Raw genomic sequence first — 60948 nt, forward strand, 5'->3', positions numbered from 1 at the left:
AATTATCACAATAATTTAATATGCTTTAGCCGTAAAATACTAAGTATCAAATATTTTGTAAATTTTATAATAAAAAAAGTATATAGTGGCAAATAGTATTTTTTTATTAAATTAGGCAATTGTAATCCTTTCAATTTTTTACAAAATTATTGTGATATACTAACTAGCATTTAAATTTTTTAGTAAATCTTAGACTTTATTTTAATTATCAAATAAATATAAATATAAGTAAATACTACTAAAATAATTTAAAAAACTAATTCTTGTCACACACTATAGATTTTTTTAATCCTTTATTAATAAATATATTTAATCAATATCTATAAAATAAATATTTTAATTTATATGGTTTAAATAAAATTTATCTCTGACTGTCTATGCTTAATGTTTTTGTCCAAAAGAAATTAAAAAACAAAAAACTGGAATTTGAGTCATTAGTATATGTGCATTTAAAAAAAATGATGCAAAAAAAAGTGTTACTATATTGTGTTAAACGACAGAATTTTTTACATGTCGTTCTTATACAATATATTAGTTAAAAATATTTTTATTTAAATTTTATTGACTCCTTAAATAAACTTGAAATGGAAATATTAAGAGCTAATATTCCACCGAATATATTAAAAGGCCATATAACTTCATGGTCCTACTTTTTTGTTCATCCATTTAGAGTCTTATTTAGATAGAGACAAGTAATCTGTCCCTATCTACCACGAAACCTCTTTACGTATATATGCTCCTTGTGATCGAAAACGCTCTAGCGCACCACAACTCGGCAAAATCTCAAATGAGACATCCCTTAACAGAATCTTCAATTGTTATGTAAGATAGAAAAAAGTCAGAAAGATGAGACTTTTTACATTGCATCAATCTCGACTGCGTCTGACGCTGCACTCGAAAAAGAGCGCGGATAAAAATTCGTAGCAGAATCGCAAAATTTAGTCCCGATAACGTCGTTACACGCCCATTACGGACCCACAAAGCGAACGGCGAATAAACAGTTTCCACGTGGAGTGGTACGGGACCGTCTTCAAAATCCGATCCAAAAGCTTTATGAGTCGGATGACAAGACAAGTCGCTCGCATTACGCGCGCACTGTTGCACACGTTCGGGAATTTAATTTAAAAGAGACCTGCCTACTTTCGCGGAAAAACCTGACACAGCAATACACTTTACTTATACCCTATACTTCGGACCTGGACAAAGCTCGTCAAAGTCGTTATTAGGATTCCTCACCGGAAAATCGACACAATCAGAGACGTCGACGACAATCGGTGCCAGCTCCAATACCCCGACCTACCACTGAAACTCACCCTTCGAAACGAGAAAATTTCTCGTGTTTTTAAAGCGGGTTTGGTTATTAAAACTGAATCGCTTTTATTGTACTTGATCATTCTTTAAACGATGTGGTGATATGACAGAAACAGATATTTCAATCATAAAAGTTTTCAAATCCAAATCAAACGCTGGAAAATTGTTTTTACGTCTGTTTAGTTTTCAGTTAGAATAACCTTTGTAAAAAATGATAAAAAATGTGAAGCTTAAGAACCTAAATTAATAAATTTTATACCACAATATTTATTTTTTAATATTTATTATGATGTAAAATAGTTAAAAATTATGTTTGCACTTTGTCTGTTTTATTAAAAATAAAATTGCAATTGGCTATTTTTGCCATAGCTCCCTTTTTTTATTTTTTGTGACCCCTCCATATATCAAAGTTTGTGTGCCTTGCACCCACTGCACCATTTTTGAGATTGTCTCTGAGTGTATATAATTTATAAAATTAATAACACGTATACCTTAATTTAAATATGATACTATTTTAAAATATTTTGAGTTATGCTAGGTTAGGCTATGTTAGGCTACAAAATACCGTAACCTAACTTAGCCGAACCCAAATTGATATATAAAAATTATTATTTTTGTATTTATATTTATAAAATAAATAACAAATTTAAAATATTTCACAAAAAAATACATATATACCTAAGTTTTGAATAAAAATGTGAATTTTTTGAACTTAAATAAATAAAATTTATTGCATAAAACTTAATTTTTAACCAGTAATTAATATGTCAAACTGTTTTAAGTAATAAAATATAAAATTTAGATTTTAATGCTTAGTTGAAAAATTGTGATATAAATCGTTAGTTTTGTCACAATTATTTCTTAACATTTTTTATATCATAAAGTCTGTGTGCCTTGCACCCGCTTCCTATGTATATGAATTTATAAAATTAGATACAACTGTACCTAAATTTTTATATTTTTTCTACATATTTAATAACTAAAATATGTTGAGTTAGGCTAGGTTAGGTTACGAAATATCGTAGCCTAACTCAGCCTAGACTAAGCTGTTATATAAACACTTGATTATTTTATTATTGAAATCTCAAGATTCATCACGATTTAAACATATTTTTCTATATTTTGCCTATGATACTCTAGCCTTGGTCACAAATTTTCCGGAAAATTTGTGACCATGGCTGAAGCATCACAGCTGAAATATGGAAAAGTAAGTTTAAATCGTGATAAATCCTAAGATTTCAATAATAAAAATACTCGCAAACCTCTAAAAAACTTTATTCTTTTTTATTTACACATACACATGCATTTATTTCATTCTTTAAAATAATATATCTGTTAAATTTGATACAAACGTTCATAATTTTATAAAGTTAGGAACAATTGTATCTAATCTAATGTATAAAGACAAAATTTTTTTAGGTAAACGTAAATATGTATAATAAATTACTACACCACTGGCATGTATTCGAATTTTTCATTTCATATTTGCGGATCGCATTGCAGATAATCGCATTCGATTACACGGAATGCCAGACAGATGTTCGTTAATCGAAACACGTCTGTTACTAAACCAGTGTTAATTTATTTGAGCCTGCTGAAAATGAATTTGTTGTACATCAGAGAAAATTAAAATTAATGAAAAACATTTTAATATAAATATATTTTTAATTCATTATTTATTTAGATAAAACAGATAATCGTTTATACACTAAACACATAATCAAAATACACATATCAAATATATAACATAAGCATAAATATAATATAAAAAAATACTTAAATAATATAATTTATGTCTTAATGTACAAAGGTGTTTTTCATACCATTGAGGAAACCTGCTACATTAAAATTTTTGCGGATATCCCTGGCCGTACTCGTTTTCTTATACCTTAATTTATAATAAACTTATATATAAATACTGATACATATATTAACAGTAAAAGAATTACATTGTTATTAGGATATTCAACATGATTTGCTTTTACATTTAAATACAATGAACATAATACGTATAATTTTGATCATAGAGCAATGCATCAATTTAACGTCACACATCAATGTTGATCAAATTTAGATATTGCACACTGTAGTCGCTCTATTGTATTCGATTTATTGGTCACTATAATTGGTTGTTCAGCGACTGTTATGATCCTGAACAACATGCTATATTCAAAGGGAAACTCGTCTACATTATCATGTCCGTATGCATTATATCGCAAGCGCATTTGTGTCACGGTGATCATAAATTACAAACACTATGGACGATTTAAAATACAATGCAACGAGCGACTGACAAGTGTAACAAAATATTAGTAATACAGAATATAAATTGATACTTTACAAATCCAGTAAAAAAAGCGCCCAAATCGCTTTGAAGATAGTTGCAAATCTACGTGATTATTATATAAATACAAAGTTTATTATAAAATATTTTTTAATAAATATTTCTGTAGTACTGTGTCGTCAAAGTCGTTTTAAAGATTATGTTAAACTTTTGTAGATTTGGATCTAATCGAAATATTGTAGTAAAAGCGGTCTTGGTTAATTCAGCGTAGCTCTATTTAGTGCGAGTTCATCTAAGCTCTCTATTTTATGAAATGGAGAATTAAAATTAATCAAGACAAAACAGAAGCAATAATATTCACTAAACGTAGACAACCCTTGCCTGCACCCATTAAAAGTGAACAAGGGCATAACATTGAATGGAGAGCGAGCGTTAAATATCTGGGTATACACCTGGACTCCAGACTAAAATTCAATAAACATATAACTGAACTCCGGTCGAAAGGGCTCGGCGCCATTGCAGCTCTAAAATCAATATTTAATAGAAAAAGTGCGCTTACAATAAAAAATAAAATTCTAGTCTATAGACAATTAATCAGACCTGTTTTAACTTACGCTTGTTCAGTGTGGAGTAACGCGAGTAATAGTAATTTTAATAAACTTCAAGTAATTCAAAATAAAGCCATAAAAATAATTTATAATACACCGTTTTATACTAACCTTAAAAAACTCCACACCAAACATTTAATTCCTACCATTAAAGAATACTGTTATTATCAAACCGAAAAATACTATAAAAAAATCTCGCGAGACCACGCAAACCCACTAATTTCAAGAATCGGTGATTACGACAAAGCAAAACTTAAATTTAAATACAAACATAAAATGCCTAAGCACATATTGCTTTGATGCAGTTAAGCTCATCACAGTGTCATCAGTTTCAGGTCTACAGGGCTAGGTTTATTTACCTTTGTATGTGTTTTATTTTGTATATTATGTATTCTGTATAATTTGTTTTTCTCATCTGCTTCATTCTTTTCCAAAATATTTTTTTTTTTTTTTTTGGATTTTTTTTTAAATTTGTAAAAGGTTTTATGTATTTTTCCTTTAATTTAGTATATTCTCGTATAATTTATTATTCTTTTTATGTTATTGTATAACTTAACAATTTGTAAACAATGTAAATGGTTATGAACCAGTATTGTGCATTTAATATATCTGTATGCTATTTTACCTATGTCTATTAAAGAAATAAACTTTTATAAAAAAAAAAAAAAAAATCTAAGCTCTCGTTATTCTCGCTATACTCTCGCAAATCCAAGTCATTGTAGTAATTATAATGATAGTCCTGATAAATATAATTCAGTACAGTAGTGTTCTGGTTCATATACCCTTAAAAAATAGGGGAATATGAAAATATAATCTTCCAATCATCAATTCTCTGACCAATGCCAAAAATTTAAAGCGGGACCAGAATCTATGTTTTTGTGTAAAACATATTTTATGGCGTAATATCGAAACGATATATTACAAATCGGCACACTTAGCATCATAAATTCATTGGTCCTTTTTTGTTAAAATAAGGTGTAACAATTTTAATTCACTTGTGCAGAGATCTATTTCATGAAATTCAATCATCGACTTTTAAATCTTGCATCAATTAGATCTTATGTGTGTATGTAGTTTTAAGTCTTGTTTAAAAAGCTGATCTTGGTATCATCATAGCAGCAGAACGCTTGCAAGTCGACAAACATGGCTCTTCTCGTTCAGACTCGTTAACTTGCGCGACATTTTCTTTCTTATTTTTTTGTGGTCACCCGATTTTTTTATCTAACATTGAACCGGTACCCTTGAACTTTTGAGCCATGATTTTTTAAATAAGCACTCGGGAATTAATTTACACTATGTTATCGGTATTCAGCACAAAATAGGTGCCGAACTATTGTTTTTGTAAAACAACTTTTCCCCTTGTAAATCGAACCATTGCGACTAAATTTCTATGGATCAAACGCCCGTACGCAAAAATTGAAAAAACTTAGGACCAACCCTGTACTTCAATTTTCTGGATATTATAACTCTTACCCAGGCACTTTACAGTACCTGAAACATAACTTTAAATGATTCTATGACTTAAATGTTCATATGCATTTTTTTTCTAAATAAACTTTTATTTTTGTGGTACATTGTTTTCATATTTTTGTGTAATTTTATGTATTTTTATGTAATGTAATTAGTTTTATCTATCCCTATTTAGAATAAATAAAAAATAATTAAACTCCTCACTTATCGACCTAATCGTAGGAACGAAACTCGGTTGTTAAGTGAGGAGTACCTATATTTACAACTTGGATTTGACAATTAATTTGCTAACTAATCTATTAATACTACATTTATTATAAAAATAAGAAAAATAATACTGTTTAAATAGTTCATTTTTTAGTAAAATAATTTTAATACAGAAATATCTGATAGTATAAAATTATAATTAATGAAGGAGTAATTATAGATAATCAGGTTTTAGTCTGCGAGGATGGATATAAATTTAGTGTAAATATAAATTATAATACGACTATATTATGTATCAATAATAAATATATTTAGAGAAGCAGATTATATAATACAAACAGTGAGAAGAAGGCTCAATGATGTGAAACGCAGAGGTTATAAAGCATGACACAAACCGTGGCTTTCAGAGATTAGAGTGGGCCCAAAAACACCGAGATTAGACATTTTTTATGTTTTTGTGACCCCTGTTGTAGTACACATGCGTCAAAAATGTCAAAGAAGAATATCTAGCTGATTTCATAGTACCTAAAGTCAAATATAATGGCGGAAGCGTTTTGGTCTAGGGTTGCATGCCAACAGCAGGAGTAGGAAACCTGTACACTTACGAGGGAGTATAAATAGTGACATTTATATTTCAATATTATAATCCACTTCAATGGATTCTTACTGAAAAATATTTTTAAGCACAGACCACGCTACAATCCGATTCTAGCAAGAAAAGACTAAAAATCGGGAGTTGGTTTGCGTCAAAGAGTTTGACGCTTTTATAATGGTCTCAGACATAAATCCTACAAAATAGTCATCAGACATAAATCTTATAGAGCATTTATGAGCAAAAGCAATAGGAATGGTTTCCCAACACAATTGCATATCTAAAATTGCACTACGAGAAAAAATGCAGATGGAATGGAAAAAATTATCTCCGTCCATCTGGTCCATCGTCTCTAATAAAATCTATTTTTTTAATTATGTAGTTTTTTGTATCTTAATTCAATTATTTTTTTATATAAATACATATATTTAATAAAATGATCAGTAATGCTTTGAGTTATTTTCACTTTACATTGTACTCTTTTACTATTGGTAAAAACTAAATATTTTAATGTGTTCTTTATATTATTATGTTGATAAAGTAATAGTATAAATAGCATTGCTTTAAGAATAGATACATATTAGAAAATGAGTATGACTTGAATAAAATTTTATCAAGAGAAAGAAACACATTCATGTTGAAAGCTATGAATGTTTTGATTTTTCGCAATATTCCACCATTATTTATAAGTGAAATTTCTCACAACGAGGAATATAAAACTGAGTATAAAATAAAACTAAATTGAATTATACGTTACATATGTATCTACGTGCGTGTGTAAGTAAAACGTCGCATTTTTCTCACAAGAAAAAAAAATGAAAATCATCTGAAAAGAAATCTTCCGTAAGAATATCTATATAAATTCCATAAGCCATAAATCGAGATTTGTAAGGTGAATTCGTAAAGTTTCAATTCGGAAGCGATTCACTTATATGAAAATTCATAAGTCGGGGTGGGTAAGCGAGCAGCGGAAAAGAAGGAACTTTCGCAGGCGCGCAGTAAGGTGAGCGAAAAAATTAGCTTGCGAAGACAAAAAACGCGATCGCTGACTCGTGAATTGCTATTGAATAGAAGATGGAAAAACTTGGAATGGCGTTTTAGGGACCGAATAAAAATCCTACGCTTAACTCGAAGGGGGAAAGTTTTTAAGCGACAACTTCTGCCGCGCTCCTTATCGAAGCCGTCCCTGCCTAGTTGAGATTTAAAATATGATTTGCTTTTGGATAACGGCATTATCGATGGATGTGCCGTGCGGTATGTGTAGATATTACATAAGTGTGTTATAGGCAGGGTCGGAATTTACCAATTCTAAAGAATGCCGAGAGAGGAAAATATTTTATATCGTCCAACGGAACGTTGTCGTGATGCCGAATTAGATAAATTGCTTACTAGCGTGACTGTTTCTTATAAATTTCAAAATTGTATACATATGGATACAAAAAATTGGATTTTCACATTACTTATGTAGACGCTGTGAAATGCACCATAAATTAAACTTGAGGTTTGAAGGTTGCTTCAAAAGATGTGTTTTACTATTTTTATTACCTACAGTAGCAGAATTTATATATATTGTTTGAATAAATAACAACTATATACTGCTAAATATAATCTTAACATAATAAGCTTAAGTATTAATTAAATATATATGTTTAATATTCATAATTAATATGCCATACATTAATGAGCTTTATATTATTAAATAACCAAAAAGATTACGCAGTTTTCTTCAAAGTTAAATGCAATGACTTATCACAACTTGTTGATAAATCAAGCTTTTGTTTAATACATACATACATATGTATCTTAACGCAAGTTAATACAGCAATTCTCATTGCATTGCCTCTTAATTTGTAAAATATCACTTGAATGCCTTTTCCTTTATGGGGTAATTAAACTCGGATCAAAAGCTGCAGAAGCATATTAAAATATTTTTTTTGCATTTGGAGAACTCATGCTAAAATCAAGAACTGCATAAAATGATTATTGACTTTGATAATGATTCACGTAAAGATTAACGAAACAATTCGTTTACATATATTGCGAAAAGCATAGAAGCTAAGTAAACGGGTCTCGAATACTTTGACTGATAAGAAGCTTCAAAGACTAACAATGTAGTATTCCCTTCTTAACGTTAAAGATTGATTGCTTATTTATGATTAAAATAAAAAACTGTAACCACAAGCTAAGCTGTCATCAGCTGAACCAATTCTAAACACTTCAAAGACTATTTCTCTCTAAAATGTTATGATTCGTTTAAGATGGACTGCGTCCAAAATCGACTTACTAGGGTAAGATCTGTTGTACACAACTGAAAAGTGCAGTAAAATGGAATCTAAGCCCAGATAAACGTAACTGTTTATCTGGGCTTTTATAATTTGATCTTAAATATTTTTTTTGGCCAAATTCAAGGGGGGGGAAATGCTTTCACTTATCCCCCAAATAGCTCTCTTTCAGGCTTAACATAAGTATTGTTTTCAATAAAAATAAATTAAATTGCATTATACATTTACCAACTAATGACTCACTACGTTTTTATTAATATTTGGTTTAATGTTAATCTTATAAAATACACATATTTTTTACATATATAATTAAAAAAAGATTAGTCTATTTTTGCCAAAAAATAAATAAATAAAATATGGTGTATATAAATAATTCATTGATTGGCATCAGAAAAAATATGTCCCTGTTTAATTTATTTACAAATTGATTATTACAATACTTATATCAAAAAAACAGCCGCAAATCTATCCCGAAAATATTTTTTAAAATATGTCATATCAGTAAATCATATTGGAATACATTTTCTACTAGTTTTCTACATTTTTCACTAGTGAGAATATAATTTATCTGGCAGGTGCTAGTAAAATTATATAATTTCAACTTGTTCATATGTAGTAATAAATATATACATTTACATACGTCATCATTTATTTACATGAGATGTATAAATGCCAACTTGACAGTTGCGAAACGTCCATTTGCTGTTCCAACCCAAACCTAACGATATATAAATGTTACATTAAATGTATATTTTTAGTAAAGTTACATTTTTACTAGTAAAGTCCAAATACATTTTAACCAGTGGATACAATTTTTACTAATGAAAATAAAATTTAAATTATATGCTGCTCTATAATGTCTTTGAAACTCAATTTGAAAATGTATTAGGACTTCACTAGTGAAGTTCAAATACTTTTGACAAGTAGATATATATTTCTACTAGCGTAAATATAATTCAACTGATAAGCGCTAGTGAAATTACAAAGCAATAAGATATAAAACTAAAACTTCAAGAGCCACACTTTGATAATCTAAATTATTAGCAATTGAAAAGAAAATTTGTCAGCTTTTCTTTACACAACTATCTGAAGAAAACATAACTCTAGCTAATTAATTAACTTATATCAAAGTGTATATTTTCCAAGAGTTTTATAAAAAAGTTTATTATGTAAAGGATTTTTTTACACTAGCAATAAAATTGCAGTGAAATTTTATGTAATTTATTTTTTAAATATAGTATATGATTTATATAATATTATTTTTAGCAGTTTCTAAAGTCTAAAATCTAGATCTATATGTATATAAATACGATTTAAAATGTAGAACCGATCGTTCCTACTACAACTACGACTTATTACTTTTAACATGGATTTTTAACTATATATTTATAATCAATAAGGATTGGTTGAAGTATATTAAAATCGAATTTTGGTCAATAGGAGAGCTCAAAAACAAATATCATTTCTCAGAAGGAAAAAATTCACGTCAAAAGCAATAAAATCGTGTCGACCGTCGCGTTGCAGTGACAGTGTCTGCGACGGCAACACAACTAATTATCAGGCAAATAATATTTTAATGCCTAATTGTCATATTTCGCATAAAATATGATTTTAGAAAATATGTCGAAACGGTGACTAATTTTCATATTTATTTGTAGCATGGAAAGGGTTAAGTAATATCTATAAATATATATTCAAAAAAAATATTATGATGGTAAAAATCTATAAAATGCCATTTTTGTCATGAGGGCCGAAAGCATTGTTTTCCCAGAGAGCTTGCTGTCTTTTCTCGAATCGTTTGATCATATTCTATATGACTAAATATCACATATTTTATACTCTTGATTTAAGACAATGCTGCGAATCACGGATTCGGATGGTGGTGGGTCAATTGCATCGCTTAATGTTCAAGCCTTGAAGGTCGGTAATGCAAGAAGTAGATGACAATATCTGTTTTTGTATATGATATACGCATCGCGCATTCTTTACAAACAAAATAATAGTTTTTTTGTGCTTATGAGTAGTTACGGATGTGCATTATTATGCAATTGTAGTATTGAGTATTATTTTATCTGACTAGTTTATTATTTAGATATAATATTTTAATGCCTTCAGAGTAAAAGATGCAGCTGATTGGACCCCCAAAAAACTAAAATTACGGGATATCGACAATTACAATTCGACCTTAGAGATGTCCATCAAGCAAACGTAATTTTTTAAATGCGTATACATATTTCGTTGTTCTAAGAAGCGAGTGCAACGATTGTCTGGATGATCGCTGCAAGATTGTGGTTTGTCAGCAAGCTTTGCAGCCCTGAATACATAAAACTGATCTCTAATGAAGACCAGGCAGATACTCAAAGGAGCAGAATCGGTCCGCTCACATCCTGAGAGAAACACCATACGAGCACCGTAGCAGAGAGGGATTAACCTCTGCTATACTGTCACCACCACATCAATCAAATCATTCACGGACATCATCCCTGCGCCAGCTTCTCCACCACTACCAGAGAAAAACATCTCGCTCATCATAGTCTGTCGCAATATGTAATATAATCTAATAAAATTATCAAAGGGTTAGAATCCCAAAATTATTATGTTTATATTAAGCTATTAATTAGCTAGTATCACGTAACCCTTTCTTACCTACAACCTTGCCTCATTCTCCCCTATATATAAATGGTTTCGAAGACTAATTATTTTCCAGTCTACCTATTTTCGACTACAATAACTTGAAATCGATACGTATCGAATGCTGAGCTGGACTCCAAGCATAACAAAGCCAAATAAACTTTCACACAACACAAACTCGGACGCTCTCGTAACTTTGTGCAAAAACCCGACGTTTGTGCGTCGTTTTGTTTCGATGGCGCAGAAACACTATGCACAAAACATTGACTGTAAACGCGCGGTTTATTTGGTTCTCAATGTAACAAAACGTCGCTTTCTGGCGCAGAGCGAAATTTTATTTCGGCTACAATCCGAGCGAGGATGTGTAATTCCAAAACGTAATTCGCGAACACGTTTAATGCGCTCCGCCATAATTACCCAATTTTAAGGCCGTTTTGCGTTTGTGCTTAGCGAAATTGAGTTGGCGTTTTGTGATACGGACAAAGTCTTTAACGCGATCCCATAACCCGGAATTCGCATTATGAAGTTCGCGAACTAAAGGGAACGCGTGCGAAATTTAAATGAATGCAAACTTACCTAACTACTGATCGCGCTGGTTTTGCGGGGCGTGACGTCACGTATTGGTCAGCTACACACAAACACGTAGTAGTTTTTCGACAAAACTGTATGAAATAAACGTAAATACCTACTCTAAAACAGACATGTCAAACTCGCTTTGCACTAAACATTATTTCCAAAATTTTAAGAGGTGTTTTCTACCCTACTATGTATTATTGATTATCTAACTTACATAATAAGTTACATACCTAATCATATATTCATTTAAATTTAGCCATATAACATATAGATCCTCGCGTTTAAAAAAATACTCAACAATTTATATGATCCAACCTCAACTAGGGTACAGTATATCAAAACTCGTTATCTCGACTGATTAATAGCGATCTTTATAACGTATACGCTCTGCCAATATTTTATACGTTAAAGGCAATCCTTTATATCGTGCTGTATACACGTATTTATATATAATACATATATTTCATGTAATATTTCATTTCAAAAACATTCCTATGAAATATTCACGAACAAAATGAAATTCTGTGATTTACTAATTGAAATTATCCAAAAATATAAACAAAATGTACGCATCAAAGTCTACATAAACTAAACACGCTATATCAATTCAGTTCAATGGCGTGTTATATTACAAGGCATTAAGTAAATTAATTGTTTGACCAATACAGATTACTTACGGGGGATTATAATATATATATTATCATATCATTATGCGTATTGCAATTAGTATACGTGTTTCTTGCTATTAATTATTAATTATACTTGTTAAAAAAAACTATCAAAGCTGAAAGTTAAAAATTAAAAATCGTTTTTTTAATTTACCTTATAAAAGCTGATTTTTTTACTGAATCCATAGCCCAAAAAATAAAATCTGTTCTATATATCAAAATTATTATATTCATATAGTATTATTTTAATTCCTATTTACCTATTTATATTACATAATATTCATATAATTTAACACAAAATTTTATTAAAAATATTTTTTTTTAATTTTGACAAGATTGCCTTATAAATAATGCTAATCTATATATTATATTACTTATTTTTTCTTTGTGATAGAAAATTTGAAGCCAAAAGTGTCATAATTGTTTTTAAGTCACCATAGATACTAATTTAAATATATGAATGATTATTTATTTAAACGAAACTGTTTTATTATGTGTGACGAGCCAAATAATATTTTTTTTAATAGTTTCTGATGGTTTTTTTAGACACATATTTTATTAAATTTATTATGAATATATTTTATTTTATGTCCGGAATAATCAGTGTTCGCAAAAATTGTCTGGTATATTTCATGTCCAGAAATTTCCTGTCCGCTAAAATAAGTTCGCATCATAAGATTCCCTATCGAACTCGACGGTTTACCGTTACATTCTAATTAGAATCCATTACTATTTGCCTCTCAGCCATACACCGTGGTGGTGTTTCCCTGCGCTTCTAAAGATATATTTACCATTTTATTTTTTATTACATAATAATGTTCTTTTCTTATAAAAAATACAAATATTTTATTGCTTTTGTAAACAACAATAGTAGAAACACATATAATAATGACTATAATAATTATATTTATTAAAAAAATCGTTGAAATAAAAAAATCAAATACGTAAGTAGCAAAATTATGGAATGAAGTTAGTGGTATCGTAGGTTAATCAAATTTATTCATTTAACAACCCAAGACTGACGCCGATCCCCTAGAATTAGAAGTGGGAGGGGTGTCGCATGCAACGAAGAAAGAGATAAAGCATCCTAGTACGCGTAACGGTACTTCGTCCAGACGACATGGGAATCTTATGAAACAATCCGTTCACCAAATTAGGGGGTCCGAAAAATTCTCCGCCATCTTGATTATTTTATTATATTTTAATTCAATCGATAATTTATAAAATGTTAAGATAATAAGAATCGACTTGTTGCTCAAATCCTTTATGTCACCTTTAAACAGAATTATTCGTTCTTGATAATCCTGTAAAAATAAGCTGATATGTTCCACATTTCATGGACGATTAAGTATCTAATTCATGTATGAGGATATTTGCGATTCTATAAGAAACACACTATTTTTTATTTGTAGGCTATTAATTGTTTATGTGACGCAGCGGTAAATTGCTAGCGGTTAATTTCTGGACTAGTTTTTTAAATTTATATTATGTCTGGGATATCGGAGTTACTACATAATTATAATTTTAATCGATTATCACAGATAATGTCTACCTATATTTTCCTAATCTCACGGATAAATATCATGATGGCCATAATCTAATTCTGCTCATAGAGAATATTTAAAATGTATTCTACAAAATTGCATTGCATTGTAAATCATAGCTTACATTTATCATTATTTAAATAATTGGATATATAAATGTTTACATTAAACACTTAAAATTGAAATACCGGTATATTATAAAATACCAGAATACCGGTATTTAACTAAATATAAGTTACTCACATTTTTACTTGCTTTTCTCGACCGTTTGTCATTTAAGAAATGAAATATAATAGGTAAATATATAAGCACTTCAGCAGCAACATGGTGTTCCGCGTAAAACTTGCCAAATATTTAACTCTCAGACATTTGTCCGGATTCGCTCCGTGCACTCTCTACTGGCAAAAAGGAAAACGCACTCGGTCTGGCGGTTCTTACAGCAACGAAATAAATAGCTTTCTTGGGGGCACCGGCATAAATCTAGACGAGCCAAAGAACTTCATACTTATTTCCGATATACAGCCTCTCAGCGGAACGTGTACGGATTCGAATTTACTACCGTTCTCCTCCCGAATAATACAGAAATGGTAAATGTGTGTGTGTAAATATTTTATCGATAATATTTCAGTTGAGAGCTAGAAAAAGGTTATGAAACGTCTTGGTAACTGTAAGCAATACACATTATTTACGATTTCTATATTTTCTGATAATAACCGATTCTCAAAATACTGAAAATTTATGTCCATCGGCGAATTCGTGAAGGATTTCAAATATTTCGGAGAAGCTCCATAAAAATATAATATTTGTATTTAATTATAATTATTTTTAGACGCACCTATATTTAAAACGAAATCATGCAAATAAAATAAATGAGTCATAAAAATACATAAAAAACAATAAATGAAATGTGTCAAATGTCCAAATAAAGTACATTTGATGTCATTGCACAATCTGAGTCACAAAAGACAGATATGAATAGTTATTTATTTTTTATAATTTTATTAGGCAAACTCAGTTACAACTTTAAAGCAGATTTTATCAGCCGGTATATGGAGTAATTTTCCGCCGGCTCACACTTTGACGGTGAACGTGAGCTGCTGCATAAATAAATAGGCGTGTTTTATCGAGATTTTTTATCAAGTTTTACTGCGTAGCATAAAATTTTTATATCTAATCACTATTACATTGTTTAACAGATTCAAGTGTGATGTAATTCAAACAACTACTCCCAAGCCCCAAGATATATATTTAAAAAAATATATTATATATATAAAAAAATATTTAGGACCACTTATTGTACGTGAGATTAAATTTGTCGCAATTACGTGTTAAAAGCATAATAAAACTAATTGTTATAGTTATTTATGACTTGTGACTAAAAACATTATTCAAGCGCACATATTTATTTACAGATTATGACTCTACAATATATGACATTTCCAGAGTTTAGTTAAGCTACGTAAGTCAATAAGTTATATTTGCATAACAAAAAAATTACAGTGAGCTCTGGCGTCATGAGATTTAATGTATGAATGAATGCCTAGAATGTTCTAGTTATCAATAAGAATTTTATATTTCATACCTACTATAAAAGTATTAGAATATCATAGTTAGTTCGACCTTTTGAAGAAGTTGTCCACTTTCATCGCGTCTCCAGCGATACTGCGCACTTGTATCCATGTCGTACTTTAGCCCAATTTATTGCACCGTATTATCGGATTGCATCTGGTCGCGTCTGCTCTGCCAAGACTGAAGCATTCAGGCACCTTCTTCGTTCAAAATAACGTATGATGGCTAGCGCGTCGAATAATTGCACCCGCGGGCGTCCGCCATTCGGTTAACCCGTAAAGTTTTATGACACCGCCGGAGCAGACAGACGCCATGTCCTATTTCAGGCCAATAAATCCAGTCTCAAACGTAATTTAGATTTACAAAATGGTTTATTAGACATCGTTTCCCACTCAACTCCTTGTAGGAGATTCCCTAGTATGTCTGTACGTACTGTATTGAGTGGTTAATTATGGTATGTCATAAATACGATCGAAGATTGCAAGCTGTTATGCAATCTAATTTTACTTACAAAGTCAGGTACTTTCAAGAGCATATTTCATTACGTTTGTCAGAGTATCTAGTTCTAATTTCTCTTTGGCAACTCAGTTCTAAGACGCGACAATAATGGACATTTTTGATAATATTTTACATACGAAATCATAAAAAGCAAGAATGAGCCATATGGCACAATTGGTCAAAATAAACTATTTTACGATTGATGGGGATTGAAAATACAATTTAAAAATACACTAAATCTGAAGGCAAAAGACATGAATGATTCCACAAAAACTCAAACACACGCTGAAACACCACTTCCCAGTATTTAACACTTGCGCCCGACACTGACACCGTATTTATATACATATATATATATATATATATATACAGATATTAATTATGCAATGCAAATATTTACCACATAGATTCACTGGCTAACAAAATCATACTATTCGGTTTTAAACCCCCAATCATTTATCTCTAAAAAACACTTTTTTATAAAACGCTCAAGTTGTATCTATATAAATAAAAAGCAATGTTCGTATGTATGTACTCTATAAACTCAAAAACTACTGGACCGATTTGACTGAAATTTTCACAGTTTTTACTTATTAGTGCCAGGAGTGTTTAGAGAGTTTGAATAAAATCCGACAGGTAACGCTACTGTTTTTATAGTGCTGTTGAGCTCAAAAGCGCTCGCAATATGACGTAATATCATAATATCACATCACAGCGGACGTATTTTTCTTTGTAACCCATAAATTAAGTCTTAGATGCTCGTCGCAGTTCTATAAAAAAATATTAGACATAACAGGAAATATTCAAATAATAAATTTAAAGTGCATTTAAGAATAATAAATGAATTCTATTTATATATTTACATACATAATATCTTAAAGAATGGTCTCGATTTTATTACACACTTAATCTTCTCACATGCAAATATTTAACTTTAAACCGTCGCTAATCTCATAACGGCGACAACAAAGCTACAAGTATTCTCACACGCGAAACTGGAAACCGCGCTTCATACATTCGGTTCTTGGATCACAGAGCACTTTCAATCTCGAGTGTTTTACTAGCTGAAATTGCTGGAAACGCGATATCCACCATAAGCACTAACAACTACCTAGAAGTAGAGGAACGCCCTAACTTATTTTATGTTAACATATATTTTTAAAATGCACATTGGAATCAATTTATATTGCATGGTATTTTATTCCCTTACGATTCGTAGAAAAAATATAATTTAATAAACCAACGTACGGAAAATTGCGAGCAGCTGTTTAATAAAATGTATTATTTGAATCGAGTGTGCTACTATTTTAATAGAATTCTAAATATGCATTATAGTGCAAGCGAGGTGAAAAAATCGGGCGAGCCCCGAAAGACCTTAGCCAGAGACCGTTATGAGCTGAATTATATTTATCACAAATCGAGTCTTCTTGAAACCGTTTATTTTATTACATTTTACAACAATAAATTGGTATTGTTGTAAACGTAACACTAACCGATTGGAGACGGAAGGGGACTTCAAATAAATCGTCAATAATATGTTAATGCTCGTCTGCGCGCTGTAGATTACCCTGAAGAATCGCGATCTCGTCCCTTATTCTTGACCATCGCAGCCAGGACGTCAGCTCTTGAAAACATTTCTCTTTCACGAGATATTGAGCTTGACCAACACAAGGATATTTCATAGCGATAGTCTTGAGAAGCTGCACCGTGTTTTTTTAATGTTCAATTATAAAATTATTGTTCATATAATGAGCATAATGACGCATTGGGAAAACCTGTCTAATCATGTCAATAATTGTTATTGCATAAATTAAGATGTAAGCATAAAATAAAATGAGCTTAAAATGAAAGAAAATAAGAGGAAATTTCGATGCAATAGAAAAACGTATTCATTTTATATTACTGTAATAGACATTATATATAATTCTAACTGGTTATATAAAATATACTTTCACTAATTCGTTCAAGCACAAACCCATCATCTCGGCTATGATTGCCCGGCTGATTAACCGACTCGTCATTATAACGTTATCGATATCGTTAGTCCCCCACCGCCACCCTAGGACACGCTTTCCCGTTCTAGACAATTAACCTTGCGATTCGCTACCACGCAGTACCTACCGTACGTACCAGCACATTAAGGGATTACCTAACAAGTGGAGTGGAGTGAGTGACGACGTCGAATAAACCATTTTGTAAATCTAAATTTGTAATTTAGATTTACAAAATTGTTCAAAGTTATGTTTTGTTGTTTAAAAATAGGTATGACGCTGTTGTTAATATATAAAATAGCGAGTCATGATAATGCCCACCGATGTCAGCACTTTTATGTTGTTATGACGCGTGTTATTTTTGTTTCGATGAAACTCAACGATTCTTCTCAGTTCCCAGGTTCAAGCTTAACGCGGTGAGTTTAAAATCTTCTTATTAAACTCTTAGTAACCCAGGCTCATGGGTTTATTGATTAACTTATTGACCCTACATAAAATAATTGCTAGCGCTACGAACTAACTGCGACTCGGGTAAAGATCGATATTAACAAGTGTCCAGACGGACCGTGTAGTACAGAAAGTTATATGATAATACAGCTGAGAATGTTTTGAGTGAACGTAGATTTAATTGCACTAGATAAAGCATATTCTTTAACTTCTTTCTTCGAGAAGAAGTCGTTGGGTTTACTTGTTACGACCTTGACATGAAAGGCCGTCTTATAAATGCTCACAATGCCATGAATAAATCATACAAATTTATTCCCGGTATACTTATACGTATGCTTCCCACCGCGTCCAAGCAGTTCGCGAGCCGGTAGTACAAGGAGGGCCGAGCCGGAATTTCCGCTTAAATTGGAACAAGCATCTCTTGGCCTTAAACGAAATAAATCACTTATCTATGTTGTAAATTAGCTATATTTTTACCTGTAGAATATATTTATCGTAACTATTAATTTTATTAATCTAACTCTATTCAGTTTTTTGCTAATTTTGTTGCTCTAAAAGAGAAACATTAGTAAGATATGCTTTATAAACAATGTGTAGTGTGTTATTTTTAGATAGTAAAATTAAAAATATAATTAAAAAATCTTTGTAGTTCGTTTGTGAATTATGTTTTGCCTTGTGAAACTATAAAGTAATAAATAATTAATAATTTTTTATAAACCTGTGACGAAGCATTATTATGAATCAGTTTAGAGTTACTGCAAATAATTATAGAAAAGTTGCTAGATCTGAAGCAGAAAGTTTATCAAATTGTTTGCATATATATATATATTAATTTTTTTTATATTTTATTGCGTACAAAAAATACACTTAGAATAATAAAAGCGACCGCTCAAGATATAAGTAATTATATCCAGCGCCTAACAATTATTCAGAAGTTTTAAAAGCCGCGCTCAAAGGAAATAGCGCTCTACTCTACAGGTGCGAAGTTTACGTCTATAAGTCACCCAAAGGGGACGAAACAAACATATGGCTAAAGAAAAAAGTATTTTACAGAAACAGGTCAACATCTTGTTTGTATCGATATTTAAAACACAACTTTATTGAATCAAGAGAGACAACTCTTTCCTGCTTATATATATTTAATATAAAACACTTATTGTACCTTAATAATATATAAAAATATATTATATAATATGTAATAATATATAAAAATATATAATAAATCTCATAAATTTTTATCTCGTAAATTTAATTACATTTAAAAAAATATAAGAGTGATTTTTCGATTAATAAAGTCCTGCCACTACATAAATATCGAGAATCTATATAGGTATTTCTAAAAATTTTGGTATATCCCCAATTGCACTGTTTTTTGCTTATTATTAATATTATTTTACTGTTACGTTATTTATAATATATCTGTGATATCATTGTATTGAATAAATAATATATAACATATTATATGTACATATACATATATTTAATATAATATATGTATACATAGAAATATGATATTGGTAACGCTAGTAGCAATAAAATAAAATTGTACATTCACACGTGCGTCGAAATACACAAACAATTATTTTTTATTATGCAACTAATTGCTGCCGTTAAAATCGTTCGAAAGCGCGCGCGCGCGCCGATGTTGCCAGATATAAAAAAACAACACGCATTGTTCGCGGTTGTAATGTCGCGCTGCGCACAATTGCCAAAAGTCGACAGGTGAGGGGTTAAAAAAGAAAAAACCGGGGGGAATCGGATGTAAAAAAGGGGCGAAATTGTGGCGCGCGATGAAATTTATCATCGAGCGAAATTGATTTATGTTCTGGCGCGACCGAATGAAAATGCCTTTGTAATATGAATGTGGGCGATCGATCAACTTGATTGTTTTTCATACACGGAAAGCAAAATGGCGGTGCCGACACATTTTTGCACTTATCGCCGTCGGAACGTCGCGTGTGTGACAACGCGCTCGCCTATAAATTGTCAATAATTAATTTCGATTTGATTTATTGGCCATATATAGACGGACTAATAAAAGGGGGGGTAGGAATATGATTTTGCAAAATACACATTTATAGTCGGTTGTGTTGTCATTTTTTTATGAAAATTTATGAAAAATACAACCGGAGATTTTTGTATATGAACGAAAAATGGATTGTAAAGCAATTTATATTTTTAATTAAATGTCTCTTTACGTACATATATAATAAGCTAATCTGCTGTAAGTGTAGTATATCCGTAGCGCTACGTAATTTAAAAAAACAAAAAACAAAAAACTTTTCAGAGGGAGAGTCGCTTGATCCCGCAGTAATTAAAATTTCCTTTTTTTCCTGCGCAGTTATATACTTTTACATATCAAGTGGTTATTTTAAAATATTACTTGAATAATGTAGTTAAACAGAATAAATTAAAAATCATAATAAAATTATAATAAATTAAAAAAATATAACTAATAATTATTTTTTACTGAATTAAAATTAACGATAGACCGCCATTCAGTAGATTGTAACAATTGAACAAGTTTATTATCATAGATAGTGATATGCTATGCCTACCGAAATTACCGAAAAAAATTGAAAAAATATCATTGCTTTACTTTGATCTAAAACAATAAGTTTTATGTGATTCTTAAAATAAAAATCGGTTAGACTATATAACTTTTGCTTTTGAACGGCTGCAACCTACTCAGTGATAAAAACGAGTAGCGTTTTAGCGACCTATCCAAAATTTATGAAAAAAATATAAGCCAGTGGTGTATCTCCTTACCAAATAAATTAGCACTGTAACAGGAATACAAACATAGAGATATATGCACAATTTTAAATATAAGTGAACAACTTAGAAAGGTACAGTCTTTTCCAGCAGGTAGTGAAACGTATTAAATTCCATTGGTGCCGGACTTATACAACTCATGACCCGTGTAGCAGTTAAATTATAATACATAAAAACCAAGGTTTAAATTTCACCTTGAATCTACAAGGAATGATCAAGGAGGCTGGAATTTTTTTTTAATATTTATAATTTTGATAAAAATAATATCATTACAAATTATTAAATATATTTGTAAACAATAATAAAATTATCATTGTATCGACTAATGATACATAAATCAAAATAAAAAGCCCCGCCAACTACGCGACACACGCGTATTGATGCCTGCGATCTTAGTAGCTGCTGAGTCATGCGCCGCAATATTCCGATCCCTACCAACATACATAGTAGGGATACGGCGGGACCATGTTTATAACGCAATACTAAAATTAGACCCTACACACCCGACTCCACTACGCTTTGACGCTGAGACCACTACTTTTTCGACCACGACTCCGGCTTCCGTCAGTTTTTTTATCTTAAAATAAATTTGCAGTCAACGTCTAAGCATTATTAATGTGCACTAGAGTTATATTAATATAAAAATTTGTATTATTTTCCAACAAAACGAAAAATATCGTCTCCTACTCTCCCTTGATAGTCATATCTTTCAAAATCGCCCGTTTCCCTGGTGAATACTGCGCACGTGTACAGCGCATCCAAACCTGTGTCGATGTGTTTCCAAGGAGAAATTGTGATTGCGAAGCTCTCCGTAGTATATAGACACGTCTAGTCTCATTCATATTCCGTTGGGCGCACGTGGAAGTCTGTTTAAGTTATTTCTTCCAAAGTGCCGACATCTGTTAAACTTTAGTCCGACTATGGAAATCGCATTTTCCAGTTTTAGAGCGATGGCGCATTTTCATATATATGCTGCTTCAATAGGTGCATACCTTTGCACATGCATTCACGGACGCAGCTCGTGCCATATATGACCCATCTCTCGTTTTAAACGCTTCAATTTCGACGTGCTGCAAAATTTATAATTTCATTATTATGTGTGGCATTCATGACGGATTCTGTGTATAAATGTCGCGCTGTGTAATTTTAGATGAGGCCGAATAATTATGCACCGATGCTGAATTGTAAAGTGAAACGAAATGGATACTTTGATATGCACCATTTGGTTTGATTAATTATTGACATCATCATAATTATACATACCTAACCTGAATATTCTAATGATCATTGTTTTGCTCTTGAGTCGAACCGGGTTATACAATTAATAAAAAAATCTTTTTTGCTGTAATAGCTCACCTAATTATTTTTCTATTTATAGTAGATCCAATTTTGAATGCCAAATACTGCACTATTTATTATACTAGTGCTACTTTTTTTTTAATATTGCTTATTACATAATATGGTAGTCTATGGACAAAATTAAATACTCTTCTAGTCAGCACTATACATTTCGACAATAAAAATAATTTGTACTTATTTCATATAAGGTCTTAAATTGGGATCGACCAAACTTTGCTTCGGGATCGAATCCTTGCGTCACATTTCAATTTTGTCTGGATATTTACAGATATTAATAATTTGTAATTAGACTCAGATCCCTAAATGTTTAATGGTAATCCTCGAATGAAATGATTAAATCTATTACGCTGTAACGACTTAAGATTAGATTTTCACGATCGGAGAGCCTTTTCCTCAGTGCTCTTCGAGTACTTCCAAAGTTATGCATCGACGTAATACATGCACGTGTTTATTTCCTCGAGTTGAAACTATCAAAATTTGAAGAGTAATCTCGATCGCCGCGCAACTTTTCAAATTAAACGCCAGGCGTCTAGGCAATAACACTTTAAACTTTAGCCAAACTACCCCGACAGATGGCGGACTTCCTTAGCTTGGAAGAAACAACTTGCACTAAAACTGCGATTTCACTGTACTTATAAACCGAAAGCTCGCATATCATTCAGCTGCTGAATGATCGAAGTCTAGGATTAATTAATGCGCGGCCAACCCTTCATTTCAACTAAACGTCCGACCCCTAAGAAAGCCAAGTGTAATAAGAGGGTGCGAATGTTTAAAATTTGCATGAAACGACTTTCGTTTATGTCAGTACCGAGGCGAGTTAGTTTCATTATGTTTGGCTTCTTGGTGTATTCAAGGGTTAAACTTTAAGATATCATGTCTGGGGTTCCATCTTCAATATAGACGTTTAACTTTTGATATTTGAGTGTTCGAGAAAATGTTGAGGGAGCTATATACCTTGCTTTACCATTTTGAGAATTTCATTTTTAAATGTCCATGTCGAGAAATTTCGGATTTTTCTAAAAAGCTAATCATTTCATTTATGAAAATGACGCGCGTTTCTTGGTTGCATAGCAAAAAGTTATTGTTATCCACTCAGGAGACAGCCACGATGATTTCGCTTAAGCATTTTGATTTCTCGATGATTTTCATTTCTCTAGAAATGCGAATTCTCGACTTTACTTCTCAAATTTCTCAAGAATTCTCAAGAAATTTTTATGTATGAAAATTTGTATGTATAATAATACAGTAATGTATTGCAGATACATTATTACATATTATTGACTGTTTCGTGCGCATTTTGGTCAGGTGGCGTCATTGGGCCTTATTTTTCTTTAAAAAAATAAGATCTTTAACCCTTTCCGCTCGTATGGTGCGTGAGACGCACCAGTACTTGGGTCTATATTACTCGTCAGGCGCGTCAGACGCACCATTTCAATTAAGGAAATATAACGTCGATTTTTGGGTATTTCCTGTGCATGTTTTGAATGGCGTTTTTGCAGTGTTGTAGACAAGAGTTTCAAGAGTCATACCTTATCAAAAAAATATCATTTTTACCTGAATCAAGCCGGGGAGAGCTTATTTATCGGGATAAGTCGGGGTTTTTTTGATGACTAAATTTAACGGCATATTTGCCGTAGCTTCTCCCAAAGGCAACAGTTGGCGATCGCCTTTCGGTTGACACGCGTCGGTGACGTTTTTATTACCTATTCTGTTTTCGACAGTGGCTCGGTTGTCCGTTATTTGTGTCTAAGTGAAACTATATATAGTGACTGATAATTTTGTTTAATTACTTATTTTGTAATTTTATTGTGAAGTTATTGTAAAGTTATTTTTTAAATATTATTGTGAAAAAATAGTGCTATGGTTAAATATAGTGATTGTGAAGATATGTTTTGTAATGATAGTGTATAATCGTATATTGGGCGACAGTCAAATGGGCGATTCAAAATGGGCGACAGACAAACGGGCGATGGTCTTTTGGGCGATACAATAATAATGCATTACAAATAAATGTGATGCAAATCATGATCTTATAATTAATTAAATAAATAACGTAATTAAATACATACGAAAATATAAGTAATATTTTTTAGAAAAGAATTAAAAAATGAAAACATTATTCGGTCTAAGCAAAATATAATATACCTACATAAGATATATGTATATGTATATTTACTTATCATTTGTGCATATTTAATCATAAAATGAATCACTTAAACAGTTTGATTTTTGTATTCAAGAATTTAAGAGAGTTACTCGATATCATAAAACACTTAGGCTAAAGTCGGTAATTTTATTATAAATACCTACCAAAAAAATGTTTATAGTGGGACCTTACGCGAATTTTTTTTATGTTTTGAGCCTTGGAAACTACTGTGAGAACAAACTTTTGGAATTCCCAAAAATCGCATATTTTACAGTTATCTATTTTAAATTAGATAGGATTGTTATATATAAATATAATAACACAGAACTAGCGCTGATAAGTGTTTATCGTGGAGTTCGCCCTTTACGCGATTTTTTTATATTTTGAGACTTTTAAATTACTGTGAGAACAATCTTTTGGAATTTCCAAAAATCGCATACTTTACCGTTATCTATTTTAAACTGGATAGGGTAGTTATATATAAATATAATAACCCAGAACTAGCGCTGATAAGTGCTTATCGCAGATTTTACCCTTTACGCGATTTTTTTATATTTTGAGAATTATAAATTACTGTGAGAACAAACTTTTGGAATTTCCAATATAATTTTTCGTTTTAACTCTTTATAGGACACATATTTTTGTTTTATTTACATTTTTTAAAAATGAATTAATATCTTATTTGTCGTTTTAGTCTGCAATATTCTAAATTAAGTCAACTTTATATTGAATGGTAAACTGACCTACCAATGTACGTTATCACGGGTGCTCTTGTAACATTAGGTTCATTATTAAAAAAAAAACATAGGAAAAATAAACCTTAATTTTGGTGGTATATACATGTACCACTTTCTTCAAGGTGTCCTCTAAATAGTTAATGTATATTTTAATAATATTTACAATAAAGCAAGGCGTGCAAGTTTTTTTTAATTTCTGTCGCCCAATAAACCATCGCCCAATTGACAGTCGTCGTCGTATAAAATTACAAACAAATACATATTTACCATACAGCTATTCATTTATAAAAGTTTTGTCTATTTTTAATTAAGAAATATATAAAATAATATGACACTAACTGCAACGTTCCATTTGCCCTTCGATGGGGCGATGAGACTAATATTAGTTTATATAAATATAGATATCTTGTGGGTTTCTTTAATTATGGAAAAAACGTACAATTTGTAATTCTGTGAGCGATGTAAGCTGGCTTCGTTCGCAGGTAGATATATCTAAACCTAAAACCGAGCGACATATTGTTATTTGTGTATATTTATGGTTTAAACATTTTTCGGTCCCATAAATATTTTAAAAAGGGTCGTCACCCTATTGTGTTAATTTATTGTTATGGATTGCCAACCAATGGTACTTGAGAGAACCAAAAAAAATTAAAATGTAATTTAGAGAAATGCAAGTATTTGTTCTGATTTCTTCGTTTTTGATATTAGTTTATTCATAGTTATGCTCTACATATATAATTTTAATTTTTAAAAAGAATTTAACATTTTTCATTTTTTCCGAGCTGGCGACATACCTAGTACGAAAACGATTACGAGTGCAAAGGGTTAATACCGATTATTTTTGGCAATAAATAGAAGATTGCGGAAGATGCGGAAGACACGTGGTTCCATCAAGACGGCGACTTTCCACATATCAGGTGCAACGTTAGATGTTTTACGTGAAAATTTAGTCCGCATTATTTCACGTTTTACTGACTTCAACTGGCCACCAAGATCATGCGATTTAACGCCATTGGATTTTTTGTGAAGTCGTGTATACTCCGACAAACCCGAAGCATTGAAACACCTAATAACCAACATCCGACAAGTTATAGCCGAGATACCGCCCAAAACGAACGAAAAAATCGACTGCAGAAAAATGCCCATAGGCGACCATTTAAATATATATTACATCAAAAAAAAAGATATCCCTAAATTCGTTTTTTTTAAATGTTTGGAAACTGAAGTTGGATCATCTTTAGACAGTTTAAACTTAAATTTACGCATATACTACTGTTTTCAGACTAAAATAATATTCTAAGGATGGGGGAACTAGGAAGTATTATTACAAAATAAGATTAAAACAATATGTTATTAACATCATAAATAATATTTTATTTTAAATGGTTTGGTTAGTTGGAAATCCAATAAATTCACACAACCACATCAACTTAACACATATGTATGCATCAATAGAAGAAACACCCTGCTGCAGGAACTAATCACAGACTTGCATGTTACATTGCAATTTCGCAGCCTTCACTTCCAATGCACTACTTTGTTTCACTCGTACAATTCAATTTCAATTTGTACACAGATGCCTTCTAAATCAAGCAAGAACGTGTTAATTAATTACATCATAAATTGTAAACTTTCCCAATGTAGCACCGCCACTCCGACTACCAAACAGGAACAAATCAAATATCACTTTTATTTAGTAATGTTTATTGTAACATTATTTCAGAAAAAATGTATATACACTAGACAGATATGATATATGTAATACACAAAATTGTGTAAGACTACATACTATGGCAACTATGATATATAATAATCCATGCAAATTAAATTTGAGCGTTTCAAAAAAAAACATCCATTTAATGGATTCATATATCTTGTAACACTTCACAGCCAACTCAAAGCCATTTATATACAGCATTCACACAAACTATTCTAAAGTCAATTAAACTCATGTTTAAAAAAACTCAAGGTACATAATTTTGGCTTTAAAATAACTGTACCATAAAAATGCACGTTTTACTTCACTACTAAATTTTATTAGTCATGTATGGATTATAAACCAATTTATGAATTCTCCTCTTTTTTGCTAAAAATTTGGTAACGATATCTCATGTATGAGACTTTCATCCTATCCCACCAATTTTCAAGAGAGTCCATTGCGGGTCTGACGTCTAGAACAGCAAATTGGTGATGTTTATCAACTTCGCCGCCGTCGTAATAATCAATGATGTATCGCACATCTTTGCCGCAACGGTCGACAATCCAATCGTGTCTATCAAAAGGCAACTCGTATCTATAAAAAGTAAGAAGAAAAAAAGATCAGATGAGGAAAAGCGTTTAATCTCTCGCTTACAAATTTATGAATTTAAATTCATTGATATTTTCTATTTACTGTACATGTCAGTTGTAAATTAAAGAGTAATATTGCAAAAATAAAAATAAATAAGTAGACTTTTGAATGTGTCAATAGCTTCATAAGAATCTTGTAAAGGGATAAAAATATTAATATTGTTGTGTATCGACCTTCACTAAAATGTAGATAGGCCGCTGTCCGAATAAAGCCTTTCCAACCGTCAAGTTAAATTAAAGCTTCATTAGTTGGATGACGTGGCGAGATGCTAATATATCTGGAGCCAAAATCTGGATTAGATTGATGCAGGAATTAAAGAGATAGAGAAAATTCTTGAAGTACGTGAAAGCCCATTCTGAACTACAATAAATATATTATATTTGCTATTACTGTTAATCACCTCAGATTAGCTTTATCTAAACTCGTGAATATCGAGGTGATTAACTAAAATCGATCATATATGTATGAGCACTTAACAGTTAAGTGCTTTATTAATGAGCTAAATGTAGCTCATAAGAGTACTTTGGGGCTCGTATTTTTTGAGTCAGAATTTATATTACATGAGTCAGAATTTATATTTAAAAGTCAGAATATAAGCGGCCAAAATAAATATTAGATGGTCAGAATGTTAAAATTTGTATTAAATGGTAAGAATCATTTTGACAGATGGTCAGAATTATTATTTAGTAGATCTGTCATGCGCATATCGGCAAAGTGGATTTATTAATAAAAAAATATATACACTTTTTCTTTTTTTTATTTTTCTTTTTGTTAGTGTACTGTGTAACGTACACGTTAGTGTACTGGGTTTGAACAGCAACGTTTCGCAACTGTCAAATTGAATTTCATAGACATTTTAGAGCAGCATATTAGCGCCTATCAGTTAAATTATGTTTTCGCTAATATCTACTGGCGAAAATGTATTTGGACTTTAGTATAGAAAAAAACTTAACGAATATATACACATTTGCTGTAACACTTATATATTGCATGTAAATAAATAATGATAAGTATGAAGAGTTGAAATTGTATGATTTTACTAGCACCTGCCAAATAAATTATATTTTCACTGATAAAAATATATATCTACCAGTGAAAATGTATTCCGATATGATTTCACTGAAATGAGAAATTTTAAACAATCTTTTCTGGGTAGATTTAAGACTTTTTGACCCCGTCTAACAGTTTAGGTACGAACGAGATATTTCTAAAATAAATATTTTATTGCCCATTTATATTTATAAATGTTATATTTTTTTTTTAATTCACATTATCGTCCTATTTTATTTCTGATTATCCTATATTTTTATTCTGATTGTATGCCATTTTAAATCTAACCATTCGATATTTATTCTGACACTGAATAGTAAAATTACGATTAGACTGTTAATAAAATTTTAACCAAAATTATATTTTTGTTCTGACCCAAAGTTGATTTAAATTCTGACCATTTAATTATTTGCCGTACTTTACTATGATGCATAAAATTACAGCTATCCTTAATTTACTGGAATAATAAAATGGTTTACAAAACAATAATGGAATTCGTTAACTATTTTTGATATTTTATATCAACTACCCAAAAAACACTTTTCAACCACTTCCAAGGTAATTGATGAAACTCCAATAAACAACAGAAATAATAAATCACTGACTAAAAAAATTTTTCTTTAAATTGTATAAAGGTTTTAGTATTTTAGCCTAATCTGTATAATTATTCAATGTATATTATATATAACATTCTTCATATATTGTATTTATTTCTCTTGTTGTAAACATGATAATGGTTAAAAGATAACCAGTAACATGTGTTATATTTTATATTTTATTGATTTAACAACTGTAAATATGACTGTAATAAACGATTTAAAACAAACTGACTAAAATAAGTCCAAAACGAAATTTATAAAAACACCGTTCCAAAAAATACTTGAATATGATTTTTTTTCACTGGGCAAATTTTCAAAAAACTTTTAAAACTATTTTTACACTGCCTTTATATTGAAATGGAAGATAGCTAAAGTGAAATTAATACAAAACAAGGAAAAATGTTGCTTCATGCTTCTTCCAGTAATTTCCAAGCAATTTACGAAACTGTTCCTCAAAGGCTCAAAACCAAGCAGGTAATTTCCTCTCATGTTATTGATAAGACATTTGAAATTTATTTAAGTTAGTCTTATATAAGATAAAAACTTTGGCGTTTATTATAGTACCTCAAATATGCTGGGACTAGTACTTTGTAAATATAGTATGTCTAACTTTATATAACTTACCCTAATAATTGTCTAAAACGCGCACGAGGACTATATTGAGTCGCTTTACCACCGAAGCTCTTTAAACGTGGATTAGAACATTCACTGTAATGAAGAGCCTCCCATTTAAGTACTTCGCGCCAAGCCTAAAAACATTTTAAAACATATAGTATCAACAATTAATATTTAAACTGCTTTAACATTAAAATAACCTGTTCGTTATTAGCATTATGGATTTTAATAATAGCGTCCATATCCTTTTCTTCTATCACTTCGTCTTTCCACCGCCAACCTTTACGTAGCATGGCATTCCAAAACATTTGCTGACTAGGATAAACCCAGTTTTCACTCGTACCATCAGGCATAGCCCGTGGAATAGTAGATACTTGGCGTTCTGTCGATAGCGGAAAGGGTTGATCGGGAGCAGGTTGCTGATTAGCTGGTGGCATCTATATAAATATGTATTTAATAATTATCCGATAATAACATCCTAAATTTTATATTAAACAATACTCACCATATTATAGGGGTTGATATCGTCAGTCTTTCCATGATTTACGGGACAGTCGGACAGTTTGGGCTTTTGTGGTGCATTTTCAGGCTTGTGCATTGGACATTCAGGCGGTGGCGAGACCTTAGCGGCCTCAGCTGATGCGGTGTTCCCCATCGTATCTGATAGTGGAAAATTTGAGGTTAAGTATTATGTAAGAATTTGACGCAAGGTAATATGAATGAAAATCGTGTTATTATGAGCAAAATGGTAATTCAAATGAGATTGTATATACGTAAAAACCTTATCAAAGCGTTGCACCAGATAAATACAGAAATATAACTTCGACCTAGTAACCTAAAATATCTAGACTGAAAATGTTGCCGTGATGAAAATACATGTCTATGGATCTGTCAAAAAATATTGTAGGTACTAATATAAATAAATTTAATAATTAAATATGACTTTAAAATATTGAACTAATACATCTAAAATTCATTAATAATATATAACTGATTTTTCCATCGTAAACCATTAAGGTTGTACCTATTACCTAGTACCTTAAATATTATACATGACGGAGCATTCAGACCTTCCTAAATTTATGATTTTTTACGGATTTACTTGACTAAAAGTTTTGAAACCCAGTTTCTCGCTTTGGCATGGCAAAATTTGTTTATTTACAATCCCCCGTAAAAGTTTATTATCATTTTTTTTTCGCTCACATGTCTGTTAATTATAAAAAGTATTATATTATCTAAAGTAACTAGATTTACAAAATTTCAAAGTAAAGCACTAAAAATAAAAGCTCATCACGGAAATTTTTGTTCAATAAGGACAAAGGAGTGCAAATTTTGACGGCGCCAATGCTATAAAACGTTTTGCTGCTAAACATTAAACAGCACGTCAATAAGACAGCAAGCTCCTCAATATGGACAACTTGAAAAGTCGGCTAAAGAGGACTGAGTCCTTCAAACTGGTCTAGTTATCGTTACTGAAACTTATTTACTATTAGTGATTGTGTAGTGTACAACAGCAAACTTTTGGTCGCCAATGGATGAACATAGTGTTTGAAACACAAATTATTAAATATATTAAATATAATTGTTGGTCATAAAGATCAGTTTTAATGTTTGAAAAAAGGTCATTTCGGAAATTTTTATTCATTTAGAATAAATGAACAAAAATTATTATCTGATACCTACCCTACAAGAATTATTGCGTAACGAGTATTATTCAAACAGCTGGAAATGTGGCAACACTGTCACTGAGCACTTATAATACATATACTTACTAGGCACATTGAATGGAAAGAGCATTATATTATATTAGCATCGGCGCCATATTTATTTATTAAAATCCATTTGTGAGTGGTCCTAATCTGCCCAAGAATCCGATCTGCACGCGCGCTTCTATATGGCAGTGTGACTAATAGTTGTTTTTAACAAGTAATGAGACAAATTTAGTCACATTCCCAAGGGATAGCCATGACACATAAAAACGTTTCGCTATGTACCTAAACTTTGCTGATAAAAATTTGCGCTTGTGTTATATTGTTAAAATAATAATCAAATTGTTTTATTATTATTTAAATAAAATTCATTTGGCTCGAACTGCGTATTATTTTAGAACATCGAAAATATGTACTGTTTTTAACGGGACTCGATCCCGTCTGTCCTGTAGTTTCAGTAAAAAAAAACATTTTTCGCTTTGCGATAAAATAAATCGCATCATTACTAAGATACACAATGGTCACTAATCAGACTTACCCAATACATGTCATGGAGGAAAGAATATATATTGCTATTTTAATATCTGGTAAGCTTAGACACCCACTAAATGAGTATACAAGTCACACAGTAACTTTGAGCTTAATTTATGAAGACAAAGGAGAACAAATAATTAGTTGAGCATTCAAATAGAGCAAGCTCTATATTATAATTTGCCATGAGCATCTTGGGGTTGTTTTAAATATAAATAAAATTAGTAATAAAAAAAGTATTTATTTATTCACTTCCAAATCAAATACACTTTCGCCGGTATTGCGTATTATAAACTCATATCTATAATCAATCATAAACGAAATCATGCTTTACAAAAAACATATATAAGCTATCAGTTCGATTATTACGTATAATATGCGTACGTTCTATAAAAATCATCTTACTCAAATTTTAATCTTAAAAAATGTTCATTGTGTAACTTATTGCAATAATACCTTGAAACAACCATATGTTCGATTTTTTACTTTACATGTGACAGTATAGTTTCATGATCTTATTTTAAAATCAACCTACAAGTGTAAATTATATATATACTGCACACATAAACAAATACTCGCATAAAGTAGTATGACTAAAAGTAAAGTAGTTTTATTGCAAAATAACTTAAGACACTAGCACACTGGGTATAGTATAAAAATAATACAAATTACACTATAGTCATGACAAAAATTAATAGCTTTAAACATATAAAAAATAGTTTCTAATGGCAAAATCAAAAAAATATATTGTGCATTTTGATTCTGTAAGTTTAATGTTTTCAAATCAAGTATTAAATTATTATTAATATTTAATCACATTAACTAATACATAAATACATAATAAAGTAGGCATCTCATTTTGTAACTGAAACACTTAAAGTGAGTAAAAGAAATAAAAATACAATAAAAAATATTGCAATTCATAAAGTAAAGGAACACAACATTTGTAACATTGAAAAATATGAGTATATATTTAGTAGATGCCTTAAATTATACTCGTTCATCATTTCTGATTTCCGTTACCTCTTTTACCGGCATACAAAATCAAAAAAAGCAACTTTTTACCTAACAAAAACATATCTGAAAAATAAAAGAAGTCTTTATCACATAACATACTCAATCATAGTCACATACATCCTAATATGATAATCTAGGGTCGAATACATCTTCGTTTTATTGCTGTTTAATTATCACGGAAGAGTCATCGATGCATACTATTATATAAATTGACGCGCAGAGTAAATTCTGGTTAAACACCTACACGAAATGTGGCATTTAAAAACATAAAATGCAACACAGCACAGCCATTGCGGAGCGAATCATCGATGAGATCCATGTCCAAACTTATCCAATATCATCATTATACTTATTAGATCGAATATCATTTATTGACTTAACAACACTGTGCCCCATAAATATATGTATATATTGTACGATCAACGATCCGGTGGAAAAAATGCATATTAAACGTTAATTATCAAACTATCAATTAACATAAAAAATCATATAAATAATACTAGGTACAACCAAAACATCTTATTGGCAGAAGAGCTAATCTAAATAACACAAATGAGTTTTACGGTTTTTATAAAAAACATTATGCACGTCGATACACATAACAATGGCTGTCAGTCTGAATCGCTTTCCTCGGCCGTAGAGGATTCCGTCTCCGATATATCCGGATGCTGTTTTGTGATCTCTATACAGTGATCCATATCCGTCAATCGTTTGAGAGAGCGACCTTAAAATTTATTTGGAATATGTTTATTTAATTAGATCTTATCTTAATTTTATAGAGTTACAAGATATTACCTGTCAGTGTGGTTAACAATCTTATATCCTGACTATGCGTAGAAGGAATTGGCGCCAACTGAAGAGCTCTCTGTCTCGCACGAATGCTACCAGTTTCTGAATAAAAAAATATAATATATGTATAGATGTAGAATATATTTATATTTAAAAATGTAGAATAAAGACTATGAAGAAAGACATTTTCTACTTTATGAAAAAATATATACTGTAACAGACAAATTTCCAGTCTAAATGGATCGGACACCGATATATTGCGCCTCGCCTTAAACAGCCCTATAAAAAGGCACACGCGGCCCTCAAAACAAGACTTTATCTTACCTCTGAACAGAGTGTTGGACTGGTTAAGACCTGCTCTAGAACTAAGCAAGTCTCATTAATAACCAGCTTTGGTTGGAATTTTAACGGAGAAGTGGGCTGGTTAGACCTGCTCTGAAGCTAAGCGTGTCTCATTTTTGTCTTCATAAAACTCTTGAATATGGAGCCAATGCTCACTCCACTGACACCTTAGCCAACGACGCACTGAAGACAAACTGTGTGGAATCGTCGCAAGGTGTACGTTGAGGAATCCGCACCCTCACGCCAGTCTTTGACTACTGCGAGAAGTCACATTAGAGAGGATGTTCAGGAATTCATCCCCGCTCCATGATAGTTCACAGAAAATTTGTGACCTTTTAATATATACATATGTACTTGGTAAACTTGTATCTTGTGAAAATTAGTTTTTCTTGTAAAAAGCAAGTGAACTTTTTTGTTAATGACAATTTAATTTAATTTTAAAATTATAATAACTAAAACGCCATAAAACAGAGGAACATACGAAGCACTGTTCAGTATTGACAAAACTTGTCTTTCATGAATCAGTTTTGTTTCATTTAAATATGCATTAAATACAGTTCACTTACCTCTAGAAGTATCAGGAGTAGAATCTTCTTTAAACGAAACATGTTCAGTTCTGTACTGTCCGCTTACAAGATCCCAAACAAATAGGCACTATAATAATACAGAATAATATTTTATAAAACCTAACACTTATTAAACCACGTTTGTATTCAATCACATACCTCAGCGGCGTATTGCTTTCGATGAATCATACAGACCGAGTTGCGCTCTTTGCATGTATGACAATTAGAAACCACATTGCTACTCTCTTCTGCCTCTTCCTCGGACGCCCACAACCACATAGCGCAAACCTTTAAAATGTTAATAAATAAAACATTAAACTGTTACATAAAGAATAATAGATTCGGTGATTTTTCTGGACAGGATTATTCCGGACACGAATTTTCAAGACAGATTTTTGGAGACAGGAACTTTCCGGACACTGATTATTTCAGACATCGATTATACCGGACAAAAAAATATTTTTAATTTTTCATTAAATAAAAATTAAGGTAAACATTTGGATTTTTAAATTTTTAACTACCGAGCTCAATGTAGCAAGCAACTTGAATTAAATCTAATAAAAAATACGCAAAAACAACGACAATCCCAAGCTTGTCTTAGTTAATTTTTCCATTATTGAAAACGTAATTTTTGCCTAAATCCGTTCAAAAGGATCTTTATAAAATATAATTGTAGTGACATGTAACAAAAATAATTTCCTCACGTAACTTTAAATAACTTTTTTCTATTTCCATTACTACATAGTTTTACGTTACTTTTATGAAATACACTTTTTATGAAATTAATATTTTATTATTTTATTATTTCAAGTAAACTGTTAGGTTTGGGTTTGACAGCAAATGGACGTTTCGCAACTGTCAAATTGAGTTTTATAACAGCATATAATTTCAGTAGAGCATATTAGTTAAATTATATTTTTGCTAGTAGAAAACCGAGAATTTCTGTTTTAGAATTAGGGACATCATTTCAGCTTTTTCCAGGGGGGGGGCAATAGTTAGTCTGTCAGTGGATATTTTTTAATATTTTAATTTCGTTAAAATTCATAGTATTTTATTAAATGACATGCATTTTTCTGACTAAATTCAAGGGGGGGCAAAGGACTTCACCTGCCCCCCTCAAATGACGTTCCTGCCTTTAGCAATCAAACAATATTTTTATCAATTACTCCTCATATACGATTTTGCAAAATTCTTTCCCAACACATTCTCATAACAATGGATCGTATTGTTTCAACAAATGGACTACATTCTAATAAAATCTCTATTTCCTGTTGATTTAGGCGTGATCATATAAAGCCAAATTCTGTTCAGATAGAAATCTTTCTAAATTATTAGTTCTTAAAACTAATGATATTTAACTTAAAATAATAAAAGATTAATTTCATAAAAGAAACGTAAAACTGGAAATAATAATAAATAGAAAAAAATTGTGTGAAGTTACACGAGGGATTAATTTTATTACATGTCACTATTATGTTTTATTGCGATCCTTTCGAATGGATTTACATTATAATACTACATGTAATAAAAATAAACTTTGGGCGCATATTTGGAAATAACTTTGTCGATGAATAACAATCCACAAATCAAAGGGTAAAAATTTAGCTCGCATTGAGTGTCTGCAAAAATCAATGTCCATAATCTGTCTGCAAAATTTGTGTCTGGAATAATCCTGTCCGGAAAAAATCCGAGCAGCAAAATAATAACAAGACACCTACCCCACAGATACAACCGCTCGTTTGGCAAACGTTTATAATATGGCAACCCCAATCGAAGCAGTAGATGAACTTCTTTTTGTTCTGTCGGCAGAGGCGGACGCACACTTCATTGCACAGCAGTTCTATATCCAACGACTTTTGAGATGCTTGCAGCACAGGGGCGCCGGTGCGCATTTTCTCCCATGCGCCCATCGAAACCGGCTGTAAAGGCACATATCCCGCACCATGGGCGAAGAGCGGCAACGCCACATGATAACCGGATAAGCAATCATCTAAAAATACACATGATTAATACTACAAAACTATACAAATCTAAATCGCACTCCAATACTCTTACCTTCAGAGTCAGTTATTATTGACGTTATATCATCATCACTTTCGATGAATCGCCTCTTGAAATGCTTACTGCATTTAGAGTTTTCAGAATGCACGAGGTAAGGATCTTGGGGATGAACGGTGTAATCGGACAGAGTCTTCGATGAATTATCGTGAACAGCAATCGTCTTTAACGAGCCGTCCTCTTGCATGGCCGTTATCCTATATTCAATTTCGTTTATCGGCTCTCTGTTCTGAAAGTGTGTAATAACCGGATTGTACTTCACTTCGGCATTTAACACTGGTGTGGCCGATGCGATTTGGTTATGAGCTCTTAAAACGGTGCCCTCGGAGGGCGATTTAGCTCGCTTGGGCTGCCCTCGATTCGAATTTCCTATATAATACTTTCTATTGCTACGTAAGACTCTAAAAGGAACAATGTTTTCGCTGTTATCCTCGGAGAACTCGTACTTCTTATCGGCTAATCTCCGCTTTCTAAATATGCTCAACTTTTCGCACTTGGGCTCCGTCTCTTCGACGAACTCGTACGTTTTGTCAGCAATACGGTGCATTTCGTTGAATCGCGAAAGACTCTCAGCAGGACGGCGGCTCGGCGAACGCAGCGGCGGACTAATGAGCGTTCTGGGCGACGGGACGGAATCCCAGCAGTCTTCGACTCCAACGTACACCTCGCTGCAGCCGGCCACTGGTTGGGTGCCGCGAGCAGGTTGAAGGCAAATTTCATGGTTATACATATCCGGTACCTGTACGGCTCTCATGATTGTCGGCGGTTCCATTTCTACGTCGGAAAAGTCTGCCAGGATACTTTGTATTATCTTATCGGCGGACGAGCACAATGAATCTAAACCTAGAATAGGCTTCGCAAAGCACGCCGTGGCTTCTTGCTTCTCTTCCTGATTCGCCTCCATCTGTATCTGATCCGGTATTATTAAATCTATCTCTAATATATGAATATAATCTGTGTAAATAACTATTTGATTGTGGTATGCTAGTTGAACGACAGGCTCACACATCGCCGATTCAGCGGCACAATAAAACTTTGTGTGGATTGCAAAATTGTGTTCGATGCAACGTCTTCCGCCACAATCGAGAACTGCGGAAGAAATCGATTTTATCAAATCAAATTAAAATACACATACTGAGTTAAATTAAACTAAATAAACCTTCGGTTGAATTTGATAGGGCCGAACATTTCCGACAGCCTAATCTCGGAACTCCGACTACGCTCAAGTACGAGTGTTCGGTTGATATCTCACTGATGATGAAAAATATCAGCATTACAAATTGTCTATTTGTTAGTTTATTTAAAGTATATTTTTCTTACGCTATTCCGTAGACCACTAACAGAGACGGATTATGCTTCCACTGTGCAATAGAGACGGCTACTCTATTGTCCACACAATCGTCGTCAAATATAGGTACAGAGTGAACTAACTTAGCTTCTTGACCAGGCGCCCAAGATAAAAAATGTAACCTAAAATTAACAAAATAAAATTATGCAAAGTACAGTTGAGTTAATTACTAGAGTTGGAAAATACAATCTTTTATATATTATAAAGCACTGGCTTCAGCACAGTAATATCGCTTTTATAAATTAAGGAGTGATAAATCTCCTATAATAGCCGATAAATCGATACCACTAAAGCACAGCCTACTGCACCTCTTTGTTAAACCTGAAACTTCTTACCATCGCCTCTTTGAGCAGTCCAAAGATTTGAAAATTATGTTTTTATATTCGACTGACTTTTTTGTTCCAAGAAATAGTTCCCAACGTATTTTAAATTTGGGTGATATGTAGCCAACTCTAAATGCGAAAAAAGGTCTTTTCCTTCAATGTTTGTCAATCTTTGTTATAACTATTTTAAAATTCAGAACATGAATGATTTTAATAACATAATATTTTTCGTGTAATATATATTAATTTTGTAACTCTTTGATTGCTGAGCTTTTTGAGATTACTATATAAATATCAATATATTTTATAACAAAAAAATATGTATGAATAATATTTTCGTTCCAGTTCAATTAAAAAAATATCAGTTCTGGAAAAAATAGCGTTTTTCTCGGTTTTTGGTTCAGCTCCGAGTGATTAACATTTAAATGTTTTTATTTGTATTAAAAAAATATTTTCTACCATAATTTAGAACATTTTATTCCTTATTTTATAATATGCAGACTATATGAATTGATACAATAATATAATATAAATGATAATAATTTATAATTCATTAAGATATAATAATTAGAACTATAAGTATATAATAAATTATATAATTTATTAAACGAAACAAATTCGTATATTCATAGTTGAAGTATACAGGATTCTTGAGTATATTTATTTATAATTAAAAAATATGAAAGTTACCACTTATTATTAAAATATCTTCTAATGTATTTTCATTTAAACTATTTCTACTGTCTCGTAGAACAAACTTTAGACCGTAGAAGGCCCTTTTAACACTAACTTGTGTTGCTAGAGCTCCTAAAACCACCATAACAATTTGGAATAAATGAGGATATGTACTTTATTTTCCTTTCAAAATTCTAAAACATATTTTTTTGTCTAATTTTTGTACATGGTTAAAGTTATGTCAATAGGGAATATATTGCCAATTCTTTACTTTTAAAAAATCGTCTACCTTTTCATTGGATGTTTCACTAGATCACATGTGGCCTTTTGACTGACGCCAGAATTTATTTATTTGTTTTTTTTTTTATAAATAAAAATATATTTCCTTTGATCAAATATACGCAATGATATGCTCCCAGCATTTCTGGTACTAATTTTGAGGTCATCAATTGAAATTTCTTAAGTGCGGCCTTTTTTGTTTAGAACTAACTTAATGCGGCCTTCCAACGTGAAAACTGTGCTTGTACATTTGTGATTGAAATGGATTTCTCTAAAAATTGTAATTTATTCCAAATATTTTTTAAATTTTGAACAGCTTGTACTTTTTGCTCTAAAATCTCTATGAGGGGGGGGGGCGGTGCTCCTATGTGGAAATACACAGAGCAGTAATAGTTTGTTATTCTCAAGTTGTCGAGATTAATATAATGTTTATCACTATTTATTCTAATAATAAAATCATAATTCTTTTTATTTAAATGAAATTAACAAGTTAGTGTTAATTTATTATTATGTGGACCACATATGCTACACCAAACAACTTCCAGAAAAAAGAAATAAGAAGTGACTCATGAATGTAAATTTTAATAAAGGGAATGCCAGGGATAATAGATTCGAGCTACGGTCGAAGAGACACTTTATTGCTCATTAGCTGCTACAGATAAGGCTTACGGTTTTGGATCAGACGTCAGGGCTTCGCCCTTGGCTCGTTGAGCCTCCACATTAGTCCCAAGTAGTAGGCCAGTACAGCAGTGTATATAACATAGATAAATGTTACTTTGAATTTAAAAGGCTGAATTGTTTCTTCTTCGGTACCCACATGTAGGTAAACCAAAAATAAATTATGATTACTAAATGTATTGATTTAAAATTAGTACTTCGCTGTTTTGAATACTTTATTATAAGTACTATTTTGAAACTCTGTTTAAATATAAAAAATAAATTAAATGAGAAACAATGCCAAAACATTTGTGAGTTTTTATGCTCTTTTGTTTGTAAACAAGAAGACCTCTAAAAAATAGCCAATACGTAACCAGAAATCGTTGACTTACAAGAAAACAATTTTAAAAAGCCTTCTTCTAATTTTTATTACGACAATAAAATTGACAAACTTTCAAATTTCAAATGTCTTTTTTTCCATCAATTCTTTTAATTTTTCTATTCTTCAATTCACTGACTCTACTAATTTGACGCCCTTTCCATCATTTACCTAAGGCAAGCGCCTCACTCATCCACTCTAGTACCGGCCCCGCTAGACTTAAAATAATTGCATTACAGTTAAACAATGAATACATAAAATTTACCAAAATTCATAATGCAAAATACTTCAACCATTAATATCATTTTGTAAATGACATAAATTACACTTTTGTAATTAGATTTTGTTTTTGTACCTTGAAATTATTTTAAAGCCTGCATTTAACATACTGTAAAAAGCATCTATATAATTATACTTTAAAAAATGTGTAAGCAGAGGGTGAACGCAAACTCGTTTTTAAAATAATCGATACAAACGAAAAATTTCAATATTACATTTTATATAAGATTATATTAGTTGCACAACGAAAATGTTTAATTTTCTTATTTATGTCTAATGAAGGTGTAAGAAAAATATTTACCTAAATGTATATCCCTCACGAAACTCTGCTCTAGGAGTAACTTTCAGATGATAGGTAAAGCTGAGGAGAAACTGTCCACACTGTGTGAAGCCCATGAATATGTGATTGCGAAGAAAGCTCGTCGGAACAATATCCATCAAAGAAAACCTGAGACGCAGTGGTATCTTTTCGAATATTTTCTTATCGTTGCAATTGGGTTTACCGCAGAACGAACCATACGTCTAAAAATAAGGAAGTTTTACGATTAAATTGCACAAAATATCAATATTGCATAATAGTGTGATATGTATCGATTTATATACGAGTAAAGTCGCAATTAAATAAAATTAATTTCCAAATCAAAAAACAATAATATTGAATTTTCCATGTTTTTTTTTTGGTTGATCTCATGGATTGGTTGAGGCGAATTTCGCGCAATTATTTAATATTTTTTAACCAGAATTGTGTGAAACGGTCCGTAGAGGCTCGATTTGAATAACTGTGGGTTTAGGGGTAGTTTGAGGGGTAGATTAGGGTCAATGGCTCACCTCTCGGCGCAGCACCTTGAGCGGCACGCTAGCCACTCGCGAGAGCACCCCCATACCGGCCGCGGCCCCCGGCTGCGTCACAGGGCCCACTTGGATCCTCGGCCACACTGCGCGTCGGGTTCTAGCCCGCGGCCAAGGCTCCTCGTCATATTCCTCGTCAGAGGACGTCTCCATGTTTGTTTCAAATTTTCATTTGACAACTCCGGTACAATGCTGCCAGTGGAAGAAAATGCCGGCTTCGTTATTATGTTTAGAAAATAAACAAAAAAATAATAACATGTCTTATTATTTATTCAAACGTTATTTTGCAGCTAAAAACATTTTAAAATAACAAATAGTATATGTAGTATATAAGATACGACTATTAAAAAAAATCTTAAAATCAAATGTTGGAACTTATTGTTTACGTGACAAAAAACTTTTAGATTTTTCAACCAGATTTTTTTTATTGACCATCACAACTCATAAATGTACGTTTCACTTATAAACTGTACTATTTTATTTAAATAAAATGGTAAGGATTTTGTTTGTGAATCATATTTTTTCTAGGCAAAGGTGATTTTGTCGCGCAGTGTAACTTTCTTAATATTTCATTTTTTTTCAATAATATAGATATTGCAAAATTACATTCATATATTAATGACGCACAAAACATCAGCAATACAAATATTGTATTAATAACGTAGTTAAACTGCAAAACCGCTTTTCTTTACAGTTTTTGCAATTCTCGGGCAATAACATTATTTAATTATGAACAAATAGGCTTTTAAATATTATTCCAGTAAATCTTCAAATTTATATATACATACATTCACGCGTGCTAGAACCGATTTAGAAGAATAAAATCGTATAAGTTGCATGAAAATACGATTGTATGTTGTTTTTGTTTCTGCCTGCGCTGCAATAACAGGTATTATCGGGAAACTGCATTGTATCTGCATACTTTAGAGTGTTTTGCAAAAATAGATAATAATTTTACACGTATGATATATTATTTAAAAAACGCAATTAAAAAAAATCAAAAATTATGCATTGGAGTCGCTACACAAATAACTTTCTTTTGTACACAATCAAACAATATCTTCTTCACACGTCAGATGCATTATGTGATCATTAATAACTAGTTACATCTTAAGCATAATCCTAAGCATAATTTGTAGGGAAAATAATCGACATGCTTTAATTAATCGATTAATTGACTTTCAGTGGCAAATGAAAAAAGTTTAACGCACCGTGAAACTGTAGAAGCCGAAATGGCAAAACAATATAATTGCTGTGTTAAAAAGGTTCACCTAAACCTACATCGATAGCATATAAAATTGAGGGTTTTACTAAATCTAATCCCATTCGGTATGATACTTAATAACTTAACTGATAGTCAAAGGATTTATTACATTTGTATTTTTTAACTTTTAGTTTTTTATCAGCAAAATAAGTTTTTTTATAAATTATCTTTAAGGGTAAACCAGCATAGGGTTGCTATTTTTTAAATTTCAATATAAAAAGGTTATTTCTAAAACACTATACTGTTTGCAAAATATATTTTAATGTAAAATCAAGTTTTAAATGAATTAAGACTATATTCAACGGTATTAACTAGCCTAATCTAAATTAAAATATGAAATATTTTTTTAAAAAAATATTGAAATTACATTAAAAAATATACACTACTACTAAAATAAATAAATGCAAATAAATTAAAAGCTATTTTATTTATAAATTTAGAGTTATATTAAGTTTAAAATATGATAAATTGTTAAAAAATATGTAACAGATACAATTACATCTTTGCACAATTATTAATATTTATACTCCTAATAAATATTTCTTTCGGATTTAATATAAATAATCTTATCCCTTTTAATAAAACATGGAATCTAATAATCAACGATGATTTTAAAATAAATTAAATAATTAAAAAAATAGTTTTATTAAAAGTAAAAGTCACGTGTGTATGGGCACAGTTTTCGTTCTTATAACCTTATGTAAAAATGACAGAACCGAAATAGACGTCTGTTGCGATGGACGAAGCCCCTAGATTGTTTAAATTGAGGTCGTTGTTAGATTTTTCCACGGAAAAGTGCACGTTTTGTGAAAATGGAAGAAGAAAAATATTCGCCGCTTCGAGTGCGGACTCGCTATACTTTTGTTTGATAGAAAACAACCTACTGCGTTCTTCAAAATGCATACCCTGGGACATGAAAAGTTCGCCTGTCGTAGACCTGTGCTTCGACTCTTCGGGATCTTGGCTCTTGCTCTTATGCCCGACGGCTTTACACATAATCCCGAGCTTAGCATTCTTGGATCCGACCCTAAAACATGATCTAAAATGGCCCATAGACGAAATATCATCATTTCCACTCGAAGCAAAATTGGGAAAAAATGCAACGGCGGTCGTCTGGTGGCAGACAAAAACAGCCGAACCTGTAGCTATCATAGGAGATCAAGTTTGTACCATTAGTATATAAATAGAATCATAAAAATGTAATGCTTATGTTTAACTTTATTTTTATAGACAGGAGGCTTAACATTTTTCTCGTTGGATACGTCCAAAGTTATGAAGAGATTATATATTATTGGTAAAGTTGTTAAATTGATTATTTATATCGACGATGAATTAGACTGCGTGATATTATTGGTTAGTATGTTTAATATTTACTCTCAAATATTTTACAAATTGTCATATACATTCGGCAGGTATTTTTTCTTCATAACAAATGATCTTCTAAAATTCTCAGGAATACTATAATTGATAGCAATAAAAAATAATGGCAATAATTCTCAAATTAAAATTTACATTTTTTAACATGCGTTCACTCAAACACGTTAGAAGCTTAGAAGCACTGTTTTGGATCTATATTGTGCTTAATTTAATAATAAATATCTATGATTATTTTAGATTAACAGCAAGAAAAACAGGCAATGGAGTTACTTATTAGAAAATAGATCTACAAAAGATCCAAAGAAAGTTTATTCGACAGATAAGGACAAAAAGCCGTTCTTAGAATTCATAAATTCAGCTATGGCAAATATGATTTCGTCATGCAGCTCAGGTATACCATCAGTACCAACTCAACTTTTTGAGTGTTTATTGTGATTTAAATATTTTATTAAAGCAGATGTAAAAGTGATTTTATTCATTTTCTGCTGAAATTACTATTAACATGTTCTTGTCTTTGAATCCATATACAACAATCATTTATTTTTATTACAGATTGTAACGATTCATATAATTCGATGGTGTATTTGAACCAAATCAAAAATAATCCAACGCCTGTTTCCGTAATGTTGGCAAAAATGGTTCAGTTTGACGATAGTAGCACACCGAAGGCTAGCGAAGAATCGGATTCAAGCAGTAGCGTCTCTCAATGGCTCGTGAATCCTCAGAGCGCAGATGGTCGTCACTTCCTATCGATCTTAAACACAAATCATAACAGTTTCACTGTAATATATCATGAAATGATATAGATATTACAATAAATATAATTATTAATAATACAATTTATATTGTAGCTTCACAGCAAATTAGATGATCAAAATCCAATGTATTCCTACAAATTTGTGAAACTTCCAACAAACTTCGTAAACATTCTGTGGCAACAGAAGATAATTTTCATATTAGGCTCAAATAATATCGAAATACACAGCTGTTTCTTCTCATCACAAAAGGTTAGATTAGATAATGTGATAAAGCTTTATATTTAATAATATATTTATATTGTTAATTCAAAATAGGAACCCGACATTCATTCTTCTATATGGGAAGATGAATTTGAAGACGACGAGATTATATTAGACGGCTGGACTATGAATCAGTCAAATGCTTCAGCCAATATAGACCCAAAATGGACCGGAACTACCGAAATAGAAGAGCTTATTATACCTCGTTTCAACTTAGGTTCATGCTTGATCGTTACAAATAAAAAGATATACGTCTTATCCACCAGGTATTTATTATTGAGTATGATAGGATGACGTATAATATATTGTAATATTTTTTTAGCTGTGATCCATCAGATTGGCTCATCGAACAATTAGTGACGGAGCAAGGAGGTGTCGAAAGAATGGCAGCTGCGTTAAAAGTGCATTTAAATCCAATTATGGTGGCAGCTGGAGACTTGTTATTAGCTAGAAAGAAAATTAAAGAGGCGCTGAACATCTACAATATGACAAAAGTAATTATGATTCATTAATTATTGTTTGAATGAGGAAAAGTATAGGTCAACTAATTCATGTTACAATTACTTGTATGACTAATTTGAATGACTTATGAATTACTTACCTTAATGATTTTAAACGTGTTGCTCAATAAAGATTTGGTTTAAGCAAATATATTTCTTATAATATAAATCTATTGAAATTATTTTCGTAATGTTATCTATTTATTTACCATAATTACATAACTTAACCCTTTGTTGCCCAGCCTTTTATGATTACTATCTAAATATAAATGTATTAACCCTTTCGGCGAACGAATATGGCGACACTCAATGGATCAAGACCAAATTTTTCTATTTTACGTTTATAAATTTGATTAATTTATTACTTATCCCGACAGACCTATCATTAGAAATTATCATAAAAATATTTATTTTAGTAGAAAAAATCGTAAAAATTGCGAATATTATGTATATACTGTTTTATTAATATTTTCTAGTAAATGTTTGTAATTCTGATAAATTATTTATTTATCTCGGCGGTATTTATTTATCAATAATATTTAAATATCATTCGTTTTTGGTGAGAAAAATACGTATAATAGACGTATTTTACATGCACACTCTAAATCCTTTTATGTGTTTCTTGGAACCGATACCATCAGAATCACAGATGTTCTTTGAAGATTCTAGACCCAAAATTGAAATAAATGTTGTGTTCAATATTTTTTAAATAAATTTAAAAAATTCATATTGATTTTGTTAGCACTAGTATTCAAGTGTGTGTAAGAATTGTAAATGTAAAAATATTATTATGAAATAATTATATGTTTACCTAATATTATCTTCAATAGGTTTCCAATACGGACGATTTGTTATTATTATATTATTGAGATTATTGGGATGACTCGAACGCATCACAAAAACAAGAAACATGTGTTTCACATTTAAATTTATGTTTCACGCGTGACAAATTGCTTTAAGCTACACAAAAGAAATTCACGCGTATAAATTTTAGAATGTGTTTTAGATGCATTGTTTTCAAAACTATTGTTCTTTAATATCGATTTTTTTACTTCTCTACATTATCAACATAAAAATAACTCGCAATAAAATGTTAAAAACTTACCTAAAAATGTTGAGAACCACTGAATTTACTTTATCAATAAATCAAAATTTACTTTAATATTGTGTATAAGTAAATAAAATAATCATAAGTTGATAAATGTGAGACATAAATAATAAAAAAGCTTATAATAAAATGTTGAAAACCACTGAATTTGATTCATCAATAAATATAATACAATAAATTTAAAAAAAAAATTAAACAAAACTCACTCCCATGATGTATATGCTTTAAAAAAATAACTTGCTAACCAATGGGTTAATAAAAAATTTTATACTTATTTTTTTATTGATGACGAATCCGGTAATTCTCGCAAAGGAGAAAATCCAATAAATCGGATTTTGGCAACCAAAGGGTTAATCTAATATTTAGACGTATAAAACAAATTAAAAAACCACAAATTCTTGTTGCAAAAAATTATAATCTATAATAAAATATTAACATTAAAATAAAAACTAGTTATTTTTATATCAAACATTAAAATAAAAACAAGTTATTTTTATATCAAAATTTTACTACTTTTACTTAAAAGATTCCTAATTTTTATAATCTAGAGCAGGTCTTGGCAACCTTTTTTGGCTGCGGGTCAAAATAATTAAAATGTGACTATTTAGAAGACTATTCGGATCAGTGGATATTTTTGGTCCTTACAACCACATATGTGTCTGGTCGTAACATCGTAACAAATAATCCGGCACATGCATTTATATTAAAAAAAAATGCTATTTGCAGAACTCAAATGGATCAAACGAGTCACTTGGTGACCCGCGGGTCATATGTTGCCGAGCCCTGATCTAAAGTTCAAATATAAACTTTTTAAATGAATTCAATATTTATATTATATCATAGTATAATATAATCAATTTTAAAATACAAATAATATTTTTTAAGTGTGCGTATCAATAATTTCAAAAATAAGATCAATGATTTCCATAAATCAAGACTTTTAGAATAAAGTAATCATACAGCTTGTAATTTTACATTTAAATTAAATTATAATTAGAGCTAAAATTTCAACAAAACTAATAAATTTAAATATTAAGATGTGCTGAAAACTCATGTGAAACTACAGTTTTTTAAATATTCATTTTACTCTAGATATCATCAGATGAAATTTTATTACGATACGGAGCCTCAGATTTATATTCTGAAATATCAACGAGTGGAATTGTCCCTCAATCATCATATGCGGCTGATATTTGTCTATTGAACCATATTTATAATACGTTACAAAATAAGGAACAGTATCCAATATTGTAAGTGTTAAATTAGAGTCTTTATATAAACTGAATTTTCTGTTACTAATTTGCTATGTGAATAATTTCAGATTGGAATTCCTCAAGTCCAACAACAGCTACACTGTGCCATTTAATCTCAACCTTTTCGCACAACTCGGACTATGGGACGCCATAAGTATAATTCACTCCAAAGGAAACTATTGGCTGAGTTTCTACAGTTTGGTGTTCCAACGTTTCGATTGGCCGTGTCGCGGATTTTTTTCTGTCGTCCTCAACAAGCATTACACTCCATTTTTGATAACGGACGTTGCCCATCAGCTTCTTAAATACATTGACAAGAACTGTGGAATGTTTGATATCACATTGTTAAAAGCACGTTTTGTTTTTACAATTGGAAGAGTATTACTCGCTATTGTATTTCTTTATCGTTTTGTTTTGACTTATAGAGAATTTGCGTTTGGATGTGTCCTTTGCAAGACTGTTTCAGGATATTATTCAAAGCTTTGTCTACGGCCGAGGCTAATTCACACGTATGTTTGTGTCGTGGATGTTTTACATATATACTATTCTAAATTGATAATATTAATTTTTCAGTTGAGCGGGATGCGCAGATTGATTAGATCGTTCTTCGGCGTTATTTCAACATTGCACGCTAGGATTTCGATGAACACTGATACAATATTGATCCCCACTGATAAACCTTCGATCAGTAATTTGAACAAGGATAATAAAGAGCGTCATTTGCCATGTGCGTTGTCTTGCGGGTACAATTTTTGGGGTATAACAAATGGCGGAAAGGTGAAAATCACGTCGAGTAATGGATTCATTTGCTATACAAACATTGATACGAATCTGATTGGAAAGGCGCTCAGCATATCTTGCGGAAGAGATCATTTGTTGATTTTGTCTGAAAATGGGGTATGTTTATATTATGAAATTGATTATCAGTATTGAGTTAGGTGAATATTAACCCTTTGATTGCTATGATGCTTTTTAAAAATCCTACTCTGTCACATATAAATCGCTTTATGCTACACAACAATCATATTAAATATAAAAATAAAATGTTACAATAATTAATTTGCCTTTTCGAACTACACGGCATTAATAAAGATCATTGTTGGCATTTATATCACAAACAACGGTATATATATTATATATAATATCTAAAAATACATGACAGATTTGAAATCAATGGTTGAAGGTTTGCCATGCATTTTAACGAAACTATAATGCATGAACAATCACGAGTGAAATAATAATTATTTCCTAAATAACTTTTTTTGTTAATCTATGTCTAGATAATTTTATTGATTCTAGATCTTATTTTATAAAATATAATAGTTCATAAATATTTAGTGTTTGAGTGAGCTATGTAAAATGAATAAATGTCCTTATTAACAGATATAATACTTTCAGCTGTATGCAATGGGCGATAATCAATATGGCCAATTAGGAGTCGGCTCTGAAGTATCTGTTTGCTCTCAATCGTTGATTTTGGTCGGAGTCATGGGAAAAATGCATTATGACGGAAGTTTCGCATGGTACGGAGAAAAAGTTGTACAAATATCGGCTGGACAATATCACTCGGCTTGTGTCACAGATAATGGATCTCTATACACTTGGGGGTATTATTGTAATTGTAATGCTTTAATAAATAAAATATATTATATTAAAAAATATTATCTTACAGCTGGGGGGTCCATGGACAATTAGCTCACGGAATCATTTATAACGAGTTTATACCAAGGAGAGTTTCTACAATGAATTCTGAGAAGGTTTATATAACAATGGAGAAATCTTTTATTATATTATAAATGTGTAGTTAATTATTTATTTAATTTAAGATAATATTTGTCGGATGTGGATGCTGTCATACTGCAGTCCTAACACAAAGCGGATTTGTTTACGTGTGTGGAAACAATTCTTTCGGTCAAATCGGTGATTCAGGCCGTCAGAAGTCAAATATTCCTCTGAAAGTCGACCTCGGTAGTATACCAGTGACTAAGATCACCGTCGGTTACTTTCATACCGTGAGTCTATTTTATTAATCAGATTAAATTTGACTGTAAATAATTTAAACTCTTTTTTTCAGTTTGCTTTGTTAAAGAACAACGAGTTGTGGACTTGGGGTTCCAGTCCTCAAAAATTGCGTTTAGGCGTCAAGAGCGCTAAGAGAAAAGCTACAGGACCTCCGACTGAATCTCAAGACGATTTTAATTTGCCATCGTCTCCTATCATCGAAGAGAACAATCATTTGTATCCGACACAAGTTGACACTACAAATGTGAAAGGAAAGATAGTGGCAGTGAGTTTATTATATAGTATATAGTACTTAAACTGACAATCAAAATTAACTGCTTTTTTGTTTTTAGATGGCTGCTGGAAGACTTCATTCTTGTCTGATCGACAACTACGGTCTTCTCTACGTGTGGGGTCTTAATTTAGATTCACAACTCGGTAATATTAACTTATTAACGTTAATATTATATAAGGATTAATAATACATTCTTTCATTCAACAGGAACCAATAACCGAAACGAGATCTTCATCCCTACGCAAGTTGAAGTCGATCCACCGCCGTCGACTACAACACAAATAATCAACTATAATAAAAAAATGCTGCCAAATGTTGCATGTGGAGACTACTTCACTGTTTACGTGAATCCTAATGGCAAAATTTATTATGCAGGCGCTTCATATGTAGAGGTAATATATGTGCTTCTTGATTGTTATAGAACTAAAATATAATATTTTATTTTATATTCAGGACAATCCGGCGAAGCAAGGCAAGATGTACTTCGTCAAATTCAAGAACAAGACAACAAAAATCAGATTCTCTAAAAAACACAACACCATTGCTCAATTCAAACACGTGTCTGAAATTGATAATACGAGTCAAGTTATACAAAATCGGACGAGTATCGAATTCAAATGGCCGCTGAATCCAATATTGACTTTGGATTCCTTCGACGATCCCAATTGGGCCAGTCCGCTACTGAGAGCTCTGCATCAATTCATCGACGATGACACTCCGTTGATGGATAATCATCTGAGGGCTTTACACGCAAGCTTAAGATCCGATTATTCTGAAGCGCTGAACATCCATCTGAACAACTTATTTGTAGAAACTCAAGAAGATGCTCCTTTATATCTTACACACACTTATAAAAACGTCAGAGGCGAACGGGAAAAGAAAGGCAACGTTGAAGATCTGATGATTCATTTGCAAGAAAAAATTAAAGAGATCAGTAAATATTGTTTGGGAGAAGAAGTCGAAAAGAAGTTGTTTGATTATAAATGTTTATGCACCGAGTACGAATATCTGACAGAGGTCGATGCAAATATTAATCCGAAGAAAGAAGATGTGTCCGATCGAGCGATTTACATCACGAAATCCATATTGAGCTCGTTGCCTCCAAATAGCGAGGCTTGGACGGAGTGCGTGAACGAGGCCACTAAGTTTTGGCTTCATTGGAAATTCAACATCGAAGATCTAGAGAATGTCTTGAAGCACTCGATGGCTAACGGTCGTGCCGTTGAAGTGGCATCGGTGGTATTCTGCTCCAAGGACAGCGTAGATTATCAGAAGCACTTATCTTCGGCTTTCAACTTGGAACTATGCGATAGTATACTGCAATCTTGGTAGTTTAAGATCCTGTGATCTTAATCTTGGTAATTCGTTGGTGCTGATGTTACTCGATGAGTTTAAAATGATCCAAAGAATGTTATTGAACGTTGGTGTATATGTACGTGTGGTTGATTCCTTATTATTATTATTATTATTTATGATTCAATCATACAACCCATAGATAATTATTTTGAAATAAATTCCATATGCACCAACATAATACGTATTACGTTTTAATAAAATAATATACAATTTAATATTAAATATTCTGATGAAATTATGCATTAAAATATTTATCGATCAAGATATCAAAATTGTGATTGATTTGTTTGTTGTTTGATAATGTAATTATTTTATCTACCTAGGACTAATGAAGTTTTATTGTTTATTGCACTTATATATTTTGTTATTTAGTCAATTTGTTATTTTATATAATTGTATTGTATTATTATATAAACCAAAGCTTTTTTTATATATAATATGTTTATATCGATCATTTTATTATATTATACGCGTATTTAAAGTGAAGGAAAATTGCAAAGTAGATTGAAAGACATAGAAAGACTGATTTGCAAGCGTTTTCAATTTTTTCTAAATTTATAACCAATTACCCTAAAACTAGAAAATCTTATTTAATATTCAAAGATATTAAAATATCATTTTAATTTAATGTACTCTATGTATTATATATTTTATTATTAATTGATGCAGAAGATTTAACGTATTTATTTTTGCTACGATAATTTATTTATTCCATCTCTACAAAATTTTGTTTGTTTCAAATCTGATAAAACGAGCAAGGTCTCGAGAATATGGTGGATACTTATTCACATCAAAATGTAGTGTGTGATTGTGAGACAATCGTATTGCTTAGTTGCTCTTTTAACCGTTTTGGATTTTGATGGATGATTAATTAATAATTAATACAATCCTCAACGTAATCTCCTAAGCTAAAAGGTTAACACCTATTACAACCTTTAACTTGTTTCATGTCTCTAAAATCTTTTCTGCTTTATTTTATCAGTGAAGAAATAATCCCTAGATTGATATTTTAAAAATCTTCAGTCCATCGAAGATATTCAAAAGCTATTCTATTGCATAATAAAATATTTATAAATACGTCAAAACTTACGCATCAACATATTATTACATATTAAGATCTCAAATCATAAGGGTTAGAATCAAATTTATTTAAAAGCGACTGAAAATACTTAGACCACAATCATAATAATTACTTCACTTATTTTATGTTTTTGAAATACTAATGTTGTGACATATCCTAATAAAACGGTTTGATTTATGATTGTAATTTATTCTCGAATTAGTGTGTTTATATATCAGTGAAATAAAATGATTGTTTATCAATATTTGTGTTGTTTTTTTAATCAAATATTTGTTTCTATTACGTTTATTATAAATATGTTTTAACAAATAAAATAAATTTACAATAGTATAATTTAAGGGATTCTCGCGCAGAATCTAAGATCAATAAATAAATATATATTATATTTATATACTCCAAATGGTATAACAAATTTCAATTTTCGCTAGAAAATATCTAATCTAACATACGTGTTTGTGTTAGATGAAATATTAATTGTTCGATAAAAATAAAAACATACAAAATGCAAGTGTATAAAAAAATCATAATGATTTTCTATACTAAGAAATTATGTCACTGTTAACATTCTCTTACATATTTTAATTAATATGTACATTTTTACAAAAACAGATGAATTTTTCATAGAAGAGTGCAGTTCCTAAGTTTAGAAGTTGATAGGTTTGCCGCAGTAAGCCATCAGATTCGCTTCTCTCAAAGCCTCAGCGCAAGTCTAAAATATTAAAAAGTAGTTTATTTATAACGGACAAATCTTTCATGAGTTTAATATTAAATATACTAACGGGATGAGCGTGGCAAACTCGGGCTACATCTTCAGCGGAAGCTCCATATTCGATCGCTAATACAGCCTCGTTAATCAATTCTCCGGCTCCCTAAAAAATCATATTTTATTATATAAACCATATTTATAATACATAATAAAATTATTATACCGGTCCAATTATGTGCGTTCCAAGGATCCTGTCTGTCGCTTTGTCAGCCAATACTTTGACGAATCCCTCGGTTTCACTATTGGTTTTCGCTCTCGAGTTAGCCATGAATGGGAATTTACCTACTTTATAAGCTACTCCCTATAAAATTGAAAAACAATTTATAATCGAGTAACTCTGTATTGAGTCTTTAATATTGCAGTAATACATACAGCTTTCTTTAAATCTTCTTCGGATTTGCCTACCCAGCCAACTTCCGGATGTGTATAAATAACTGAAGGCACGCAATTGTAATCGATATGTACAGGCATTCCCTAATAAAATGTAAATAAATTATAATTATATTATATAATACTGAAATTGTCGTTTTATATTCGAAAGACTTACAGTCATGCCTTCTACGCAGACGATACCCTCATCTTCGGCTTTGTGAGCCAGCATAGGTCCGTGAATACAATCACCGATGGCATAAACTCTAAGATTTGTATTCATATTATTATTTTTAAATATTATTCTATGTTAATTACGTAAAGATATTCATAATGATTAGTTATCAATATAGCTCACCCGGAGACTATTGTTTGGAAGGTTTCGTTAACGGGAATCCTGCCGCGCGCATCAGTGATGATTCCAATCTTGTCAAGACCCAAGTTTTCAGTGTAAGGTCTTCGTCCGACACATACCAATAATACGTCGCATTCCAACTAAAATAATAAGCAACAATGAAAATAAAAAAATGCTTCTAAAACACGCTTCATTCAAATTACCGTATCTTTCTTTCCATCCTTCACAGACTCAACATCCACGCTGATAGTATTTCCTGATTTCGTGGCACCGGTAACTTTAGTACTCAGTTTGAACTGAAGGCCTTGTTTAGCTAAAATCTTCTGGAAGCTCTTTGCAACTTCGCCGTCAATTCCGACACCTAAAATTCAACCCAAATTAAATAACCAATTGCAATAACATATTAAAAACACTATTATAAATCACCTCCGATTGAATCTAAGAACTCGATAGCTGTGACTTTAGCGCCTAATCTTTGCCACACCGAACCGAGCTCAAGACCAATGACTCCAGCTCCAATTACGACCATATGTTCAGGCACTTTCTTCAAACTCAACGCTCCCGTAGACGAAACAATGGTTTCTTCATCGACCTAATAATTTAATATCATATTAATAATGACTTCAATATTTACAAACAAATAAATCTTACTGGAATTCCGGCGAATGGTGTGACTTCCGATCCGGTCGCGATTAAAATGTTCTTGGTGTTTACAGTTTCTACTGTTCCGTCAGCTTTCTTCACAGATACTTGACCCGGTGCAATAATTTCTCCATGACCGTTCAAAGACGTAATCTAATTTTTAAACATGATAATATGAGTCACACTTCTACATATATATATTATATACAAATATATCTAATATTTGCCTTATTTTTCTTAAACAATTGTGCGATACCGCCTGTTAAAGCTTTCACAATATTCTCTTTGACGTTCATCATTTTATCCAAATCTAGAGTGACATTAGATATGTTAACTCCTCTAGCGAGAAGATCGCCCCCATGAGCCATGTGGTAGTAATGCGAGTTGTTTAATAGGGCTTTTGATGGAATACATCCAACATTTAAACACGTTCCTCCTAAAGTCGGATCTTTCTCAACTGCCACTACCTAAAATAAGTAAAAAATATTATTCAACTATCATACAAATAGATCAATGATGCTTTATTACCTTCATGCCTAATTGTGCTGCTTTGATTGCGGCTACATAGCCACCGGGTCCTGTTCCGATTACAACAAGATCGGCATCGTGTGTGGTTGAGAAACAGCGTGAACTCAGTATGCATGTTTTCTATAACAAAAAAAATATTTAGAGAGAAATCTATAAATATAGACTAAATAACATAATAATTTAGATGAAATGTTATCGATGATTGATTGAGGACAAGTTTATAAATTTATTGATGACACGTGATATTATATTCACATAAAAACTGCATTAAGGCAAGTCCAATCAATAATTACGATTTCAAAACAATTTTGTAACTACGTAAATTAGAAAGGTATAGTTAAATTAAAGCCATTAATAATATTAATATTTTATTTTATGCTTCTAAAAATATTGTCAAAGGATTTATAAATCGCAACTTAATATCTGACATTGTAGAATAAAATATATCATTTATCATCTGACCCAGACTAATTTTGTTATAAAAAGAAGTGATTACAATTACTTTTTAATCTTTCTTTGAAGATTTCTGTATTTTCAAATACAAAGTGACTCCTCTTCAATTAACAAAAAAAGAAAATATACTTTCAATCATTGTAACCGCTTTCTCGTTAATTAATGATATAGATTTAGACCAACACGGTCTTTTTTTGCCAATCTTTTGCAATTCACGAATTTGAGAAAATGTCATTTAGCATAGAATATTCCTACGATCTCGGTGGAAACGTTGTCGAGATAAACTTGCACTAAAGATCTCGGAATCACTATTGAGAGCAGGTGGAGGTTGTCTATACATGTAAACGACGTCTGCGAAAAATCTATCAAGATGCTCAGCTTTGATATGAAAAACGCGTTTCACTTTGACGATCCGTCAAGTTATTTGTGTCCTCTATCACATCTTAGTTCGCAGCAATCTTGAATCGGGATCTATAACTTGCAATCCTAAGTAAGCAATCTAAAAAGTTTATATAAGAATATTTGATTATTATATGTTCTTGTATCCTAGTGTTTTTTTTTTTAGTAACGTTAGGATGTGATTCGCAAAAAGATGTACATTTGTTGCTGAGCATTGTTTTAACCGCTTCCCAGTCATGCCCGAGTTAACTCGGAAATTTGTATTTGTGAATTCTTCTCCCAAAAATCAGCAAATTTCTCGAGAAAATTAGTATAACCTTTTTTTGTTAAAAATTAATTTGTACGAGTGTTTTTAATTGTTTTACAACAGCCCCCGCGGCATAGCAGGCATTAAGCCACTGCATTGGGGTATCCTGATAGATCTAATAAATAAATCTATAACCGTTTATCGCATCCAAACTTATTTAAATTCGCAGTTAAAAAATTGATGGCATAAAAGAGCCAATAGATAATAGTAATATATGGATTGCCACTCTCTAGAAATAAACACAAATAGGGGACGGGGATTAACCAAATAGCCTAATTGGTCGAAATAAACCCATTTACCATTTGTCAAAACTGCTCGCAGAAACATATAAAATTTGCAAAAAAATTGACTCTACACACTCATTCAAAGAGGGCCAAAACATCAGCTCTTCAAGAACTCACAACTGATATTAACTTGGCGACTTACTTGACCGCATATCAGTATGCATGTATCAATTGTGCAATAAAAATATGTCATAGACAGATCCACCAAGTGTCTCACTGGCTGACAAAGTCACACCACTCAGACCTAAAATCTTTAAGTTATAACATCTAGCATGCATTTGAAATGTTATGCTACAAGTACAAAATTAGAAGTTGTGCTCTGAAAATCACATAAAACTCGCAGAATTAAAATTTTGTTCAATTGCCAAAAGCACTTACAGTATAATAATATATAGGCGTCAAATCCATTTAACCCTTTGAGTAATTTATACACATTTGTTAATTTGTTTAGTATACACCCGGAGCTAGTTATTTTTATGTATTTTTCCATAATTATTTCTATTGCTATTTACTATCATTTTATATTGCATTTATAGTAAATTATAAAAAAAAATCAGTGATTCTCAACGTTTTAATGTTTCGATTTATTTTATTACTTTTTTGAATTAGTATGTTTTAAACACTTTTCTTTTATTAAATTTCGTTAATTTATTTAATATATTTTTAGTATATTATTTGACATTTGTGGATTTTTTTTATATCAATTCAGAGGCTATCTATATTTTTTGTTATGTCTATATATTTAGTACTCTTTAATTTATTGGTATTATTTTGTACAAAAATAATTAACATGTATTATATAAATATAATGTTCTTATTTCTTTAGTTATATATGTAAATATATAACTATCTGGGGTACCTCAAAACCGTACAAGTAAGACGATACCGCTCAAAGCGTTAGAGCAGGGGTTTTCAACCCCGTGCCTGCGGGCGCCATGGCGCCCGCGAACCGATTTGTGTGCGCCCGCCACTATTCGACTGCAATAGAATTTTTTTCACAAACACTAATTAAAATTTTTAATTATCTTTAATTATTTGTTATGCCTCTACTACACTCTCTTGAAGTTGTCCGAACCGAAACTACAACTGAAATCAGCCGAGATCACCGACTTTTTTCCGATTATAGGTCCTGTAAGTGGCAAAAAAGGAATCTTTGACGAGTCAGGTGGTGCCCGCCGCCCTACCGATATTGTTAAATGCGCTCTATTACACAAAAATGTTGTGAGCCCCTGCGTTAGAGGGTCAACAGTGTGAAAAATCTAAAAGGAAGCAGATATGCAGATTCATATTTTACTATAATGTTTCTTTATATTAAAAATACGTATTGATCTGTTTCATAACGTTTATGTGACTAATATTAGTAGCAGTTTAAACATACATTGGCTAATGAGTTACGCTACATTATTTTGTATAAGCTAAGATTATGAATTATGCAATGTATACAAACTAAAGTAACACATATTTTACAATGATTACTTAAATATTAAGAGCATTTTAATTGGTGAATACAAATATGTATACAAACATTTTGTTTATTATTTAAACATTGTATGTTTATCAATGTTTATTGGAAAAAATGATATTTATATAGCAATTAGGCAAAGAAATTGATATGAAAATACGATTTATTGAACGTCATATGAGCAACTAACCGAAGAACTTGAATCCACGAACCGAAGGTCGAATAAACGAAACTAGTTTTGAAAACAATCAGCAATGTCACGGAGGTTAACAATTGGTTATCTAACGAAAACGAGCCGCGGTCATATGGGCATATGGGCTTGTCATTGCATAATGAACCGGTATAGAAAATCGAACCCTGGTGGTGCGAACGACGTGGAGCAGCTTGGAGGCCATGGTGCCGTTGCGTTGAGCGACGTCGGAATGAAAAGGACAAGACGGGGGCGACCGGCGCCGGCTGAGGCTCGACGACCAACTCGATTGTGGATTTAACAAATTGATTCGCGACCATGCACGTTCTATGTAATTGTTTTTTTTTAATTATTTTCATGCTAATGAAAACTTTATTTGAATGTAAATGTTCAATAAAATTCGTTATTTATTGACTTAAGTACTGGGGTAAATTTTTATGTAAATGTATTTTTCTGGCTTTCAGTACACAGTCATGGCCATTATAATGGGACACCGCAATAAATGTGTTATATCATTAAAAATCGTGAAAATAAAAAAAACGATTAAGGTTGTTTTAAATGTTTATTTTAAGCTTAAATGTTTATTTTAAGCTTTTAATATTTTGTAGGCCCATTCTTTGCTTTAATTACAGCTGCAACCCTTTTTGACATACTGTCAACAAATGATTTGCAGGTGTACGAAGACAATTTTTTCCATCCCATCTGCAATTTTTCTCGCTGCTCAATTTTCGATTTGCAATTGTGATGGGTAACATTTCCTTTTAATTTTGCCATCTATGTTGTATAGGATTTAACTCTGATGACTGTGTAGGGCACTCTAAAAACGTCAAACCCTTTGACGCAAACCAATGCCTGTTTTTTAGCGAAGTATGGCACGGAGCGTTTTCTTACTGGAATAGGGTGGTAGTGTGGTCTGTGCTTAAAAATATTTTCCAGTAGGAATCCATTAAAGTGATTTCCAACTTTGCAATATATATGTCACTTTTCATATACCCTCGCAAGTACACCGGTTTCTTACCCCTACTGCTGCCATGCAACTCAATATCGTCACGCTTCCACCACATGTTCACAAAAACTTTAAAAAAATGTTTAAAAAATATAATTATTTTTTAAAATTTTAGAATTAATTATTAATTAAAAACGTAATTAATTCTAAAATTTTAATTCATCTAACCAAATGACTTTTGCACACAAACTAATATTAGTTTAAAATAACCTCAAATTTGGATTCATCTAACCAAATGACTTTTGCCTAATCTTCAGATGTCCAAAATCGGTGTTTTCGGGCTAGCTCTAATCTTCGAGTTTTATTTATTTTTGAAACCCACGGTTTGTGTCGGGCTTTACAATCTCTGAGTGGCACATCGTTAAACCTTGTTCTCACCATCCGCGAAAAAATGGATAGCTCTTCGCTTATAGAGACCACCAGTCAACTTTGAAAATGTTTTTCGACGATTTTTACGGAGCTCGCGAAGCAACGTTCGATCTTCCTGTGCAGTTTTCTTCCAGTTTTTGGCATTGATTTGTAAGAACCACGTTCGTTGAATTGTTTCAAAGCATTTTGGACAGCGTGTCGTGAGCAATTATTGTGTTTACTAATTTTCGATATATTCAGTCAATAATATGCAATATGCGAATGCAATAAAATTATTTTTGCTCTTTTAGCTTCACATAATTTGCGTTTTTTGCGATTTTACAATTTTTTATTAAATATTTAAAATAAATTATCAAGTAAAAGAAGATATAACGACAAATGAAGGCCAAAATCACGCAACTGAACATAATGGTCACTTGAGCGAGACTGATTAATTAGACCTGCAATCCATTTT

The 60948-nt window shown here is 31.3% G+C and overlaps 4 protein-coding genes across 4 annotated transcripts; 1 reads left to right on the forward strand and 3 right to left on the reverse strand.

The window, feature by feature from the left end:
- Positions 1-27048: 27048 nt before the first annotated feature.
- Cchl (Cytochrome c heme lyase) lies at positions 27049-31166 on the reverse strand. Its single transcript, XM_088194566.1, has 5 exons — positions 31091-31166; positions 30815-30969; positions 30510-30746; positions 30319-30443; positions 27049-27988 (listed from the first exon to the last, which is right to left on the reverse strand). The coding sequence occupies exons 2-5, from the start codon at positions 30962-30964 to the stop codon at positions 27760-27762; spliced, it is 741 nt and encodes a 246-aa protein (XP_088050692.1). The 5' UTR covers positions 30965-30969; positions 31091-31166; the 3' UTR covers positions 27049-27759.
- Positions 31167-32777: 1611 nt separating this feature from the next.
- On the reverse strand, positions 32778-42284 carry LOC148231093 (uncharacterized). Its single transcript, XM_088195162.1, has 10 exons — positions 42090-42284; positions 41563-41783; positions 38642-38791; positions 38481-38572; positions 37319-38410; positions 36982-37253; positions 35423-35551; positions 35264-35351; positions 34362-34457; positions 32778-34290 (listed from the first exon to the last, which is right to left on the reverse strand). The coding sequence occupies exons 1-10, from the start codon at positions 42261-42263 to the stop codon at positions 34178-34180; spliced, it is 2427 nt and encodes an 808-aa protein (XP_088051288.1). The 5' UTR covers positions 42264-42284; the 3' UTR covers positions 32778-34177.
- A 1788-nt stretch (positions 42285-44072) lies between these two features.
- Positions 44073-53608, forward strand: LOC148231094 (uncharacterized). Its single transcript, XM_088193888.1, has 18 exons — positions 44073-44536; positions 44605-44727; positions 44989-45142; positions 45304-45533; positions 45603-45758; positions 45825-46036; positions 46093-46264; positions 48471-48628; positions 48700-48982; positions 49057-49140; positions 49205-49528; positions 50030-50238; positions 50304-50388; positions 50458-50643; positions 50706-50918; positions 50986-51070; positions 51135-51319; positions 51381-53608. Exons 1-18 carry the CDS (start codon positions 44111-44113, stop codon positions 52257-52259), a joined length of 4164 nt encoding a protein of 1387 aa, XP_088050014.1. The 5' UTR covers positions 44073-44110; the 3' UTR covers positions 52260-53608.
- Positions 53599-59412, reverse strand: LOC148231095 (dihydrolipoyl dehydrogenase, mitochondrial). The gene is made up of 12 exons (XM_088193889.1): positions 59286-59412; positions 56025-56144; positions 55724-55963; positions 55506-55649; positions 55281-55446; positions 55058-55215; positions 54858-54994; positions 54678-54765; positions 54503-54604; positions 54294-54431; positions 54144-54233; positions 53599-54073 (listed from the first exon to the last, which is right to left on the reverse strand). The coding sequence occupies exons 1-12, from the start codon at positions 59322-59324 to the stop codon at positions 54008-54010; spliced, it is 1488 nt and encodes a 495-aa protein (XP_088050015.1). The 5' UTR covers positions 59325-59412; the 3' UTR covers positions 53599-54007.
- Positions 59413-60948: the final 1536 nt, after the last annotated feature.

The sequence above is a fragment of the Plectrocnemia conspersa genome, unplaced genomic scaffold, assembly GCF_051122295.1.
Source record: "Plectrocnemia conspersa isolate PC_06_02 unplaced genomic scaffold, ASM5112229v1 ptg000010l, whole genome shotgun sequence".
NCBI classification, from domain to species: Eukaryota; Metazoa; Arthropoda; class Insecta; order Trichoptera; family Polycentropodidae; genus Plectrocnemia; species Plectrocnemia conspersa.

Excerpts from the sequence above, each read along its gene's own strand:
- Cchl (XM_088194566.1), bottom strand. The coding sequence starts at position 30,964 with ATGGGGAACACCGCATCAGCTGAGGCCGCTAAGGTCTCGCCACCGCCT. Across the intron at positions 30,747-30,814 it reads ATATCAACCCCTATAATATG|ATGCCACCAGCTAATCAGCA; the intron begins GTGAGTATTGTT and ends ATATTTATATAG. Across the intron at positions 27,989-30,318 it reads CGTTTTAGACAATTATTAGG|ATACGAGTTGCCTTTTGATA; the intron begins GTAAGTTATATA and ends TACTTTTTATAG.
- LOC148231093 (XM_088195162.1), bottom strand. The coding sequence starts at position 42,263 with ATGGAGACGTCCTCTGACGAGGAATATGACGAGGAGCCTTGGCCGCGG. Across the intron at positions 37,254-37,318 it reads AATAATAACTGACTCTGAAG|ATGATTGCTTATCCGGTTAT; the intron begins GTAAGAGTATTG and ends GTGTATTTTTAG. Across the intron at positions 35,552-36,981 it reads CGAGCGGTTGTATCTGTGGG|GTTTGCGCTATGTGGTTGTG; the intron begins GTAGGTGTCTTG and ends AACATTTTAAAG.
- LOC148231094 (XM_088193888.1), top strand. The coding sequence starts at position 44,111 with ATGGACGAAGCCCCTAGATTGTTTAAATTGAGGTCGTTGTTAGATTTT. Across the intron at positions 45,143-45,303 it reads GATTTCGTCATGCAGCTCAG|ATTGTAACGATTCATATAAT; the intron begins GTATACCATCAG and ends TTTTTATTACAG. Across the intron at positions 49,141-49,204 it reads CGGCCGAGGCTAATTCACAC|TTGAGCGGGATGCGCAGATT; the intron begins GTATGTTTGTGT and ends TTAATTTTTCAG.
- LOC148231095 (XM_088193889.1), bottom strand. The coding sequence starts at position 59,324 with ATGGCCTCCAAGCTGCTCCACGTCGTTCGCACCACCAGG. Across the intron at positions 54,995-55,057 it reads AGGATGGAAAGAAAGATACG|TTGGAATGCGACGTATTATT; the intron begins GTAATTTGAATG and ends TTATTATTTTAG. Across the intron at positions 54,432-54,502 it reads AAGAAGATTTAAAGAAAGCT|GGAGTAGCTTATAAAGTAGG; the intron begins GTATGTATTACT and ends TCAATTTTATAG.